This window comes from Equus caballus, chromosome 20, assembly GCF_041296265.1.
Source record: "Equus caballus isolate H_3958 breed thoroughbred chromosome 20, TB-T2T, whole genome shotgun sequence".
Taxonomy (NCBI): Eukaryota; Metazoa; Chordata; class Mammalia; order Perissodactyla; family Equidae; genus Equus; species Equus caballus.
The window spans coordinates 53,719,141-53,782,371 of NC_091703.1; the positions used below are offsets into that span (position 1 = coordinate 53,719,141).

The window sequence follows — 63,231 nt, forward strand, 5'->3', positions numbered from 1 at the left end:
GAATTATGGTAATTACTGAACCCACTCCTAGATCTTGTAATTTAATAAAGAAGCACATCTATTATATCACAGATTTAAATGTGTAATAATTTGATAACTGTATTTCAATAAAATTGGCTTTCTTGGCAATCCTGTGTATTTTATCTTGTACATTTCTCCAGACTGCCAATGGGGTTGATAGCACATTGGCAGTTAAGAGTCTCTGCTGTGGATCGTGAGTAGAAAGCTTTACAAATAGATGGATGAATAGGTGGAATTCAGGTGACTAGACTTTGCTGCACCCTTGCCTCCTGCTCTAACCTTACCATTAGCTGGAGTAGGTGGCAGCTGGTAGCATATGAGTTGAGAGGACAGTGGCCCCTTTGCCTCAGAACCTTCCTGTGCCCACATGTCCAAGAGTATGCAATTCCCATAATACACAAAGAGTCATTCTTTTAGGTTTAGGTGAAAATGTAGTAGGGATATCATGAGCCTGTTTCCAGCTTCTTAGACCTCAGGCGTGGAAGGGATGTCAGAGAGCATCTATTTTGAGCATCATCCTATTAATCCAGGCATTGAGGTCCAGGGGAGGTTATTCACCGGGGTCACATGGGTTAAAGAGACTGTGGCATTCCCAGAGGGTTTTTAGCTTTATTTTGAATAAGGAAGTTGTTCTGGGAATCTGGAGACAGAGAGAGAGAGAGAGTGAGAGAAGTCTGGGGTAAGGATGGGCATGAAGGGGATGGAAAGGAGAGCTGGGGGAAGTCGGAGCCAGACTTGATACCACTTCCTCCACTCCACATTCCAGTGCCTGCCATCAACTCCCTGTGAATCTTCAGGAATCTTATTAATTCCCCAGGACCAACATAGACTTCTCACAAGTTAGTTACCCCACTTCTCAGAAGCACTTTTAAGCACAAGGAATAGGTTCAGGAAAGAAATGTCACAAGATGTAATGTATATTCTTCAGGTTTATTTTCGGAAATTCTGCTCCTTTCCCCAGGCCCACAGCACACCTAGAGCTGCGTCATGACTCCTAGATGACAGCCTTCTTCATATCTCCGAAGGGCTATTACAGAGGGAAGTGGCTTAGAAGGCAAAACTGGAGTGAGATGAGTTGCTGCCGGGAGGCATAATTCCAAGTCACTTTCAGGTTCATTCCTGGGAACGGATTATGCCGGGACTAGACGGATTGAAAGTGCCCTCCCATTCCGGCACTCTGTACCTTTCCCTACAGATTCTGAAGCCCTGCAAATCGTGGCTTTGGAGTCTAACACCAGGATCCCGGTCTCCCCCGACATCTAGATGAGCCCGCAGATCGTGCGCTATATCGCGGTGGCTCGGGCTTTGAAAGCAGACAAACGGGCTCTACCCTTTGCAGCCCACGTAAGACCTGAGACTTTGAACAAGGAAATCACTTCGCCTCTCTGAACCTTAGCTCCCTCCGCTGAAAATGCGGAGTTTCCTGGGGAGTTTGTAAAAGGCCTGCGTTGGCTGTAGACACAAATGTCCCTGGAATGATTACTGAACGTCTTCACGGTTAAAACTCTTTCGTCTTCTGGGATCCCCGCTACGCCGAGATCCCCTTCCTGCGAAGACGTGTCAGTCCCGTTCCCTCCGGCAGGAGGCAGCGGACCTCAACCCCAGCTCAGGGCCAGGGCCGAGAGGGGGCAGGCACAGCCCGTTGGCAGCGGCCGGGCGCTCCAGGCGGTGTAGCCGACCGGCCGCCTCTGCTCTGCCGGGCGGGCGGGGCCGAGCGCGGGAGGGAGGGAGGTGGCGCATGCGCGCAGCGGGAAAGGCGCCGCCCCGAGCCCCGGGCCCCGCCAAGCGCTGGAAGGGAGCGCGCAGGGTCCGAAGGCTCCGGCGGCGAGCACCGGCTTCCGGACTCCAGGTACGAAGTTTGCCCGCAGCTGGCTGCCGACTGTTCTCTTTTCAGCCTCACGGAGGGCTCGGGGCTGCAGGTGAGCTGTACGCTTCGCAGTCGAGACCTTCCTGTCCTGAATTTTCTTGCAAAAGCGCAGAAATAAACAGACACCGATGCAGAGGACCTTGGGAGGAATTTGCAGGAGATGGGGTCTGCTCTCCCAGGCATCGCTTCTCGCCTCCTCCTGGGAGTGCCCCGAATTTCTTCCTTCTCGCGGTCCTGACTCTCCCACCTTCCCGGAGCTAGGGAGAGGCGGAGGAACGGGTGGGGCTCTGGGACCATTGCAGACATGCTTGGCAGGGTTTTAACCTTCCCAGCACCACCCACACTTCGCTCGAAAGTGTGTCTTTCCAGCCCCAAGGAGTTCAAAGGTGGGTAATTGTTGATACTCAACATGTGAAAACGCGTTTTATATCGTAGCTTACGGTAAGTCTCTTCGTGGATTCCCCAAATTTAGAGGCAAGGCGGCGCCCTGTCACCTGGGTTTGTACGCGGTGCAGTAAATCATCTTGCCGCGTTGCACCCAAGACGCTTTCTGGCTTTTCTAAGGGCGGAGCATCTCGTTTGCGATGGGAGCATGTGATGCGTCCCACATCGCACCCACCCCCGTCCCTTTCATGTTAAGGCAGCCTCTGGCTTTCGTGTGTCCTTTTGGACAGGTCAAATGGTCCTGCCATGGCAAAGGAGCAAGAGGAGTGGGTGCATTTTGTCTGAATTTTCTCTGTGAGTACAGACGCTTCTTGCAAGGTTGCAAATAGATTTATTCTGCCTCTTTAGAACAACACTCAGTTCACTAAACAGATTAACGACCGTCTGTTTCCTGGCATTAGAGCTAAACCCGGGGTAGGTGAGTTAAAGAATGTCTTCCGGGGCCGGCCTGGTGGCCCAGGGGTTAAGTTCGCACGTTCTGCTTCTTGGCGGCCAGGGTTCGGCAGTTCGGATCCCGGGTGTGGCCATGCCCCTGCTTGGCACGCCATGCTGTGGTAGGTGTCCCATGTATAAAATAGAGAAAGATGGTCACGGATGTTAGCTCAGGGCCAGTCTTCCTCAGCAAAAAGAGGAGGACTGGCAGTAGTTAGCTCAGGGCCAGTCTTCCTCCAAAAAAAAAAAAAGAATGTCTTCATGGGGCTGGCCCTGCGGCCAAGTGGTTCAGTTCGGGAGCTGAGCTTCAGCAGCCCAGGGTTTCACCGGGTCGTATGCTGGACGCCGACCTAGCACGGCTCATCAAGCCATGCCGAGGCGTCCCGCATACCACAACTAGAAGGACCCACAACTAAAAATATGCAGCTATGTACCAGGGGCTTTGGGGAGAAGAAGGAAAAATAGAATCTTAAGAAAAACCCGAAAGAATGTCTTCAGGCAGAAGTTGTTCCGCAGGTTCCCTCACTCATTCACTCATTGAGCAAGTATTTACTAAGCACCTGCCATGTGTGTGACTGTGAGCTTGGTGCTGTGAGGAGGACAAAGAGGAATTGATCCTGAGCTTTGCCCTCAAGGAGCTTGACTGGCTGAGAGGAGAGATAAGCCCAACATACACAACTCTATACCAGGGAGAAGGGGATGGGGCTGCAAGAGAGGGCCAGAGGAAGCGCTGGGGGGCCCAGAGGAGGGGGAAGAACCAGCTTTCACACCAGGTGGTTGGCTTAGGAGAAAACTAGGTCCCCAAATTACTACCTGATGTTGAGTGATGTCTATATTAAGCTTCAGATCTGTATACGAGGGTGTTTTCCTGACTGCCTGCCGGGCATCTCAGACTGAATATATTTCAGACAGGTCTCATCATTCCTGGTGACCTTCCTCCTGCCCTCACTACACGCCTACTGCTATTTCAGAGAACGGTGTCATGGCTCCCCTGCCCTCCCCCTCTTAGTGGTCCAAGCCAGAGACCTAGGCATGAGCTGTCTCTGACTCTCCTCCCCCTCACTGCCCTCATCCAGGTGTGTTGATCCCGCCTCCTGAAGCTCTCAGTGCCGTTTCTACAGGCCAGGCTGCCGTCATCTCTCCCTTGGTTTACAGCTGCAGCCTCCCAGCTTATCTCCCTGACTGGCTTCACCGCAGCCAGGAAGCTCTTGCTGGAATTTACATCTGCCAGTGCCGTCCCCTTCATTCACCGCTCACTGCCCTTGGGACAGAAGAGTCTCCCTTTACAGGGCTGACGTGGGTGGGCCGGCCCTGTCTTTCTCACCAGCCCCGTATCTTTTCACAACCCTCTTGTACTTCTTTACATTTTGACAACATGCCTTGCTTCCTCATGGCCCTAGGCCTTTGCACATGTTCTCCCTTCTGCCTAGAACACACGCTGCCTTGCTACATGCTTCACTGGGGTTACTCCTTCTCTCCCTAAGGTCCCAGCTGCAACCCTGCTTCCTCTGGGAGGCATTCCGTAGACTCCCAAGCCTCATTAGGTGCTCCTTATTATTATGGCACCCATGCCTCTCCTGTTAGGATGCACTCACATGCCTGCCTCCTCCGCTGTGCTGTACTGTAAGTCCTGGAAGATGAGGCCCATGTAGGAGGGCGTTTCATTGTTTCCTACTGCCTTGCACAAAGAACGTGGTCAGTAAATGTGGGCACGCCTCAGAGATTGTGGGTTGGGTTCCAAACCACCATAATAAAGCGAATATGGCAATAAAGTGAGGCACATGAATTTTTTGGTTTCTCAGTGCATGCAGAAGTTATGTTTACACTGTACTATAGTCTGTTTCGTGTGCAATGGCATTATGTCTAAAAATACAGTGTGCATACCTTAATTAAAAAATATTTTATTGCTAAAAAATGCTAACCATCATCTGAGCCTTCAGTGAGTTGTGGTCTTTTTGCTGGTGGAGGGTTTGTGAAAAACACAGTGTCTGTGAAGCAGTAAAGCGAAGCGCAATAAAACGAGGTGTGCCTGTGGTTGTTAATGGACTTGAGTGTCAATATACGTTGCAATATCATGGTTTGATTCGTTGCATGCCTGAATTGTAAATTCTCCCTACCTCAGTGGTTTCCTCAGTTTGCTGGTGTAGTAATGGCCTTACCCACATTAAGCTTAAAAATGGGGGTAAGTGTGAAAGAGAAGAATAACTGTTGTTAGAGTAGCTAATTGTTGAGTATTCCGTATGTTCCAGGCGCTGTTCTCAGTGCTTTACGGGATTAACTCGTTTAATTATCACAACAACTCTGTGAGGTAGGTATTTCAATGGTCCTACTTTACAGGTGGAGAGCTTGAGTTAGAGATAATCAGGAGTGCCTCCTGCTACACAGCTAGTAGTTTGTGGCGTCAGGTTTGGAGCCAAGCATCCCTTGTGGAACATGTTTAACTCTTTGAGAAAGACAGTAAGTAGGGCTGAGCATGAGATGCTCATAGGGCTAAAGGTGGTCAGTCACCAGATGGAAGACAGTGCAGTGTGGTCACGACTTTAACCCAAGAAGCCAAGCAGATGTGATTAATCCAGAATTTAAAACTCTGAAGAACATAAGTTTCACCTGCATATTCACTTTTTCCAGCCAGCCAACTCAGTTATCAGAGGTATTACTGTTAGTGGTTAGGAATGAGACTTCTCTGAGGCTGAAATCTTGGTTCTGCTGTGTAACCTCGGAGATGTTGCTTGCCTTCTCTGTGCCTCAGTCTCCTCATCTGGAAAATGGGGATAAGAATGATAGTACTTACCTTGTAGGGTTGTGGTCACGATTAAAGAAGTTGGTACATGTACGGCCTCAGAATGGTGCCTAGCACGTGGTAATTACTCTGAAACATCCTTGCTGTTAGTATTTGTTTATCCATCACTCAGTCAACAGCGGTTTTTGAACACAGGTCCTCCCTCCGTGTTCGGTCCCACTGTACCGCTGCTTGGGGACAGGTGAGCTCTCTTGTTCTAATTCTCCTTCCCGCAGATGCTGAGGGTTTTTCGGTGTGGCCTTGTTTTCACTGTCATCGTCTCCTCCTGTGCCTCAGGTTCTCTCCCCTCAGACCCTTCCTCACAGTATGTTCTCACTTCCTCTCCGAGATAAGCTCAGAACCCTTTTCCGTTGTTCTGGAAAGCACCACCAGGAGTCTTGGAATTTAAAGAGCTGCAGGGAACTTTCGAGTTCATCTCCTGTTTCCCTCACTTTGGGGGGATGCTGGCATAGGGATGGGGTGTGACCAAGGACCAAGAGCCGGCCAGTGACCAGTAGCCCCGTCTCCAGTCTCCAGCCTGTCGCTGGTACTCTTTCTCCTACATCTTAGAGAATGGTGGGCAGGGTTTCAGCAGAACTTCTCACCACTGGATGTGTGTCATCTGCTGCTCTGATGCCCCATAGGATGTCATTGTCCTTCAGTTCACCTCATGCCAGGACTTTGTTATATCCCTTAGTGATTTGCTGTCGATTAAGCGTTGGTGTCTCTGCCACCACAGAAGAGCCTCTCATAACAAAGCTGGTGACAAAGCAAATGTTTAAAGTGAAACTTTGGTTCGATCAGCAAACAAACGTCCGTGTCACCCCTTTTCTGGTCTTCACTGTGAGGAGGATAGGGCGAGGCATATCTGTCCAAATACCAAGGATTCGAGAATGGTTTCTGAAGTCAAGGGATTTAGAGGAGGAAGAGCAGTTTGCTCCAGACCAGTTGGGTGGTGCAGGCTGGAGTGGTTCAGGAGGCTGGGGGGTTGTTAAGAAGGGCTGAAGTCGGGGAGAAGCGTCAGAGGGAGGGTTGGGGTTTGTTGTGGAGAGGGAGGGCGTTCCAGGAACGGAAGTGAAAAGTGAAGATTGTGGTGTTACAGAGAGCAGGAGACTGCCTTGGGGAAGTGGAAGGAAATAGACAGCTGAGGGCACAGCGGGGCTTGACGGCCAGGAGAGGAGGATCAACCCGAGGTGCCCCTGGCTGTGCTTGAGGGAGGATGATGTGGAGCGTAGGTGAGTGCCGGAACAGATGAAGATCTGGCTTCCCTTTTTTGGTAGACTAGAGAAACTAATTTCTGTAATTCTGTGGAATGCATATCATTTTTATATACATTTGCTCCCTCAAACTCTTTTTATTTTCTAACATTTGTCCCTTCCCCCTGGTTTTAGCGTTGCAGTCTTGCCAATGGACCTTGTGGGTTTTGGTTATGCAGCCCTTGTGACATTTGGAAGCATTTTGGGATATAAGCGGAGAGGTAAGCCTGAATCAGGTTTTTCATCAAAGGGACTAGGTGGGGGTTGGTGGTGGTGCTGGGATCAGCTGAGGGTCTGTAGGTAGGACACAAAGCTAAAGATGTCCTGGAGGTGGCTGAGGACCAGCATGTCGTAGAGGGGATTTGGGGAAGGGAGGGGGTGGTGTGGGGCTGGGCATGACAGAGCATTCCAACCTGGGGTTCTGGGCCTCTCTCCTCTACACAATTCTAGTTTGACCTGTCATTGTCGATTGCATCATTAACTGATTTAACCTCCCTAGGGCTACTCGCTTATTATCAAATGAGGATTTTTTTTGTTTATGTACTCATAGTGTCAAAAAACTGAATTATGTTGATGTTGTTTGTTGCAAAGGAAAATTCATTAAAATCTTAGATATTATATCTCAAGTTGTTTCTTCATCACTGTCAAAAAGAGGAAAAAAAAAACCCAGTTGATAAATAAAGGGTTTTCATGGAGAAAAATGAAAGGTCAGGTTTTATATTTTACTTTGTTTGAAGGTAGAAGATTTATAGTCCTGCTGTCTCATATTTCCGTTTCTTATGTTTTTATGAAATTTTAAAAATGAATATTTTTTGAAATGTATATTTCAAGGAGTGTTATATTTTGTGACATTGGTGGACTTGAGTTTGAGTGAAGAAGCCAGGTCTACAGTTTTCAGAGTTACTCCCTTCTTTAGAGATTGCTAGGAAATCCACGGCCAGAAGCTCAGTTCTCTCCCGGGGCTGCGGGGCTGGCAGGTGAGACTAGGTTATCTTCTAAGATTCCTGTGAGCCTGTCATTCACCCTGGATTTTGGTTGGTGGTTCTTATTTTCTTTCTCAGTATGTGTAGCATCACGGATATGTATTTGATGGGGAAAAAACGATGGCACCAAAGTAAGACCTGTAAACAACTACTCAAAAGTTGATGGTTCATAATCTACTTTAAAGGGAACTCAGTTTAAAGTCCTGTTAGGATTGTTGTTCACAAACCTTTTCATTGTCAAAGACATGTCTGAATAACCTCTGTCATAGAACAGAAAAGAGCCTCTGGGCATTTTTGCTTGCCTCTTAGAGGGGTGGGAAGAAGGAAGAGTGTGTGCACATGTATGCGTGCGTCTGTGTGTGCGTGTTGGAGTGGCTGGGATGGGCCGGGATGGGGAGAGGAGAGGGTTGCTTTGCTATTCCAAGCCACGTCTCTTCAGGAACAAATGAAATCACGGGAACTGTAAGGTGTCCGATGTCAGGGCCCTGATGCCCAGCTGCACAATATGGTTCCTTGGCCTCCTGCAAGAGCCCCCACTAAGGGATCCTGGGAGCCCCTGGAGGCCCACATGTGTTCACAGAGGAGCCCACTCTTGTCGTGTAGTGTGGGTTAAGAGCACAGGCCACAGAATCAAGCATTCTTACATTCTGCTCTTGACACTACCACTTACCAGCTCAGATACTCACGTGAGTTGTTTTAACTTCTAGGCTTCAGGTCCTCAATGTAAATTAATCTGTTAGGATTAAATAAGATATTGTGTGTAACACATTTCACATAGTGCCTGGCGCAGAGTAAAGGTTTAATATGCTTGTTGTTTCTGCTGCTACTGCGCTGCCAGTGGGAGGTTGGGGGTGGGGGTGGGGCCGCTGCTGGGCAGCTTCCTGCTCTGCGGGGCCCCCGCGTGCACCTTTCAGCTCCTTTGAGAACTCCGATTCCAAGACCTCCCCACCCAGAGCCGCATCCGAGGAGATGGGTTGGGGAGAGCTTGGAGCTCCTTTTTGGTGGCCCCACGGTGGGCCCCACTTCTTCCACAGAACCTTTGCCCCCTTCCCCAGCAGTGGCTTTCTTGTCGGGTGGAGCCCACAGCCCCTGCTCCTTCCTCACGCAGGATGAGTTCTCCCCAGCACCTTCCCAGTTCTCATCCGCGTGGCCGCTGGGAGCCTGCCCTGTCCCTGCTGTTGGCTGTCTGGTCTCACCAAGACTCAAGTGCAGATGCTGCCACGCCCCCCGCCCCCCCGCCCCCCCCAGACTTAAGGCAGGAGGACAGCAGTGCAGAAATCCTGAGGGTGTCCAGAAAAGAGGCAGAGAGTCTCTAGGTGAGAAAGCACCTTGACGGCGACCTAGTCATGCTTTCCAGAAAACGCTTAATCTCCTCAACTGTGACCTTCTCTGACTTCTGCTTGAACAGGATCCCTGACGGGGCGCCCAGGCGTGCATCTCCTCAGGGTTTATCTAGTGCTGCCTACAGACCCGGCACTGTTTCAGGCCCTGGGAAAACAGCAGTGAGCAAAAAGACATGGCGCTCACAAGCAAGTGGGGGAGACTGACATTAAATACATGAACAGGCTTATAAACATATGATGAGTAATGGTGGCCTCGCTCAGCCCGGGCGGGTCAGAGAAGGCATCTCTAAGGAACTTACCCTTAGAGAGATGCCCGAAGGGGAGCTGCAGTTGACCAGGTGAACAGTGAGGGGAAGAGCAGTCTAGGCAAGGAACAGCATGTCTGGAAGCCAGGAGGAATAAAGAGTCTGGCGTGTTCAGGGAACTGAAAGAAGGCCAGGGCTCCAACAACGGAGCAAACCTGAGTTCTTTCCTGTGTGCAGTGGGAAGCACTGAGGGTCTTTAATGAGAGGAGCGCCCTGTCTAGGTGTATGTTTTTAAAAGATCATATTGTGGTTTGGAGAATAGATTTGAGGGGGGTGGGAGGGAACAATGGCGACTCAGTACTTGCTGCTGTTCATCCCTGAGTCGTAACATCTTGAGGCTGGAAGGTTTGTGAATTATTCAGGACAGAACCATCGCTTGGTTTGCACAAGATTTCTCCCTCTACCTCTATGAGCTAAAGATCCGTTTGCATATTAATTTCATCATCACAACCTCAGAGTAAAAAGATGGAGGCAAGGAGACTAGAGAAAAAAAAATGAAGGGCGTAAAGAAGTCAACCAATCACCCAAGATGATGCAATCAATGTGAAAACCCCTCCTACAAGGCAGGCTTTCTTATTCCCTCTATCATATCTAACAGCACTGCTGTGCGCTTCGGGTTCCTCTGCCCTGCATTTCAGGTTCAGCATGAGATGGGCATTTCTTAGAAATTATCCGTGAATAGGCCAACTTAATTTGGCTTTGTGCAGTTACAATGCCCAAGCAGAAATGCATTTGGAGGTGTGTGTATCATACTGGAAGCCAATTCCTTTCATTTGAGGATTCCCTTTCTGAACCCCCCTTTTTTTTTTCCAGGTGGCATTCCATCTTTGATTGCTGGTCTTTTTGTTGGATTTTTGGCTGCCTATGGCGCTTACCGTGTCTCCAATGACAAACGAGATGTAAAACTGTCACTGCGTAAGTGAGGCGTTTTTCCCAGTTATGGAGAATCGACCCTTGGGGGTGGCTTTTTTGATCCCCTCTGCTAGGTGTGGTAGAAGCTACGTAGTGAGACACAGGCACGTGGCCCTACACGTGTGTCAAGACTGATCACAATTCTTGTTCCTTTCTAGACAGACCTGATCAAAAAAATGGTATTGCTGGTTAGGGAGCTATGGGCTCACTCTGCTCGCTGCCATCTGAGCCAATTAGTCACAACGAGTTCAGAGATTGAGAAAGGAAGTTTTTACTCCATTAGCCGGTGTGATCGGAAGATGAGAGACTAATGTCTCAAAAAACCCATCTTAAAGAATTACAGAGCCTTGAGTCAGTTATATCGGGAAAATGGGCAGTATGGAGGGGGTTAGAGGTGTCGGCCTTCATGTGTGGCGGACTCCAGGGTCCCTTGTCGTTCCGCTGTCGGTGATGATGAACATCCTACAGGTGTTCCTGCTTCCTGGAGGCCTTCTTATTCATTGGGAAAATTTAAGATTGTTAAGGACAAAGCTATCAGAGTACCTCAGCAGGGGGATGTGCACAGGATCAGGGCCAGAAAGTCATGAAAGCGTGTAGTAATTTATGATGATTACATGCTAGAAGGATTTTAACTAGGAAAGGGTCATTTAGTGTAACACATTGGCCTCACTTATGCTCACATACGCTACCAGACCTTCCAACTTAGAAGAATATTTCTATAAGACTTGATTATTAGAAAAATAGGGGGCTGGCCCAGGGGTGCAGTGGTTAAGTGCACATGTTCTGCTTTGGTGGCCCGGGTTCGCCAGTTTGGATCCTAGGTGCGGACCTACGTACCACTTGGCACGCCATGCTGTGGTAGGCGTCCCACATATAATGTAGAGGAAGATGGGCACGGATGTTAGCTCAGGGCCAGTCTTCTCAGCAAAAAGAGGAGGATTGGCAGCAGATGTTAGCTCAGGGCTAATCTTCCTCAAAACAAAAAATAAATAAGTAAAACAAAATTAGAAGAAGCAAGGAATTATGCCCAGATTCTTGGCTAACTCTCTTAAGTGTGTATTAGTGTCATTTTTTGTGTTGCTATGGAAGTACCTGAAGAGAGACAGCTTTGCATTGTTTTACTAATTCACACACAGCTTTTAGACCTTGCTTTGCTTTAAGACTTAATCTGGAAAAGCAAGGTTGACCCTTTTTTTAGCTTCTTCCTTTGTTCAGCTTAGTAGGGGAATCTCCACAGAGAAAATGGAACCCTGTGTGTGTTTAAAGCCCCCAAGACACTTGGCTTTCTTTTGTGTAGCTTGAAAGAGAAATACAGTGAAGATCTGGAAAACTACACCAAGGAATTCTCTCTGTTTAAATTGATTAATTTTTCCAGGTGCCCTGGTGGGGTATGGAAGAAAATACCAATGAAGACAAGTTGTATCAGTTCTGTATTTGGGGGAGAGAGAAATTTAGTGGCCTTTCTTCTTTCCTGATTTTAAATAGGAGCGAGGGATGGTTTTAATAATAAAATTGTGTCAGAAGACAAAAATCTATCAGCAAGATATAAATATGTTGGGCTTTTTATTCATATGCATGTAAATAGTTCACATATGTTCATTCAGTCATTTTGCTTTTATATTAGCAAAGTATTTTTCCTTGAAAGCTGTTCTTCTTTTTTAAAGATTTTATTTTTTCCTTTTTCTCCCCAAAGCCTCCCAGTACATAGTTGTATATTCTTCGTTGTGGGTCCTTCTAGTTGTGGCATGTGGGATGCTGCCTCAGCGTGGTTTGATGAGCAGTGCCATGTCCGCGCCCAGGATTCGAACCAATGAAACACTGGGCCGCCTGCAGCGGAGCGCGCGAACTTAACCACTCGGCCATGGGGCCAGCCCCGAAAGCTGTTCTTAAATTGTGACTTCAATGCCCTGATCTGTTACATAAAACTACCTCTCTCTTCATATTGGTTCAGCTCCTAAAAAGCTGGTATGATGCTTCTGATTATAATATTATTAGTTAGACTATTGTTATTTAGTCTCCAGGCATTGAATTTTCCAAAATGGAATGCTACAAAATAAATAACGTTCTTCCTAGTATGATTTTATTAAACAGGTCTTACTTTAAAAAAAGATAGCAGGTCTGGCCCTGGTGGCCCAGTGGTTAAGTTCAGTGCACTCTGCTTCGGTGGCCTGGGTTCAGTTCCTGGGTGCGGATCTACACTGCTCACTGGCAGCAATGCCGTGGTGGCGACCTGCTTACTAAAACATAGAGGAAGATTGACACAGATGTTAGCTCAGGGCAGATCTTCCTCAGCACACAAAAAAACCAAAAGATGCTGATGATTTCCTCACATTCAGTTAACTAAACACTAATTGAGTATCTCCTGTGGGTGCTGGTACACTGCCTGACGTTCCTGAGGAAAGCTGAATAAGACACAGTCCTAGTCTTCAAGGAGTATGCTATAAATAGAAATTTGAGTTAGAAAAAGACTTTTTCTCTTGATGGCATTTCAGGAATGGATTTTAACATGCTTGTTTACTCAGGAATCTTTTGATGAGTTAGTTTATAAAGTGTCTTGATAGAGCACTTTTTCTTTTCAAGAAAATAGCAACTCACTGCTTCCACACAGTCGTAGTTACATTAGAAAGTGCACGCTGAGGGCAGGTGTGAAACTCTGGCTCACGCGTTGGCTTGGTGTCCAGTTACAGCTTTCTTCCTGGCCACCATCATGGGTGTGAGGTTTAAAAGATCCAAGAAAATAATGCCGGCTGGGCTGGTTGCAGGTTTAAGGTAAGAAAAACTATTTTGATCTATATTTTCCTCTGTCTGAAGTGCTGAATTTTTGGCAAAAGTCAGCTTTAGTTTGAAAGGTCGAAGTAGTTTTTACTACAATAAGCATGAGTGGAAACACCCTGAGATATCGTGCGTTTGTTCAGTCTGCGGTGTTGACGTGCCCGTGCGCATGCTGGCACATACCCTTAGGGTGGCCGTAGCATCTGATCAGGTGTCCACACGTGCCTTCTTCAGGGTAAAGAGCTAAATTCGGCCTCATTGTCCTCAAGACTCACCCATCTGAGACAGTCAGGTATTTGCTTAAATCTGATGCTCAGTCTCTCGCAGAGAGACTAGGCCAGAGGGACAGACTGCTGTAGTTATCTTGAGTTTTTAAGGGAGAAAAACTTAATATTTTTTTGAAAGGTAAATGAGGAGCCTCAAGTTTCCGTTAATTTAATCACAGTATTTCTATCCATGAGATTAAGCATGTTACCAGGTAAAAATGCCTAGGTAGCATGTTTAATTCCTCCTGGAAGCTGTGTTTATACATTGAAAGCCATAAGCATGTTTGTTTCCTTTGATAGACATTTCTACTTTTTGGAAATTGTTCCAAGGAAATAATGAGGTATATACAAAGGCTGGTGTTTATTGCAGCTTATTTCTAATGGAAGAGACATGATAAAGTGAACAATTAGAAACAACCTGAAAGTTCATCAGTAAGGAAGTTTCGCTCATGTTCAATGAATGGAGTATTGAGCAGGCGTTACATGTCATTTTTTCAGAAAGTATTTAGTGGCGTTGGGAATCTTAATGATGTAGGAGATTAAAAACAGGATGAAAACAACCAAATATAGTGTGATCTCAAGTTTTAAAAATCTGTATGGAAAAGCAAGATAGAATGAAATACTTTGATCTATTAGTAGTGTTTATCTATGAGTGGTAGTGTAATGAGTAATTTTCTTCTTTCTCCTTTTCTATATAATTTTCTAGTACGGCTGTGTATTATGTTTATGATTTAAGGGAAAAAAATGTGATTACAAAAGTCTGCTTTCCAGTTGTGGGCCTGTTCTAAAAATGAGATGTGGTGGTTGAAGGCATCAGAAGTCAGGTTTTTGGGTCAAGAAGACGCCAATCAATGGAAAGTGGCTGAGGTTGTAATAATGACCCCCAAATTGCCCCTTGATTATTTTTTCAAGTTGCTTGACTTTACTGGCTTTTGAGTTTCGAGTTTCCTTCCAAACCTTTCTCTTAGGAAGCTCCATCCTGGATTTTCAGAACAGTGAGTTCCGATTTTCCTCATTCATTCAGTGAACAGTTTTAAGTGGCTAATTTGGTTCTGTCTGGGAAGTTCGAATACAGCCATAATGAGGTCACCCCTGCCCCAAGGAGCAGAAGTTGGAGGGAACTGGAGCTCCAGTTTGGTAACAGAACAGGTTAGGGGAGCCCCGACCCGTTTTGTCTACACTGCGTCGGTGTGACTGCCCGCCTCTCTTTTATTTTCATCCAGCCTCCTGATGATTCTGAGACTTGTCTTTCTGCTGCTCTGAGAATCGGAGGAACCGAACACTCACTTCCCGTCATTCTGCACCGTCCGGCAGAGCATACGCTATGTATTTAAAAGATAAATTTGATGTGGAATGTTTAGTGTCTTGTTTTATGTTAGAAACAAAAGACACACTGTCACCTCTAATATGAACACCAGTTTGATGTGTTTTTTTTTAAACAAAAACTTTGTTTTCCAGTTGTTGGGTCCTGTTTTCATTAAAGATGTCTAATGAATTGTGATACGCTTTCATTTGCATCTCTAGTTTTATATGTGTGGTGTTTGTTAATAATTCCAAATACACATCTGAAGAAAGTTTACATTAAACCGCAGCTTATCAGATAATGGAATGCACTCAGTGGACTGCCCAGAACGCTGATGTATCAATTTGTCATTTGTGTTATATTAGAAATTATTAGAAATTGTATTTTTTCTGTTTTAATTGTATTGCTGCCATTGTTATTTTTTCCTTTGAAAAATCCATTCTCAGCACAGTGTGTGTACTAACAATGTATTTAGTATTCAGATAAAAGGCACTCTGTTTTGAGCCTATTCCTTTCATTTTAGTGTCTTCTCTGTATACACAAATCATCCTTGATATTTAAAAGTTTGATTATTAATGAAAGAGGTTGGGAAGGAGGGTTATTTAAGCCAGAACTCTTCCTCAGGAACAAGTATTCTCTTTTTCTCTCTTTCTGTGAAACAGTAATAAGTCTGAAACAAAAATGATTTTGTGTCAGATTGCCACTTCCTTTTTGGGCACCGTTCTGACTTTTAGTGCCCAGCGCACTTTGAGGGCGCAGCCTGACCATCAGGAGACTGGAGCCCAGCCCGACTCTTGCTGACCGGATGATCTTCGGAGGTCATTTCCTCTCTCTGGGTCCCAGTCTCTCTTCCTTAAGGCAGTATTTGGACTAAATGATCGACAAGACCCCTTAGGGCTCTAAAGATCCGCATTTCTGGTCCTGTTGGCTCTGTGCAGTGGTTCAGATTGCAAATCCTTTCTTTAAATGAAACGGTGGGTGGAGCTCCCAGCTGACAACAGCCGAGTGGATAGGTTGTGTTCAGTCACCTTGCCCAATTCACTTTCAAGGAGGTGGTTAAACTTCTGGTGATAAGTAATTCAATTCAGGAAAGAAAGAAAGAAAAACACTACTAATTTTACCAAATAGGAAACCCAAACAAAATCCTGTGATATACTTTGAACATATCCAACCCTCCCCCCCCAAAAAAAGAAAATCCCTCTAATCCTAATGGTGCCAAAGAGCTTGTTACACAAGCAGGTTGTCACTGGGGCGTTCCACACACTTGCTGAGTGTCAAAGGTGATGGAGAAAGACCATCAGATTCTGACAGCCGACAGCTTATACTCAACTGTGATTAGGATCCTGAAGTAGAAACTAAATGAGAACTTGATCCTAGAAATATATACTGTATGTGTAAAATACTCTAGTGAGTGAAAGGGTAAGAAACTAGTCTGAAGCTGTGCTGTGTCCTGGACTTTTCCCAAAAGGTGGTGGGAGCGGGTAGTGGTGATGTGTGTGTGCTTTTTTGGTTGGTTTTTAAACAAATCCGTCATATCCATTTGCTTACTTATGACTTTTCTCTTTTGCAATAGGTAGGATGCAGAAGAATTCTTTTTTGGGTCATTCTGATTAATTGGTGTTTTCCTGTCTTACGAAAAACAAAAGGTTTTTGTCTGATTTATGACAAGTATTAGGTAGTTTATTGCCTTATGCTTTTTATCACTTTATTAAAATGGCCTTATGATTTCCTTCTGGGTACTGCTACAAATGTGAAGGGGAACAGTTTACTGAGTTCCTTAGACCTCATTTGTTAATACTCCGCTACTATAGTGCCCATGTTTTTAAGAAACATGCCACGTTCAGATTTGAAAATACTCTTCACGGTTTCAATGGAGTCTTCATCTAGGGGAGGCTTCCTCTGGCTTCCAGGCTGGAGAAATTTGTTAATTGTGGGAATGTGGCTGATTCTGGCTTTGAATTCCTAAAATGCAAAAGTATATTATTCATGAGAAGAGAATATAGCAAAATAAACAAAGTAAAATATAAACAAGGAACATTTTTGCATAAGAGAAAAAGTGTTTGTATTTCTCATTGCTGGTAGAGGCAGGAGATAAAATGGAATTTTTATACATTTTGTGGCATTGCAACGTGATGCTCCCCTTGTAGAAAGCAAGTTAGCAGTATTTCTCAAGAACCACAAAATGTTCATATGCTGTAACCAAGTGATCCTATTGTTAAAATTGTATCCTAATGATGTAATCTTGAATGTGGAAAAATCCATACCCATGAAGATGCTGTTGTAACATTATTTACAAAAGCAAATATTCCAGAGTATCCTGATGTATAACTAATAAAGAGAAGTCCTCATTTTTATTATATCTTAAGCATTTGTTCATGTTGTTATGTACTCTTTGAAATTGTAGCTAAGTGGCTGCATAAAATTCTGTATGATGGATATAGCCTCATTAGTTAGGTATTGAAAAATTAGGTCGTTTGCAATTTTCATTATTTAAAATAAGATTATTCTGAGCACAATAAATGGAGTATTATATAACTGTGAAAATTTTCAAAAATATGTATAAAACAGACTTCATTGTATAAAAATGAGGCAGACTAACAATACCAAAACATGCTTATAATGTATTGTGAAGTGGAAAATCGAGGCTGCAGAATTATCATAACTCAGATTACAACTATTTTAAATAAGTATATTGTTAAAAGGCTGTAAAGAAATCTACCAACATAGCAAAGTATTTTAGAATCCAGGCCGTGGAGGCAAAGGTTTGAGTGCCAGCCCTGTCACCTGCTAACAGTGCAACCTAGGGAAAGTTACTTAACCCCTCTGTGTCTCCTTTCCTATCTACTCTGAGGATGGAATAAAATAAATGAAGTCATGTGCATTCAGTGCTTGGGACAATGCTTGGCATGTAGTAAGAGCAGAGTCAACGGTTATGGTTATTAAATAATGGCTATGTTAGGATTATATTAAGTGTTTTCCCCTCACCTTATCTAGAGGTAAGTGGCCACTTTTGAGTTTCTACTACATTCCAGGCAAAGTCTTTGAGATGTAACTCCTGCAAGAAGCCTGCCTTAAATCCCCATGCTGGCCTGGGTGACTCTCATCTACTTTCCCGGATCATTTTACTTTTTAATTTGCCACATTATGTAGAGGTTATCTCTGTGCTTGTCTCCCCCACTAGGTGTGGTCCTTGAGGGCATCTGTATCTCTAGCACAGGTTTTGGCATAAAGAAGTCAGCAGGTTCTTAAGTGATAATGAATGACTGAATGAAAGAATGAATGAATGATACACATTCATTCTCCCTGTGGTTCCTGGGAGCCGTTTGGGTAGCATGACCTGTAGCGGAGGGAAGCCCGAGAGGGTGCTGGGTTTGCACTCTTCAGTCACTAGGATGACTTCAAGGAGCCGCCTATCAGCCCAGCTCAGCCAGTTGCCCACGAGAAAATCTTATCTTGCCCGTGGTCTCTCAGTGCATGCGTGATAGTTGAGAAGGAGAGGATAGAGGATTCGGGGGCATACCTAGCATAGAATTTAAAGTCAGTGTGATTTGGCAGAATGTCTTCTAGAAGTTGAGAAACTGGTTCCTGATCTATTCTGTGCCACTGGCTGTGTGAGCTGAATAAACTCCATCTCTCTGAGGGCTTCAGTTTATTCACCTAAAAGAGGTGGAATAGCTTAAATCCTCCTCGCGTATTCTCAGCCCTGGAGACAGCTCAATCTTGTGGCCTTCGTGTTCATTCCATCTCCCTGTACCTACTCTACGAATCTTCACGAAAGGTTTCCCCACCGTAGCCTGGCCTGGTGGCTCTTCCAGGTCCATGGTGATATTCTCTCCTGGCACCATCTCAGGGCAGGTTCCTTAGCTGTGCTGCTCTTTGCAGGGAGAATGTCATTCTCACGGGAACCCAAACCTCTTTTATAAGCAAATTTTCTTCTAATAGGGTCCTGACTTATGGGTCACTTTAAGTCAAAATCAATTGAATACAAAATGAAAGATTGGAGTTGGAGGACACTAAGGTATATTTTAGCCCTAAAATTCTATGATTTCGTGATGGTTGGGCATGGGACCAGGAGTTAGAAAGACTTGAGTACAGGCTCCAACTTTGTATGACATTGGGCAACTTGTTTGCTTCCTTAAGCTCTGGTTGCCTCATCTGTATGGGGATAAAGCTCTTTCATGGGGTTCTTATTATGATGAGATGGGACCACGCCTGCAAAATGCATAGCACAGCTCTTGACATGTACGTAGTAAGCCCTTGGTAGAGGGGAGCCCTCATTACAATTAGCTAGCGCTGTTGTTAGTGATGATGTTATTGTTACTATTTTTAGCCAGGAGGGAAATCTCTGTACTTTGTTGTATCCCACAGCAGAAACTTCAGTCATTGGGAAGGGTGGTGTTAATCATCCATTCCCTTGTCAGTATTGGAAAAATTATAAGATAAAAATCTCTTCAGTTATATGCTAATTACAAAGGAGTATGATATCTTTTAAGTGCTTTTGAAGGAATGATTTGGAGAGAGCCTGAAGTATAGACTATTCACAGTTTGATTCATCTTCCATCTTGGACCAACGGGACTGATAACTCACTAAGTGTACCTAAGGGCAAGTACCACCTTGGAAGTTACAGTATCTATAATCAAATATGTAAGTATCAATTACATAATCTGCATTACATGCTAGGCTCTAACATTGTTGATTTGATAAATATTTTTTAATGTATGTATTAAATCATTCAGTCCAAATTATCATTACTTAACCCAGAAAGGATGGATTAAACCAGCATTGCAAGTGAGTTTGGAAAATTTACCTGGCTCATGTTTTACCAAACTCTAACATTTTTCATGATCCTTTCCTGCATTTACTGATTTTACGATGAAAGCATCTGGAGAACAAGAGCATTGATAACTAAAGTCATCCAACCCTTGTATTAGGGGTGGCACTAAGTATTTGCTTAATGCGCAAGCTTTTTCAGACATTATTTTTCAGCTGTTAAAAATGCAGAGACAAATGAAAAATAGTGTTATTATTAGAACAATTTTTTCTTGAATTTCAGAATATTGTGTAGAATTTGGCTAAGCCTTATAAACTTCTCTGAGCCCTGGTACTATCTAGTGTATTTTACAAATAATATCCATTTTTCCCCCCTTAGCTCTCTAATTAGTGTGGAATCTGCCCCCACCCAAAAATCCTCTTCACAAGGCTCTATTTTACTCTGGAATTAAATCAGGCAACTGAACTTCTGCCAGCACCAGAGCCACAAATAGTGCTGAAGTTATGCATTAATTAAAGAAAAAAAAATTCAATCCAGAACCAGGATGGGAGGTGGAAGGGCAGATTGGTTTGTAACTGCAGTTGGGGGAAGAATTTTGCTTTCACAAAGTGTTTTGGGATCTTTCGTGTACAAATAAAGTTGTTTTATCTATTTTCAGTTTCGTTGGTTTTTCTCCCGCTTGACCCGAGTCATAGAGTAGGGCAGAAGTCTGTTGCTTACCTTCTCGTAGCCAGGGAAGAATCTTGTAGTGGCTCTTTCAAGGATGTATTCCAGATTCTTCTCCTTCTCTTCAGGCAGAGAGAGTGGGAAGAACATAATCCTGTCATTCAGGTCCTTCAAGCCTTCTACACACATGTCAATCCTGGAGAAAGGGTGAAATTCAAAAGAGTTTCACATAGAGGGAACTATCATTTCATGAGCCAAAGAAACATTTTAAGTAATGCCTCGGTTTCACCTGCCTGGTTATGAGATGTCTCAATGTTCCGTGAGCTAAAGTCAAGTGTTTCTATCTGCTTTCTCTTCCTTTGAGATATTAAGAAAGATCAATGTGGGAGATAGAAAAATTATAGGCCTGAAGTATGTGAGCGATTATGTGTGTGTGAATATCAACTAATTAACACCCACACAAAGTATTAAAATAATCCCAAAGTAATAAAGTGGGCAAAGATCGTATTTGGCTATTTAAATGTTGTACTAACAGTGAGATCATAGGTAACTAAGGACTTCTGTACTGCCGACATCGTCTCCATCGGGTTTGGAGGTTCTCAGATTTCATCAGTAGGGGCTGGTTCCGTGGCCGAGTGGTCAAGTTCACGTGCTCCACTTTGGTGGCCAGGGTTTCACTAGTTCGGATCCTGGGTGTGGACATGGCACTGCTCATCAGGTCATGCTGAGGTGGCGTCCTACATGCCATAACCAGAGGGACCCACAACTAAAATATACAACTATATACTGGGGGGATTTGGGGAGAAAAAAAATATATATATATATAAAAATATTAGTGCTTTTCTTTTCCAAGCCTTCGTTTGAAGCTTAGGAAGCCCAGAGAGGTTAAGTGACTTGCCTAAAGTCCCTCAGCTAAAGGGTGGAAAAACGGGTAGGATTCCTTCTCTCCAAGCCCCCTACATTTTAGATCCTGTCATTTGGTAAATGCATCCTTTGTATTTAAATAATTTTTATAAGAAGAAGCCATATTCCAAAGTTGATACGAAATATGAGAATACTGATAGGGATAACCAGAGTATCAAACATGGCTTCCCCAAAAGCCTTTTCTCTTAAACTTAAAGATTATTTATGATTTTCATGAAGTGTGATGAAAAGCAGCATATGTTTATGATTTCAGTTTCTCCCATCAGGAACTCCGGGGTGCCTGTCACTGTCTGGCATGGCCAGGCTCCAAGAGCTTAGAGAGCTGAGCCCCACCTCCAGTTTTGAAGGTGCTCCTGACCAGGTTATGTGTGGAGAGCCACTGGGCGGAGGGCACGTCTGGGTGTGACTGTGAAACAGCGTGGGTACAAAAACCCTTCAGACTAGATACCATTCGAGGAATTTTCTGGTAGATTAAATTGAGCTTTGCCAGATCACACAGAAATGACTTCCCGCCTTATGTTTTACTGGTCTGTTTTCTTCTATTTTGTCTTCTGATGAAAGGTTTACGTGTGAGGGGCTCTGTAGGCACTGCAGCGGCTCCCAAGGTAGACAAAGCACAGCCATTTAGCAAAGTTCTGTCCTCTAGAGCAAGGTGACTTCACTTTTGAAAATCTGCTCTGTCTCACATCAAAAGGAAAATTCAGGCCCAGAACGTAGATATCGACTACAGAATTTTCTTCTAACTCTGACAAGATATCATGGTGCCAACCCTGAATATAGAAACTGGGGAATCAGAAGACGCAAGAAAGAGCTTCATGTGGCACAGAAAGGAGAATTGGCCTTTTATTGTTTTAACAAACTTAGGTCATCAGAAGAAGAAATGACAAGTTCAAGTTAAAAAAAAAATTTGTACTAAAAAAATATGTAGTGTGCCCTAAAGACCTTGGAGTCTTTATAGGTAGCCTTTGCGCTCACATCCTCTCCTGTGTGTTCTATCATATTTTATTCAGATCTAACTCTAAAGCAACAAAATATGCAAGTTGAGATTTAAAAAATAATTATAAAGGAATGAACCCGACGCCCCCCACCCCATGGCATAGTCTCTCCTGTTATCTTTCCATCTCGACATGGATGGATCTCAAAAACATAACATTGAGTGTAAGGAGGAAAACAGAGAATCACACACAAAATAATTTATATAAATTATTTCAAAAGGCACCCAAGTCCATGGTTGGTGAGCACACATATAAATGCAAAAATATAAAAGTTGGACTGACTGGACAGAGCTCACCTTAGTGGAGATGGGGTTGATGGGCCAACTGACTTGTAGCTTTCTCTGTTAATGTTTTTTTTTTAAAAGAAGATTCTATGGATATATTACCTGTGTTTTTTTTTTTTAAAAAGACTGAAGGCAAATGTGATAAAATATTAATTATTGTTCACTCTAGGTAGTAAGATCGTGTTTATTATAATATTCTTTGTGCTTGACTCCACACGTTTTCAAAATTTCAATTTAAAATTTTAAAATATTCAAACCCAGGGCCAGCCTGGTGGCATAGTGGTTAGGTTTGCATGCTCTGCTTTGGTGGTCCGGGATTTGCCAGTTTGGATCGCAGGCACAGACTGACACACCCATGCTGTGGTGGTGTACTACATACAAAGTAGAGGAAGATCGGCACAGATGTTAGCTCAGCAACAATCTTCCTCAAGCGAAAAAGAGGGAGATTCGCAATGGATGTTAGCTCAGGGCCAATCTTCCTCACCAAAAATTAAATTAATTAAAAAAATAAAATGAAATATTCAAAACAAAGGGATTTTAGAAAAAAGTAATGATGAACTTACAAAAGGGGTTTTTGCTTTATTATAGCAAAATTCTTAACCTGGGGTCCTAGAATCCAAGTATGTATTTAATGGCTTCTGGGAACCCCTAAAATATATATATATATATATATATATATATATATATAAAATATGGCATTTTTCTGGCAAGAGATTCATAGGTTTCTTCAGATTCTAGAATAAAACGTTATCTTCCCCTACAATTTCTGCAAACCTCCCTCTGCATCACCAGATTATATAAAATGGAACATTTCACAAAATATTTAAAAAATAACTCACCTCTGAGCTGCATTCATAGGCGTCCAGGTTTCTCGAGAAGAAGCGAAGCAGAGCCTCTGTCCAGGCTGGGACGGAGGCAGGGCATCCTGATGAGTCCCAGGTCCCCAGGGCTCCTCGCTGTTGTCACGTTAACCCACAGTGCAGCTGCCCAGGTTTGAGGAAAGCTCCCTGCTCTGTCACCTTTAGGTCTAAGAGAGCGTTTAGCAGTGACTAAAAAAGATTGAGTGTGTGGGTTACAGAGGAGGCTAACCGCTTTAAATTCACCATTAATGTGTATACAGACACAACTATTGATTTTTGAAAGTTCTTTACAAACCTCCATAACTAAACGTTCAAGTAGCTTGAGAACAGAATTTAAAAGATTTCTTAAAGTGTAGGATGGTTGTACCTTTGGTAGCGAATGATATGTTCTTACATCAGTACCTATGAGACTGTTCTATACATTTAAAGGAAATTACCTGTTTCTTAATATTCTTGAGACAAATGTAATTAAACAAATGTAATACTTGGCTTAGAAGAATGAAATGAAAAGAAGCTGTGTAATGAAATGAGTCCCTCCCTCCCTTCCTTTCTTCTTCCTTTCTTCGTTAATCATTATTTGCATCACTTGGATGAGCTCAGTATCAACAACCAGTGTCCACAGTATTTGGGTACTTATTTAAAAGAACTGACTAATTTACTCGCAGCACAACATTTAAAGAACAGTGGGTGAAAACTGCTGTTTGTTTGGGAATCATATAAAGAGTTTTCTCCAACTGCTCCCTAAGTCAGTGCTCAATGACTGCAATATGAAAAGAATATGAATGAATCCAGCATCTTACGTCTACTCCTGCTGTGGCCAAGAGCTACCGGGTCATTTCCATTAGGCCTCTTCCATTGAAGGAGTGAAGCCTGGGCTTCTCCACCATGCTTAGGATTCCTGACAGTCAACAGAGAGACTGATTACAACTCTTCTGCACAGAGAGAGAGAGAGAGAGAGAGAGAGAGAGAGAGAGAGAGAGTGCGTCCAAGCTTACAGACCAGCGTGAGGTTGACCAGAAAGCTGTGGGCTCTCAACTCCTGCCCAAATCAAAGCGATTCCTTGGTTCCAAGGCTGCGTGCGTCTGTGTTCTTCCTCACATATGACGTTTATCCTCACAACTTGGTGTTCTAAAACCTCAATTAAATAACTGATACATTAAAAAAAAAAAATAGATGGAAAGGAGGTGAGAGTGAGGAAGCCAGACAGGTGGAAGGAATTTGAGAGTAAAACTCTGACCGGCTTTTCCTCCCGTGGCAGGTGGCAAGTTTTCTTCACTCCAGTCTTTTTTCTTCTGATCTGTGCAGATCTTGTGCCCTACTCCTGCCAGAACGAGCCTAGACTGGAGAAAGCTGTGCGATAAGGGGAGGCTGAAACTTTTCATTTTCCAAATTAACCTCCATGTTTTAATGTGGCATCCTCTGCCGCCCAGAGACATCATTCAAGAGGATTCTCGATGGCTCATTGGGATTTAAGGCGAAAGTGCAGAGTTAGTTATAAGGGTCGTTTCTCACTTTCTTTCTCCTCTGAAAATTAAAATGTCTTTTTTTAGAAACATACTCTATGATCATTTTGAAGAGGTTAAAATAGTATAGAAATGAAAAGTCCATCTCCACCCCCAATGGAGCATATGGGGTATGAGGCATAGACTTTGTGGGTGACAGGCTCTGGATATTCAGAGGCAGCTTGAGGTCCCTGGAGACGGAGCCCCTGGAAGCGAGGGCTGGGGGTGGCTTTAGGAGCAGAAGGAGTGAGCGTCCTCAGGGTATGAGCTGGAGCTCATCGATTTTGCAGCATATCGCCTGGCTCCCTTTCTGAACCAGCATTTCTACACTTTGAAAACACAGCAAAATCAATGAAGAAAAAAGGATAGATTGAGATATCACCATTTTGGAAATCACAATGAAAACACATTATCTAGGCCAATGGTTTTCCAACCCTACATGGTGCCTATTTGAATCCTGTGAGGGATTTAAAACACTTGCACTTGCAGTGCACGGTTGCATTTGGGCACGCTTGCATGTGCACACATACACTCACACACTGCATGAACCTAACCCCGAGATTCTGATATAATTGATTTGGAATAGGACTCAAGCATCAACGTGTTTTAAAATCTCTCCAAGTGATTCTAATGTGCAGCCAGCTTTGAGAACCACTGATCTGCACGATGAAGAGATCAATAGCTGCTAAAGCTACTAACAGGGATCTATAATGGAAGGTCAGGCTGACCCTAAATATCTAACATAACAAAATGGGACAGCCAGAAGCATGGGTGATGTGATGCAATAGCAAGTATGCTTATGAAGAATTCTTGTCAAAATGATGGACCTGGAATCCAATCAAGCCTCTAGGCACCAACTTATGGGAAATATCGGAAACAAAGGAACACTTCGGAGATGCAATTAGCAAAATTAGCAAAATTTGTACTGTGGAATTTGACAGACTTGCTATTCAGAGAGTGGTCCCTGGACCAGCAATGTACGGATGCCCTGGGAGGTTGTCAGACATGCGGCATCTCGGGCTCCACCCCAGCCCTCCCAGATCAGAATCTGTATTTTAAGGTCCCCAGGAAAAACTGTTCTCATCTCGAGTGACTAAGACCTTTTGGAGAACTCTCTACTCTCATGTTTCCATAACCAGAAGGTTTAAAAATTGCAGAAAATCAAAGAGGCGGGGGAACCCAAAGGTAAGAGAGATTGAGAGATTCTTTAAGCAAATGAGATGTGTAGACCTTTTTTGAATTCTGATTCTAACACAGCAGTTACTGTAAAACTAGTGATACAATTGGGAGAATGTGAACCATGACTGAACACTTGATAGAAGGGAATGCCTGTTAACTTTTTGGTATGATGATAACTTTTAGAGACTCACGTCAAAGTGTTCATGGATGAAAAGATATGGTGTTGGGATTTGCTTCAGATGAACCCAGCGCTGAGGAGCAGAGGGTGGGGGTACAGCCCCAAGTGAGTGATCTCTGGTTGCTAATGGCTGCAGCTGGGTAACAGGTATATGGGGTTCATTACACTCTTCTTCTGTTTTCATAAATGTATGAAATTTTCCATCATAAATCATTTTTAACAACTCAGCCAAAACTGATGTTATTCCTAATGGATTAAAGCTTTAAAGGCCCTGGAGAGGCTTTTGAATCATGAGATTTGGAACCTGTTTCATTCTAGGTTCAGAGATGAACGTGTGGGATGAATGCTCAGCCCCGATGAGCCTCCTGAATTCCGGGTGAGTGGTCCCAAGCCCTGTGGACACTGTCTAGGTAGTGACACTGCCTGAGCTGAGTCTATAAACCTACATGCTTCTGAGGACCTTACAGAGGCAGTGCAGTGAAGAAAGTTTTTTTGTCTAGGTTGGACTTTGCACAAATCACCTCTCTGAGACCCAGTTTCTTCATTTGTAAGATGGGGATGGTAACGCCAAATCTCATGGGTGTTTGAGAGTTTCAAATGAGGGAAAGTGTGTAATGTGTTTAGCTCTCAGTGAATGATAAGTGATGGTAAGTGGTCCAAATCTGTGGGTGGAGGGAAGAGAAGCAGACCCTGGAAAAGGGAAGAAGCTAAAAAGAACATGAAGCCTCATTGTAGCAGTGAGATAGCTGGAGAGGCAGTGGTGGGGCAGGAGGGAGACTGGGAGGAAGTTTATATGAAAGACCAGAGAGTTGTTTGGGTTCTCCTGGGATCCAAGGAACAGGCAAGGGAGAGGCTGCCAGGCCCAGAATAGCGAGGAAGACATGGCTGAAGATGGCTCTGACGGAGGGTCTAGACACCACCTGAGGTTGGGGCCCATCTCTGTTGGGCGGGGCCAGCCAGAGCAGCCAAGCCATCTGATGGAGCACACAGCTGGGAACCACTCTTCCCTCTGAAGAAGGAGTGCGTGGAGTTGTGCACAGCTATGCAGGACCAGAGTGTGAGCTTTTGAGAAGCCTCTCAGTGGGAGGGGCAAATCCATGGGAAATCTGTGAGATGAGGGTTGAGCCAGAGAAATACTGCAGGGTTAGTGTTGTTGTCATTCAATTGTTCCCCCATGCTGGATGGCCTGGAGAATACTGATTACATTTTAGACGCCTGTCCTCACACCTAGACCAGAAGCCCTCAATGACCATCGTCTTTGGTCTTTTATCTTCAATTCCTGGAAGTGCTTTGCTCCCAGGAGGAGCTCTGTGGTGGGATGGTGGGTGTGTGGATTTGTGGATGAATGGATGAATAGATGGACAATCTAGTTAATAACCAGGACTGTTTGGATAATAGAGTTGACTGAACTTCCTGAGTCAAGGCTCTTCATAAGAAAAAAGGAGACATTAATAGAAGGTGCCATAGGAATGTGTCATTCACTCTTCCAACAGCTATTTGTTGTCTGCTACTACATACCAGGCACCATGCTACACTCTACAGGCACAATAGTGAGCAAGGCCGGACTGATCCCTGCTCTCATGAAGGTGATAGTCTAGAGGCCTGCTCCGTAACAGTCTGAGGTCACATAATTGTATCACAAAAACAGGGACCAGGGGCTGGAACCCCATGGAACTCTACCTCTTTCTGTCTGACCTCTGCTCCTCTCTGTTCATTTCCTTTCACATAGTGGCAAACGTGATCCTTGGCAGCTCCTGAGTTTGACATATTAGAGCTACGGCAACTGAGAGAGACCTGCTTCAATCTCTTGACCCCAAACCCAAAAACACAGGATCAGCTCAGCTGGGGTCTGGAGCCTACTCCTTAGGGGCCGATCACTTGTGAAGACATGGAGTATTGGGATTATGGTGGAACATGATATTCCTGTGAGAGCCACTAGGACAGAGAGGGAAGAACCTTAGTTCCCAGAAGTTTATTTCTCAGGGAGGTGTGGGGATGGGAACCCTTCACAGAGATTGAGAGCAAGACAAATGGAATGGATCGAAGTGGCACCCTGGGTCAGCTGAGAAAGAGGGCTGTGAAGCACGAAGACTTGTGGCTGCTGGAGGGCTGTGGTCAGGCAGGAGCACGTGCTTCCCGGGAAGCATGTTATGAAGGTGAACAGACACGCAGGGTTTGAATCCCAGCCTTGCCCTTTGTTTGCTAAGTTACCCTTTGAACTTCACTTTCTCAGCTGGGACAAGCGACAGGCAGAGAGCAAGCATCCAATAACTGGCAGTTATTGTTATGATTTAGGACAAAGGCTTCCCTCCACAGGGATATTGATGTCCCAAAGTGATTAGCTCTCCTTATGATTCTGCTGGTCCGGCCAATTGTGTTTTGTGAGCATTATAGAGGATGGATCAGCCTTGATGGCATTCTCAGTAAAGACCCCAAGTCAGAGTGAGAATATGCAGTCAGTCTGGGGCACTGAGGAAGAAGTTCTTAAGATTTTGACTAGGGAATATCTTTGAGGTGTTCCATGATGTCGAGAGCCTTTTCCGGTAATTAATCTAAACCAAGAATGATAATAAATGTTACCTAGTTCTTTTCTCCTAACAGCTATGATTTAGTGAGCTTTCATTATATAAAAGACACTTTACCAAGTAGACAACTTTGGGGGTACTTGCTGTGCTCACAGAAATGCCCCTTCTCCAACAACTCCTGCTTGGAGGAAGTGGGCTCCTGCCAACCAGGGTTGTGCTACAGAAACCCCACCCCCAGCCATGACTGAACTGAAGAGGTCCGTGGAGTCACCTGCCTCAAATGAAACCAAATCAATCATCATCTTAGGGATTTAGCTTTGAGACGGGGGCAGCTCTGTGTGTGACTGGAGTGAAACATACACCCTCAAGGACTGTGGGACAGCTATACTTTGTCACATAGAGTGAGGTACAGAGAAGGCTAATTAGTATAGAGATCAGAACAAAGCCAGTGGAGATGGAGGGAAGTGAAGAGATTGAAAGAGAGTACCGAGGAATGTTCTTTCAGCATGTTGTTGCATTGCACTGGGGAATTGATTCAATCATCAATTGAATTGCTGAGTTACCTTCTGCAAGGTCTCCCTCTGTGTCTAAGTACTTACTCCCTAAATAGTTTTCCACAAAAGTGGGTGTGCACACCATCAGGCTGATTCATCTCCCGACCCACCTACCCCTCCTGTCTTGTTATGGCTCCAGCATCTCAAAGTCCTGAGACTACCTAAAGTAGGAAAATTATACTGTTTTTCAAATTGGTCCTTTACCTTTTTTTTTTTCTCTTTCAAGAATGGAAACCTGTCCCTCTTTGTAAGAGAAACAAAAACCGCGTCACTTCCATATATCATGTCATACCTTTGGGGTGGGATAATGTACTGAGACAACTAAAGATTCCATACACACTACCTCCATCCTATTTGTCATATTTCCTTATATTTATCATCTCTCTCAGTGAAGTCTGATTTTGTGAAAGGCAGAGAAACAAAGATGCTGAGACTTTGGAGTTGCCAAAGCTTGGATTTTGAGTTTAAGAGCATAAAGTATGTGCCATATTCTGATTATCTGTTGCTGCATAACCAATTACCCTAAAACTTAGCAGCTTAAAACAATCGTTTCATGTTGCTCACAATTTCGTGGTTTGGGAATTGGGAAGGGCTCAGCTGAACCCTTCTTTTTATGGGTCTTTTATCCAGTCTCAGTCAGATGTTGACTCATCCAGAAGCTTGACTGGGATGAGTGTCCAGGATGGCTCCCCCATGCAGCTGGCAGTTGATGCACCTGTTGGCTAAGAGCTCAGCTGAACTCTGGACTAAGGTACCTACTAATGCCTTCATGTTGTTTGGGCTTCTCACAGCGTGGTGGCTGGATTCTGAGAGGAAGCATCTGGAGAGTGAGTATTCTGCGAACAAAGCAGAAGCTTCAAGACTTATTCTGATTCAGCTTCAAATGTCACACAGTATTATTGTCACCATAATCTATAGGTTTCGAGTGAGTCACTGAGGCTGCCCCATATCCAAGGGGAGGGGTATCATGCCTCATCTCCTTTGGAGAAAGACCCAAGAAATTGCCACCATCTTTAACCCAATGCATGCCACAAACAAGTGCTTTAGAAGAATTGGGGAAGAGCCCAGTTACCCTCCAGAACTGAGGCGGAGGAAGAGAGTTGGAGGGGGTGGAAGAGAAGTTAGACACTGAAGTATCCATGAGAGGTAGCCCCTCTCTTTCGTCGCATCGGCCCAAATGCTGGAGGAGGCAGGGTAAGAAATGCCAGAACCCCAATATGGTTTGGGGTATCTGACAATCTAAGAAACAATTGCTTTGCTTCTGGCAAACTCAGAAGGACTCAAAAGCATTGCCTAGAAATGTCTGAGTTGTGTCTAGACAGGTGGGCTTGAGGGAGCCTCAGAGTTGTCCATGGCCCAGGAAGGCAAGAGAAGAGCCAGCCATTTCCAACGCACAGTTCCAAATTCAGAAGGCCTTGTGGCGTTCATGAAGGGCGGGGCCATGATCTCCAGTGTGACCACCCGGAGACTGGATGGGATTGAGGGTGTCTTGGCAGTCTCCTGTATGGACAGATGTCTGGTAAGAACAGGATGGCCCTCCCCCTGGTGCCTGGGGATGCTGAAGCCTATGGAACTTAGACACAAGCCTAGAGAAATACGCAGTGTGTGTTGGGGTGGAGATCGGAACTGTCTGAGATTGAGTTTGTGCCCCCGGTGGATTGGGGCTCAAAATAGAAATTAAGCTCAGTTATAGAAATACAAAGAAAGTCTTGCACACTTGAATCTGTGTACAAATTCATCCCAGTTGCCACAGATAACACAGTTCCCTTTTCAGAGTGGACATTGCTTAGAATCAATTTCAACAATCGGAAAATATTAATTGTCAAAATAAAATAAACTCTACAACAGATGCATTTACATTACAGGGAGTAGCGGAAACATAGCTTGTTTTGTAGTCAGAATTCTGTTCTTCACAGTAATTTCCAAGGCTCTGAGAGATGGATGTCAAAGTTTGAGGATCCCAGAAAGATGGCCTGGATGGGATTCATCCTGAACTACAAGACTGGCAATGTTGTAATATTTCCTAAAAGCAAAACTGCATCCTGAATGTGAGTGTCTAAATTAGGTGCATGGGTTAATATTTCAAGTCCGAAAGCCTTGACTTTGTAATCTATTGAGTGCTTATCCCCTAAAAGAGAGTGAAGCTAGATTGTAGGTGGGTCACCTCTGAAAAGGTATCTCATCATTCCATTATATTTTGAAGAACATACGGTTATAGAAAAGTAAAAATCAGAATTAAGGTACCCTAATTTGTATTAAACTTGACTTCAATTAAGCAATTAACCGAAAAGACCTGTAAGGAACTGAAATACACTCAAAATTAAAATTTCTAATACGAAAAACATGTCGCTAATTTATTCAGAAATAGACTCTGGATTTTGTGTGCTCATGTCTGTATTTAGAATAAAATGCCAAGATATGTCATCTATAATGGTAAATACCGAGACCACTCATTCAAATTGTACACATTATTTAATTTGAGGTGAGAGAGTAACAAGAGTTTTTGACAAATCTAACTGAATCAATACGGTTAATTGATTTTAAGCCATTTGAGTTGTAATTTTGGCTTTCATTATAGCTAAAACTTTATTATGAACTTAGAAAAAGTTAGAAATATTTTTAATGTCTGTGACTCAGGTGTTAAGCACATAGTGAACACATCCTAGGGTAATTTCTGGGTTTTTACAACTGAACTTCTCTGCCGAAGAGAGAGTACTGACTTCCTCAGACAAATGACACCAAACAGAACTCTGAGTAACAAAAGTAACCGAATATCATCTTCCACCAGCTTTTTCCAGCTCGCTCGTTCCTTCCTATCTATCTTTACCTTAAGGGAAATCATAAAAAGACGATTCAATGGACTCTAAGAACGTTGATGACTGCTCTCTCCACCTATTCACAGACAAAGATGCACCGGAAGCAATTAGTGTGCATCTATTTCATTCTGGCCAGAAGAACTTGAGCAAGTGACAAACCTGCTCAGCAGATAATTTCACAGCTTTGGAGCCTGCCTCGCCTGCCACGTAAAAAAAATTAAAGGAAATGATCCATTGTTTAGGGTTTGTGGGAATAAAAGGAATTAAATAGACCAGTAACTGCATGTCCTTTTTTTTTTTTTAATCCTCAGCCCAGCCTTCTGGAATTTTGTCTCCAATCATCATAGCATCATGCTTCTGTTCTGCTTTGTCCCCTGAAAGTAGGTTTTAGTAATGCGGATTCTTGGGTAATTTAAGCGAAAGAATAAGGATTTTCCCTCTATGAAAGTCCATCCAGTAACCTAGCACACAGTATATTTTCCTGTGTCCTTGGCTATTGATACATATTTTCTGGTTTATGGAAAATCTTTATCCTGCTTGTGACATAAAACGAGGTTTGCCTGCTCCCATAAAGGTGCTGTCCCGGCACACGTCTGTCTCATTTGGAAAGTCCGTGCCTCAGTCTCCCTGCAGGAGGGTCACTTGGTAACTGGGAGCTAAATTGTTACTCACAGTGGAAAATGAGGCTTTGTAAGACAATCAGATGAGAGCTGGAGAAGCAAATAAATTAATTTAAACTATGTTAGAAAAAAAATTTAAGCAAAATCATTTCTTCCTTTGAGAAATCCCAGTCACATATATATCCTACGCCAATGTTTTAAAATTATCAAACAATCTTAAAAGGTGGAACTTCTCAATTAAGTGCAATTCAGCCCTTGGGCATTTAGTCCTTGTCTCTTCACATATGTGCGTGTGCCGGGAGCAGTGTGTGAATGCACAAGCACAGTCTTGTACTGGAAGCTTCGTTTGAAGAAACAGCGTAAAAACACTAATTTACAAAACACCATATTAGAAGGAATTATTGCTACCATTACAGGGCTGCTTTTCGTTTTGATGTGTTTAGGTAGGAAGCTCCCTGAGTATATTTAAGTAATTCTGTTAAAACGTTTTGATCCACACTCACCTCCTCAGTGAGTCACTCTTGGCAAATAGTGATCTCAGTTAAAGTCATCAGTTGGCCGCTGTCTTGTCTATGTCAATACATTATAATTCACTTATTTTACAAATTTTACGAGTTACACCAATATGCCTATCCATGAAACTCCAGATAGGTGATTTAATTTAGTCCGGAAAATCCACACACTGTGACTGGTTTTCCATTTTATCTTCATCCTTCTCTGGTCCAGAAGCGGACGAGTTTTTCTTCTTTAGTTCAAGTTATGTTTTCCAATAGCTACAGAGTGAAACTTCACCTCCCAAGTACTGTATCATCCCGGCAAAATCTTACGGAAGAGAGCCAGACATGGGACGCTTGTTTCCTTTAGAATAAAATGCAAATTCCTTGACAGGACATGAAGGAGCGTGTCATCTACCATCTGCCTCCCCCTTCACAGGCCACACTGCCATCCCCCACCCTCCAGCCAGACCTCCTCTGGCTTGGGGTACACAAAGACCCTGAGCACTTTCCCACTTTAAGGCTTTGAAAATGCTGTGTCCTTGTCTGGAACCCTCTTGCCCATCTCCTTGTCTGCCTGGTTTCTTCTCACGTTTTATATCTCATCTTCTATGTCGCCTCCCCAGAGTGGCCTTCCCTCACCATCTAAATGGGAGCTCTTGTTGGAAAAAGGGTCCAGACTTTCAGCTGTAAGATAAACAAGGTCTGAGGATCTAATGTATAACATGGTGACTGTAGTTGATGACACTGTGTTGTACAATTGAGGCCAGCCAAGAGGGTCGAACTGAAATGTTCTCACCAAAAAAAAGAAAGTAAATACAAGAGGTGATGGATGTGTTACCTCAATGTTTTACAATGTAAATGTATATTAACCATTGTATTGTACACTTTAAATACCTTACAATTTTATTTGTCAACTGTACCTCAATAAACCAGGAAAAAACCAAAAAAAATAAAGTAAGCCCTCCCCTCCCCTCCCCCATCTACTCTGTTATAGTCCCTGTTTACGTTTCTTCACAGACTATGATTGTGAGATTTGTTTTTGTTTGTTTGTTTGTGGCCTTTCTCCTCTCAGTAAGATGTCAATTCCTTGAGGTCAAAGGCCTTTGTTCATCTTTTTCAGCATGGCGTGTCTGCACCCAGGGTAACACTTCATATATTAGGACTCATAAAATAGTTCCTGAATCAGTGAATAAATAGGAAAAGCTTTGGCCTGCATTTCAGGAGACCTGGCCTCTAGGCTGATTCTATCATTGAACAGCTGTGTGACCCTGGGCAAATTCCAACCCCTGCCACTCCTTGACAATAGAGAGGAAATTCCATGTATTGAGGTTAAGATGGCTGCCAAGTTTTGAGGCTTGATTCTTCCTTCCTTGTTTTCTCACAACAGTACTAGAACAACCAGTATTTAGGGCAACGTCACAAAAAATATGGCTAGGTCTTGAGGTAGAATCAAGGGGTCAGGAGGGTATAATAACAGAATTTAATCAGCTTCAGTGCATCCCCAACTCAGGTGCGGGGGCCCAGCCTCCACCTACAATGCCCAGCAGCCACCGTCCCGCTGTGTAGGAGACGCTCTCCAAGACTGCTGACCACCACCACCCTCTTCCACATCCTTCCCAGGGTTAGGGCAAGGAAACTATGACCTGAGGACACGGGAACAGAACAGAAAAAAGCAGCATTTCTAGAAGGACCCCTTGTGGGAAGGCCCAGTGTCTGTTGAGTTCACAGTGAAGGCTTCATGACGGAGAAGACACTGCTAGCCTGAGAGGGCGGTGGGGAGAGCAGTTCAGTGTAAGAAGGAGGGGAGGCCAGAGAGGGGGAGAGCGATCACGCCACTCTTGAGGCTCAGCCATGTGCCCTGCCAAACGGTGCATTCACCGCCCAGTGTCAGATTCTGGAAGCTTTTCAGAGCATTCTTCACAGGCCTGGGCTGTGGAGGAGGGAGGGTTGTCATTGACAGTTTGTTATTCACTTTGTGAAAATTCTCACCCTTTGAAATGAAGCGGGATGGGTGGGGATGAGTGTGACCACATGCTGGCAAGAAAAGGGTATCAATCACCAAATTCAGAAAAGGGAGGCACCCGACAGCATGAGCAGGGGGTTTGTGGGAGGGGGGGTCTCTGGCAGAAAGTTGCTGATGGAAAAGGAGGCTGGGCTTGGATTTGCAGTAAGAGGTCAAAGAAGATGGAACTGAGCAAAGACCTTTGAACTAATAGGATCATTATGGCAAATCCGTTAACTGGTTAAGAAACAAAAGTTCAGGACTTCGAAAGAGAGGACCAGGAGCCTGGGTGTGGACTACTGTTTTGAGAGTGACGGGAAAGAGTGAAAGTGAAAACCAGTTGGGGATAAAGAAAGACTGGGTTTGTGGGGTCTTTTGAAGGGTGGGGGTGAAGGTGACTACGGGGGTTAGGACAGGAGAGACCTAAGTCTGTTTGTAATTATTAGGACACATGGTAGAGAAGAGAGAGGCAGGCAAGACAGCATGGCGGGCAGAGGAACTGTGCCAAAAGACTATCTACGAGATGAAGTTGTGGAGTTTATTCACCTGCATTAGTTTTATTACTGTATTTGGGGTATAATTGACACATAATAAAGTGCACATAGTTTAATACAACTGGATGTGTTGTGACATATGTATACACCTGTGAAAGTCCCACCACAATCAATATAGTGAATGTGCCGTGTCCTCAAGCCCTGTTGGAACCCCTTCCTCCTGCCCCTCCCATCTCACCCATCTGCTTCTTGTCACTATGAACTAGTTTGCATTTTCTAGAATTTCGTATAAATACAACCATACAAGAAGTGCTCTTTTTTGTCTGGTTTCTGCCACTCAGCATGATTATGTTGTTGAATGTATTCATTCCTGTTTATTGCAAAGTGGTTGTATGAGTTTCCCGTGGCCGCTGTAACAAATGACCACAACCCGGGTGCCTTAAACCACAGAAATTTATTCTCTCACAGTTCTGGAGGCCTGAGGTCTCAAATCAAGGCTTGACCCGGTTGGTTCCTTCTGGAGGCTCTGAGGAAGCATCCGTTCCACGCCTCTCTCCTGGCTTCTGCTGGCTGACGGCATTGCTTGGCTTGTGGATGCATCCCTCCATTTATGTCACAGAAAGGGACAATGGAAGAGGAAGCTGCAAAGAGGGACTGATGGATGGAGGTGAAGAGATGAGAGCATAAGGAAAAAGACGTGAAAGAAACTGGAAGGTGTTCAGGGGAAGTGCGGAGAACTTCCTGCCTCAGCCTGTCACTCAGCAGTTTTTAGTTGTTCTTTTGGCAATTTACTGCAATGTGGATTTAAGATTTACAAGAAAAAGTACTTTCCCTGTTTCAGCAACGTTTTGTCTGAACTGAAGAGGCCCACCCTACTCCAGGGAGTTAGTCTGAGAAGAAGTTACGCCCTGGCTGAGCACGGATGGCGCCCTTTCTGGAGCAGCGGGACCTCCCTGGTGACTAAAAACTGAAGGGCCTTTAGAAACCTCTGGCTGTTGTACACAGCCTTGGCCGTTCTTAGGTGACTTCCCATAATTGCAGATGCATCTGGGCCCAACCTACGTAATCTTTCCTTGCTTTTCTAGAACTCAGATGAAGTTTACTGTCTCATTCATCTGTCCTTTTTGAAGCAAAACTTTCAAGAGGACTGTGAGTGTCTGCTCTCTCTGCTTCTCCCCTCCCGTTTGCTCCTCAGCCCCCTCTAGTTGGGCTTTTCTCCCACTGAAGCGACAGCAAAGACTAGGGACAGCAGGAGAGGACCAGGGATTTTCCATCGGTCTCAGGGCTATGTGACCTGTTGAATGGAGTCAGCCCTTGGTTGTTGGATTTAACACGGGAAGGAGACTCCTGGGAGGAGAATGTTCTTGCTGCTCTGAGATGGATACTTGAGTGACTTAAAATGAATATTTAAGAGATGTGATTTTGTCCTGTTGTATATCAGGCTGCTAAAGCAGGTGTATGGCTACACTTCAGTGGCTTCCTATTTTCCTTAGGACAGAATCCACACTCCTTGCCATGGTCTTCAAAGTCCTGAGGACTCTGGGCCCTGTTCTCTGATCTCACCTCCTCGGTGCTCCTCCCCACCTTATGGCCAATGCTCCACTCAGACCCACTGACTCCTCTTTCCTCAAACACACCGCGTTCAGTCTCTCTCCCTAGGCCATTCACCCTGCTGACCTCCTGCCTGGGTTCCATCCCTGCTGCCCGACCAAGGTTCCGCCCACTTTCCTACCTGCAACTTGTCTCTCCTTCAGGTCTCACGGCAGCCCTGACTCCCCTCCTTGAGAAACCATGACTGACCCACAGATTCCAGCAAAGGCATACTCGTTAGTGTATGCCCGGCCTTATCTCATCCCCTCACGTGGTGCTATAGCTTAACTCAAATCTCCTAAGAGAGGATATGCTAAAGTCCTGACCGTGGGTACCAATGACTGTGACTTTATTTACAAATAGGGTCTTTGCAGATGTCATCAAGTTAAGAGGAGGTCATACGGTACTAGGGTGGGCTCAAACCCAATTACCGATATCTGTATCAGAAGAAGGAACTTGGGTAGAGACACACGCAGGGGAAGCACGTCATATGACAACGGAGGCAGAGATTGGACTTTTGCATCTACAAGCCAAGAAATGCCAAGGCTGAGGACCCAGAAGAGGTGAGGATGGATCCTTTCCTGAGGCTTCAGAGAGAGCGTGGTCCTGCTCAACCTTGAGTTCACACCAAGAGCCCCCAGAACAGTGAGAAAATCAATTTCCAGTGTTTTAAGCCGCTAAATTTGCGGTCATTTGTTGCAGCAACCCTAGGAAATTGATGGACAAGGTACGCATGATTTTGGATTAGGATGACCTATTTTTTCCTTTCTCTCACTAGAGTGAACCCCATGAGGACAGAGAATATATGTGGCTGGTTCGTCATTATTTCTCAGCTCCTGGAACATTGAATATTACATATTACATGTAAAGAAATATTACTTCCATAATTGAACAGAAAAAAACGTTGATTACCTGAAGAAAAGTGTTTCTCTCAGGAAAAAAAGAGATAGAGATACATTTTTAGGTTGTGGGTGAGAAAGACAGCAAAGTACAAAAAGAAAAGGTAATTTTTGTGTAACTGAGAATATAGATGAAAATTTCTGCTTTACTGTTTTTGATGACGTATATGATAGCTGTTATGCGTCAATTTTTCGAATAGATCAAAGAGTCCATGAAACTTTTTCTCATCACATCTATTTTTAGATCCAAGAGACATCCTAAGAGGAAATCATAATTTCATATATGATCGACACAAAATAGATTGCTTTGCAAATAAATCTGCATGGCTGATTTCTAATTAAATTAGCATTTAAATGAAGGATTAGTTCATTAGTCTCACAATAGCCAGGATCTACATGTAGGTCAAGCACGTCACTGTTGGAAAATTTCAGAAGATTGGTCCTGCCTTTGCTGGGGGCCAGGCCTGCTTTATCAAAACTTGAAAACCTTCCTTGCTTCTTCTATAGCTTTCTCATCCAGTAGAGGCTTCCTTGCGCTGCCAGGCTGCAGAAACTTCTTCACGGTGGGCAGGTTGCTGATTCTGGTTTTTAGGGCCTGCAATGCACAAAAGCACAGCCTCAGGGTAGGGCCAAAGACCAAACCCATCATTAGCACAAGCCAGGGAATCTGAGACCCTCCTAGACGAGGACACCTGAGTCTCCTCCAACGGCACCAGCATGAGGCTGGGAACAGACACCCCGTGAGCCATGAGGATAAGAGAAGAAAATCCAGCTCAAGTGCATTTTCTTCCCTGTCTTCTTCCCTACACACCCATCCTGTGGATTCATGGCTCTTTGCAACGCAAGAAAGAGTAATGTGTGTGTCAGATATCAGCACAAATGAAGTCTCCAGTCAGGAAAAGCAAAGATATAGGAAAGGGGGCAGGACCTGAAGACAGGAAATATAAAAGGTAAACCATGAGGCCCGTCAAAACCAATTTGCCCACTGACAGAGAGACGAGGAGAGAGGGGAGACTGTGCGGAGAGAAACACAATGGGTGGAAGGAGGAGCAGGAGCCGAGGGGAGGACAGCTGCTCACAGACTTGGGTGTGGAAGGAGAAGGACACTCCCGGGTCAAGGGAATCACAGAGAAAAGAGGACAGAATCCGGAATGGAACGGAGGCCTGGGAGAGAGGAGCTGATGCTGGGTCCCTCTATTTTAAAGATAAACTATTCTTGGGCAGTATCCACTCAAATTTCCTTGGAATAACAAGATTCTTTTCATATCTCAGACTAGGGCCTAGCTAATTTGGAGACTGAAGGGCAGCAAAGGCCTGGAGAATAATGGGGACCCAAAAGGCCAAATATTAGATTCCAAGATGGGAGGCGTGGGCCTTCTGTCCTGAGGGCTGTGAAAGAGATCACCTTCAGCAGAGGGAAGTTGGCCAGAAGGCTGGGGTCAACCTCTTCGACATAGTAGAGAAGTTCCACCAGGTGGATGTCAGCCCTGCTCAGCTTGTTTCCAACCAGGTAGTCTTGTCCGTGGCTCTTTAACACCTGGCAAATTGGAATCGGATCATGAACACAGGCACAGGCAGGCTGGGCCCCCTGCTCCTCCCAGCTCTCTCCAGCCCGCTCTCCCACCTCTGCTGCCTCACTGGGTGGAGTGGAGCTTCAGTCCTTCTCCACCGGCCCTGAATCACTGACACAGCGGGAGGAGTGGGCTCTGCTGTTCTTCCCTCACTCCGCAGTTGAAGCACAGGCCACCATTTCCTTTTCCCCTTCCCACATCACTGGGGCTCCCTACTTGTACCTTCTGCTGGACCAAGGGCTTAGCACCTCTGTGCCATGTTCCTGTTGGCCCCACACCCTACACTGTGCAGCCCTGAAACTTCAGGATGTGGCTCTTCATCTGTCTGTCTGCCTGTCTCTCTCCCTCTTTCTCCACACTTTTCTTTTTCCTCTCTCCCTTGGGCAAACACTCCACCTTCATGACATCCTTCCTCAGTCCTCAGCAGACTATTTCAGAGTCTACCTTTCTCCTCCCGTCTGCTCTCCTCATTTCCTGGTCTATCTCTCTGGGACCTGAAATAAAGTTGGGTCACCTTGAACTCACCATCCCCTTACAACACTGGCTCTGACTTCTACTCCACTTGTGTCTGTCAATAACAGTGGTGGAATACGTTCTAATTTGCATTCTGAAATGTCTAGGGCTGTCAGCATCTTTCAGTTATGTTATCTCCAGCTCTTTGATTTGAGAGTATATATGTCCTCAAACTGCAGTGACTGAAGAGTTTGTCATCATGTGAATGTGCCTAAACTCTCAGCACCGCAACGACCAGAAGAGTGGATTTTCTGATTAGCATTAAATTCTCTGCTCCTCAATTAGGACCTAACATACTAGCAATGATGACAACTTACTTTAAAATGCAACAAAAAATACTATGCTTTCTTGAAGGATGGAAGGATGGGGACATATATGATGAAGCAAATATAATAAAAGGTTCATTTTTGAGTCTAGGTGAAGGGTATTCATGAGTTCATTGTACATGTCTTTCAACTTTTATGTATCTTTGAATTTTTCGTAGTAAAAGTTTGGACTAAATATGTGATATTAAAAACATTGCAGCAGGGGCTGGCCCGGAGGCACAGTGGTTAGGCTCGCACATTCTGCTTCGGTGGCCCGGGGTTCGCCATTTCGGATCCTGGGTGCAGACATGGCACCGCTTGGCAAGCCATGCTGTGGTAGGCGTCCCACGTACAAAGTAGAAGAAGATGGACATGGATGTTAGCTCAGGGCCAGTCTTCCTCAGCAAAAAGAGGAGGATTGGCAGTAGTTAGCTCAGGGCTAATCTTCCTCAAAAAAAAAAAAAAAAAATATATATATATATATTGCAGCAATGTGGAAATTACAGAGAAAAAAGAGAAAAGACACACATGACACCACCAACTAAAGATCATAACGTTGTGGCAAATATCCCTTCAGACTATGTATGCATATAGAAGTATGGATAAAAAATGAAGACTATAACGAAGCATCACGTGCCGTATTGTAATGTGCATCTTTCAGTTATGTCATCACATGGCTCTTTGACCTCAGAGGACAGTTGTCCTCAAACTGCCGTGACGGAGGAGCTTGTCACCAGGTGAACGTGCTGAACTCTCAGCACCACAGAGCCAGGAGAGCGGATTTTCTGATTGCTATTAAACTCTTCCCTCTGTGAACAGGAGCTGACACAGTAGCACTGAGTGCACATCTGTTGACTGAATGAAAGAGTGATTTGATGCTTTATAATGATGAGGGTGTCGGTGTTAATCCTTTTATTTATATGTAAGCCTCCTGTATCTTTTGTAATCAGTTTTTGGTTCCTGATTTTCATTTAGCACGATTTCAGGTAGCTCTGATCTTCAAATGTTCTCCTTTACCATCAAGGAGAGACATTAACTAAGACGAGTACTACGTATAATGATGGAACTTATTTCCTTAGTTTTGTACGACTTTTATAAAAATCGAAGAGCCATGTCCCCTAAATTTGTAGATTCTTTCCTCTTAACATCATTTCATTTGTCACTTCCTCTCTATCCCACTGCCCCCATCTCTGTTTAGATACATCTCATCCATTCCCTGAAACTCTACAACATTCCCCTGATGGACAGCTGGTCTCAGGTCTCCCTACTCATGGTATCAGACTATTTTCTGATATGTGTCTTTCATCGTGTTCCTCCTGGAGCAAAAGCCCCTGTCTGGTGTTCTGCAGGATCTACTCCAGTCTCTGGGTGGCTCCCAGAGCCTTCCACAGCCCAAGCTCCATGACCATGAATTCCATTGAATGGAGAATTCTACATTGGGTCCTAGTAAATTGAAATTTTGCTAAAAATTATAACGGGTAAAACTGGTACAATTCTTCCTCAAAGTGGATTTTTACACAATCCCTTGAGAGTCAGGATGCTCCATTAACCAGGATCCAGGAGGGCTGACTGGCAGAGAAGGTCCTTGTCCCAGGAATGCCCAGCACTCTTCTCCTTTTTTCTCTATTCCCAGTGCCCCAAACACACTGAATAGTGCACTTACTTTTTCAAATGCAGGCAAGTAACGATTTATTGTTCTGTCTTTGATCTGGGTAATCTTGGCATCTTTTTCATCACGTGGGGTCATGGGCAAATACATGATCATTTCAATCAAATCTGCCACACCTTCTATATACATGTCAATCCTGCAAGACAAAAATGACCAAAGTGTCAAGTGTGTCCTGTCTTAGATTTTATAGTTGAAAAATGTAAAAGAATGGGGCATCAGGAGGTGGCAAAGGAATTCAGGTGCACTGGGTGCATTTTTATAGGCCAGTCATTCACTTATGAGTTTTATTTAAAGTGCACATTTCATTCTAGAACAAGCTCTCGAGGTAGATATGTCTATTATACACATGACCAAATATAAGGACCAAGAGCATCAGTGACCTGCCCCAAGTCACAGGCATGAGAGACATTGGTGGAATCACTGCAAGTGACCACTGAGACTCTAGCTAGGGTTTGCCAGCTCTCCTTCTGTGCACAAACTCAGTGTGACACATGTCCCTAAAGATCTGCCACCTGAGTCACCTCCACAAGGAGTCCCTGTCACAGCAGTCTCAGCCATGTCCCTCTCCCTCTCATCCTGTTACACCACCCAGACCCACATAGTGCCCAATGTTAGCAGTCCCTCCAATGATTTCCATAGAACATGGTTCCACAGCCCTCCTCAGGTACTCTGCCCAGCGCTGACCATGTTTGCATTTCTCGAGAACCCACGTACATCCCCTGAAATGATGCAATATGTTATAGACTTCCCACCATGCATATGCTAGGTTATTTTTTTATTATTATTATTCCAAACACGGTTTCCTATGAGAGGCTTTTTTTAAAATAAAAGTTTTATTGATGTCTAATTCACCTAAAATAATGTCATCCTTTTCAAGTGTACAATTTGGTGATTTTTAGTAATGTCACAGAATTCTGACCATCACCACACTCTAATTCCTCCCGAATGAACTGCTGTGTGCTTTCGCAGGCATTCAACACTCTTGTCTCCCTCCAGGCCTAGGCGATCACTCAACTACTTTCTGTTTCTGTGGATGAATGTTCCGGACATTTCATAAAATGGAATCCTACAATATGTGCCATTTGTGTCTTGTTTCCTTTATGTAACACAACGTGTCAAGGTTCATTTGTGTTGTTGCATGCCTCAGGACTTCATTTCTTTCCATGGACAAATAATATTCCATGGTATGGATAGAACACCCTCTGTTCATCTGTTCATCACTTGATGGACATCTGCACCGTTTCCACTATTTGAATATTATGAATATTCATAATATTCAATGTTCAAAACACTGTTACGAACATTTGTGTACCAGTTTTAGTGTGGATGGATTTTCGATTCTCTTGGGTATCTACCTACTAGTGGAATTGCTGAGTCATTTGGTAACTCTATGCTTAACTTTTCAATAACTGCCACGGTTCCTTACACAGTTTTAATTTTAATCAAGTGGTCCCATCACAACAGGGAGCAGACCCCAAAGATATGGTTGTATTGAATATATCTGCTGCTTCAGTCCTATATAAAAATGCTCGATGTAACCCTGGAATCTTGGGCTCAGCCTCTGCTAACACTTGTCACAGAGTCTGTCCATATCACTCGGTAATAGGGTAGGCTCCTAGTCATCATTCTGGTAAATTCTGGTAGATGAGAAGCAGCTCCTTTGGGTCCTTCATTCCCCACCCTTATCGTCTAGACCCTCAGACAGTTTGCCCTTCATCTCTAGCTGTGGGCTGGTGCCCAGCTCCTAAAGGCCTGAGCACCTGGAGTCATGACTCCACCATCCTCCTGCCTTCTCATTTCATCAGGGTTTGCAGACCTCTGTCACTGTGCCCTCTCCATGGGCGGCATCCTCTTCTATAATCCCACTGGCTTAGGTCCACTTCAGGTTTCCTGTCCCTCATCCTCTGAGGTCTCTGCTGTACTCGACCTCAGTCTACACTACCATGGCCACGTTGCTGGTAGTCCTGATCCCCCTGACACGGTCTTGGTCCCTCAAGGAAGGGCCTAAATTGTTCCTATTAATTGTTGATGAAAGAGCAGGAAAAATACCGTACAGGGCTCTCTCCTTGATGTCTTTCCCATAGAGGTTGTATTTGGCGGCGATGTAGTTGAGAATGGCTCTGCTCTGCACCATCTTCATCCCATCAATTTCGACCATTGGCACTTGCTGGAACATCAAACTTCCATCTTTCAAAAGAAGAAAGGGAAAAGTAGAGTGAAATGCTTTATGGATCTCATTCTTCGAGGATGAAAAACTGTTTGTTGAAATGGCTAGAGATATAAAACGAAACTAAAATTACTGGGTAACACTTTAACAGAAGAGCATTTGTTGTGAGCTTCCTACAATCCTTTTTCTTATCAATCCTCCCTTCGCTTTTTAATCTATTTCATTTCTGTTTTTATTCTCCATCCAGATACTTGGTAGGTCCCTTTATTTTTCATATTCGATTTCTCATCATGGATATTTGAGGAAGAAGTTGGGAGAAGCTGCAACAGGACCACCAGCCATTTGCCGTTTCAGTTGGGAAGTCCCGAGAACAAGTCTATGGTGCTGCCGGCATTAGGCCATAGCAAGGGAGATTTCTACGGAGGGTGATTTGTATGCGCTTCAAATTCCACCATTGGATAGTGTGTGGTGGGGGCCCCTGTTTTCTCCACCCAGTTCTGCTGGCCTCCCTCTTTCTCTCCCTCCTCACTCACTTACCTGGTGTTCCAACTCTCTCAACACCATCTTGTGATCTGTGTCTATAATACAGCTAGGATTTCACCTCGTCCAACCCATCAGGGAGAGAATTCTAGGCAACTGCTGGGCCTGTTTCTCCTCTTTCACTCTATTGCATATGTTTGATGTCCTTTCTGGGAGGCTGTGGGATCCTGAGCTGATACAGCTCAGTCGTGGTGCAGAAAAGCAGGAGAAAGCAAAGAGAGGGATCCATGGGACACCGGGGATGGTCCTGTAGCAAATACTCAGAGAGTTTCAGCCCTTTCTGGTCCTGAGGGACTTACCAAAGCGGCTCAGGGAGCCCCACCCCGTACATTTGAACTGCTTCTACCCTTTCTTTGGCCTCCAACTTCCAGCGTACACACAAATAGGCATTGCCTGGGGTTCAATAGTCAACACATGACTTTGACTAGATCCTCTCAAATGAGGAATTTAGATACTTGGACCTACCATTTTTTAGTTTTTCCAAGTCCTCTGGAGTCTGTATAAGTTTCTCTTCAAACTGGAAAGCAGAAAGAGGTAGTGAGTTCCTGTTCTTTCATTCCACAGCGTTTTAGAAGTTTTAAATTTGAGTGTCCCCTGTCCAGCACATAACAAGGAGAAGGAAGATTTCTGAGCTTGTCAGAGTACACAGGGGAGTGTGATCAGGGTGACTGGAAATTTAGATTAGAGCCACCAAGAAAAGAGCACGGGTGGCAGCAGGTAACAGCTCATTCTTGAGGTTTCAATTCACCTCCACCCTGTTTCCACCTCTGTGGACGATCCTGGTCGTTGGGGAGGGCGATGTCACGGAGGGAGGGTACTGGGAGGTTCCTCTAGTTATGAGGTTTTAGTATCTCAGGAAAGCCTATCTCTCCAGGAGACATCAGGACAGGACGTTTTGTGTCCCCCAGTATAGGGTACACCAGGGGGCCATGACCAGCTCAGATGGCTTCTGCTGTCATTGACATCACTCCATCCCACGAGGCCCTGCTTAGTATAAAATGAGTCCAGGTTGCTGCACAGCTTTAACTCTTTGAACTCAGAATTTCCTCTCCTGGAAAATTGGGACAGACTAGGTTAGAATCCCCAATTTAAGAAAGGAAAAAGAGTTCCCAAACTAGTTACAAAAATTATTTTTTAATCAAGAAACTTTGGTTTCTGATATGACTGGCTGGATGTGAACATCATTTCTTACACGTGCTACCTCTTCACATAGGACACGTCACTGAATCTCCTCGTGTCTCAGTATCCTCATCTATATAATCAGTATAGTTATGCTACCTACATTATAGGTTGGTGTGAAGATTAAATCAGTAAGGTATGCAAAGAACTTTAAACAGTACCATGTATACACGAGGTGCTCAATACACATAAATTGTCAGGATTTTCAAAGATGGTTTCTATTTCATCTTACCATTACAGTTATTTTTTTTTTTTTTTCAATTTAAAGCCACCTCACATTTGTGAACCTATATTCTGTCCTTGACCTACACTCAGGACGTAGACCTTGGTGTAGATTCTCCTTCTCCTGAGACAAGTCTCTCTGGTTGGAGGGCAGCCGGCAGCAAGGCCGTCATCTGACCAGAGGCTCTGAATGCTTGTGGGGTTTCAATACAAATATGAGAATCAGTAACTATATGATCATGCGATTTACTTAATCGGCAGAATCGATGAAACCTAAAGTCAAAAGAGACCGATGTCAAGAAAATGGGTCTCAGTGCTGATAAGATTTGGTTCCAGTCTTGCGTCTGCCTCATGGTAGCTGTGTGATCGGGGCACAGTCACTTAGCATCTCCAGGCCTCAGTTTCCTCCTCTATCAAATGCAGGGAGGACATTTTCTTAAAAGTAATATGTTGTGTTAAAATACAGATTACAGGACCCGGGCCACACACACCAAGTATAACTAGTAGTGCTGTTTGCAGTGGCTGCTATGGTTTAAAGGGTTCTTGATGGTGAAAAGCTTGGGAATCTGGGGAATTCTAACTTGTCCAGTGGAAGCGTTTATTGTGGATCCACATGGCTCCACAGGGTCAGACTATAGAGATAGTGAGGTGGGGGCGCAGCAACTTCTAAAGCACCCAGTTCCACACAAACATAAGGGATGGTGGCTGGTCATCAAGGGAGGGTGGCCGAGGTGGGATGGGTTGGCTGGTGAGATGGTGTTTGTGAGGCTAACGGAGACGGATGGGATGGTGAGGACCAGCCTTTGGGCACAGAGAACCCAGAAGCCCTGACCAAGAGCCTCTGGTAAGTCCTGCCGCACCCCCTCTTCAGTCAAGCTGATGGAGAAGAGGAAGTCTGGGATGCGCTCAGCATCTCCCCTACCTCACCCTCCTGTGCTGAACTCATCCTGCACAGGGGCTCTCAACACATCCCTGAACCCCACAGCTGAAGCTGGGATACAGGGAAAACGGGTTATGGATTTATAGAGAGAAAATGACCTGGAAGGTCACTATTTGGATGTTTTGTGTACTTGTTTCTTTGTGAAATTGAGAGAGGTCCAGGCTAAAGTCCCATGCATCCATGCAGCAATTGAGAAGTGTAATCCCACGGCTTCATGTCGTTATCAGGCAGAAGGCAGGCCACTAGAAGTCCCTGTCACAGGACGCCACCTCACCTGGATCCCTCCTTTTCTGCTCCCACCTGAGGCAGGAGATCTCCTGAGTCTGTCCACGACTCCTCCCCAGGAAAACCCTCCCTGAGTTGCTGGTGCCTAGATCTGGACTGGGAAGTGTGTTTCTCAGTGACACCTCTAGAGGGCAGCACGCAACAGAGTGCCAGAAGAAACTACCACCTTTCCACAGGGACTATAGCATTTTGACACTGTAAATGCTTGGGTGTCCTCCCAGATGCTCCCTCCTCTCTTTTTAATCACCTCCTTATTAGTGTGCATCCTCTCTGGAATGTAAACTGCTTGAGGACAGGGCCCATGACTTCTTGTTCATCTGTGTATCCCCAGGACCTAGCACAGCACCTGGCACTTAAAGGTGCTCAACATGGGGCCAGCCCTGTGGCTGAGTGGTTACATTCGGGGCACTCTGCTTCTGTGGCCCAGGGTTTTGCCGGTTCAAAACCTGGGCAAGGACTTGTCACTGATCATCAAGCCCCACTGAGGCAGCACTCCACATGCCACAACTAGAAGGACCCACAACTAAAAAAAATACACAACTATGTACCAGGGGGCTTTGGGGAGAAAAAGGAAAAATAAAATCTTAAAAAAAAAAGGTGCTCACGAAAATCACTGCTGAGTGAATGTACTGCACCTTTCACAGTTGGTGTCTTGCAATCCTCTCCTCCCCACATTTGTGGTTATGTCTGAACTTTAATCATACTATATTCTGATATTATATATTTTTGTCCTTTTATTATGGTAAGTTCTCACATGTACCAAAATAAATATAAAAGTACCAAGATCCTCCTTGTACCCTTCACCCAGCTTCAATAACTATCAACTCAAGCCAGTCTCATGTCGTCTATGTGCCCACCACACTCTGTCTCTTACAATAATTTGAAACAAATCAGAAATATCATACATTTCATCTTTAAGTACTTCAATGTGTATCTCTAAAACATAAGAATTACTTCGAAATAACCAGAGTACACTATCACACCTAAAACTTTAACAATAACTCTTTAATTTTGTGTAACATGCAATCACATTCATGTTTCTAATTTTTGCATGAATGACATAAATGATACTTTACACTTTGTTTAAATCCAAATCCAAATAAGGCCACACATTGTGATTAGTTTCTTAACTTTATTTTAATTGTTTATGCTCTTTGGTGACAAGAAAGATAATACTGTATTAGGTCAAATCTGTTCCTCTCTTAACAGGATTTTTCTTTTAATGCAAAACTCTTGACAGGTCATTGAGTGAGAATAGTCTCCTAGCTCATGTGAGAAAGGACTTTGATGCTCAATCTCAGATGTGACTTAATATGACCGAGTTCAGAACTGACCTCGACTCCGGCTGCAGCCAGGAGCCACCGGATCGACTCCATCCGGCCTCGTGCGTTGAAGTAGTGCAGCCTGGGCTTCCCTGCCATGATGCGGTCTCCTGGGTTCTCTACACCTGAATGAATGAAGCAATGATTGAAACCAAGGAAGCAAAAATGCACTTTAAGTTATTAGGTTAACAGCACCAACAATGGCGAAGAAGGGTCTGCCTGCTTCCTGACAAAGTTGGAAGAGTCCGTGGAATGTTTTCTGTTGCCCAAATTCTCAACCTCAGGGGCCAAGCCCAGGAAATTGCAGCAAACCACTCTGCGGTCTCCACTGGGTGAAGTCTGGTGTCTTGGCAGCCTAACAGGTGAGAGTCTGTGGTAAGGATGGGTGTGTGGGTGTCCGGGGAGGGGGAGGGATTAGAGAGCTAATATTTATTGAAAACCTCCTCCTGACGATCCTGACCGAGTGCTGACCCCTTTGGCTGCGTTATATCTTTAATCTTCATAACAGCCCCATGAAATAGTTGTCATTATCCCCATTTGTCAGTTAATGAGACCGAGGCTCAGCCGTTAAACGAGGATCCCACAGTCACACCCCAGCTAGTGATGGATGTGGAAATCCAGCCCAGGACTAAAGGGAGGACAGGGCTGGAACCCACACAGACGCAGGCCCTGGGAGCCTGTGAGGGCCTTGAACCAGAGGACTCCCCTGACAGCGAGGAGGCAGAGGGAGCAGAGTTAAGGCTACATTTGTTCCAGAGCTGGAGTTAGGGCTCAGAGTCAGTTAGCTGTAGCTCCAAAGATCCTAATCCTTTCCACAGATGCAGGATGCTGATTCCTTCCCTTTATTTTTTTTTTTTTTGAGGAAGATAGCCCTGAGCTAATATCTGCTGCCAATCCTTCCTGTTTTTGCTGAGGAAGACTGGCCCTGAGCTAACATCCACGCCCACCTTCCTCTACTTTATATATGGGACGCCTACCACAGCATGACTTGCCAGGAGGTGCCATGTCCACACCCAGGATGACAACCAGCTAACCCTGGGCCCGCGAAGCGGAACATGCGAACTCAACAGCTGCACCACCGGGCTGGCCCCTGATTCCTTCCTTTTTATGCAATTCTACATTCTACCTCTACTTATAATCTCGGAAAAAGGATGTTACTGCATCAACCTTACGGTACATGGAGTGGAACTAACATTTGTTCACTGTCTGTCATACAATGGACGCTCACAAATTTATCTTCATTTAATCCTACAGAAATCAGCTGAGTGGACTCTGTTATTACTCTCATTTTACAGCTGGGGAGACAGAGGTTTCTAGAGTAACTTTCCCAATGTAGGTGGTGGAACTGGGATTCAAACCCACTTCTATGTGAAACCAAAGACTAGGACAGATTTTCCGTATTAGTGTTTTTCAAAATATGCATGCAAATCCTTCAGTAGATTGTGAAATCCACTAATTTTTAAAACGCGATAGGAGACAATGGAAACTATCCAAGTGCACCACATGCAGACGAGGTGAGGATCATTTCAGGAGTTTTAGCTTCAGTCATAAGTGTGTTGCATGCGTGGATGTGTGCACACTCATTTGGTCATTGTGATGGTAAGAGAGACACTGGTTGTGTCCAGTCAGCAAACTCTGAAAGCCCTTGTTCCATCCCAGGCTGCGTGGGTAGTCGACACAGCAGGGGACCAGAGACTAACGCCCAGTGGCACCAACAGTGGACATGGCTGGTTCTCTCATGGGTGTGAGCGGAAGCACACAGGACTCGTTACAAGCAGGAGTCCCAAAGCCAGGACTTAGGGAGGAACAGTTGCATTTTCTCTCCAAATCCTAGGCTCTCTTTAGAAAACATTAGTATTCTTCTTGCAAAATTGTACTGTTCTGGAGTTTGGGACAAAAATATGCTTCTCTTTACCAGTGGATATTTCTCTGAGAAAGTGCGTGTGACTTGAACCTTAGATATCAAAATGTTTTCAGTATCCACATCTTTAATGAGGTCTCAATAGTCTAACCCTTAGGAAGTAAAAACTCGTTTGGAAACATACTTAATCAACTCATCTGTCTCGTAATTGGACATAGTGGAGTTTGTACTTTCCTATCATGGGAAATGGAGGTGCTATGAGGAGCAGAATGAGCAGGAGACTAAAGCTGGCACTATGGTGGGAGGTGTGTTTGCTGTGGCCTGAGGTTCAGTGAGCCAAGTGGTTCACACCTCACACTCAGTTCCCTTCCCTGTGACTGAGGATCAAGTTATGAAGGAAAAGGAACACTTACCTTAGATAATATTTTATCATACTTCTCTTCCTTCAGGCAACTTTCCTCACCCCCCACTAGGAGGTTCCCAAAGGCCTGGTCAAGACTGGGGCAAAGCTCATCATATCCTAAAGCTTTGCTGGTCAACAGGAAATGAGGACGAGAGAGAGTCGATGAATTGCCAAAGGTCACACACATATGTTCCTGATTGACACTCGATGTCCAGCAAGTGTGTCTGCCCTCGACAACCACCCAGGAGATAGCTTCTAATGTCCCATATTAAAGATGAGGAAACTGGAGTTCACAGACACACAGCAGCTTCCCTGGGCTCAAACATTCGTCCTGGGATGTCAGGCCAAGTGATTTCAGGTTTCACTCTCCCGGGTGAGCCTGAGGCTCTCTCTAGGCGTCTCTCTGAGACTCCTGTTTGGTTTTCCCATTCGGAATCCATCACCAACTGAGGGTTGAGGGGAGGGAGAGAGGGAAACACGGAATTCGTGAGTTCCTCTCTGTCAGCTGCCTGATAAGAAGAAAGATTGATAAAAGTGTGCCTTGCTTTACTTTGACATCCTAAAACTCTACTGTGAGTAAGCTGAGGACTAGAATAACTACATTAACCTTAATAGGGGGGAGGGCTTATGTTCCTCAAATGCATGTGTGCATGATAATTCCAGGGGTAAACTAAAGGAGCCATGCTGGGGTGGTCCTGATTACAGCGCTTCTTAGCAGAGAGAAGGGAGACTGGAGCCAAAGCCCAGCTCCTTTCCTCACAAGGAACAGAGACCCTGGCAGGTTGTTTCATCTCTGCACCACAATTTTCTCCTCATAAAATAGAGTTCTCTCAACTTTTGAGGGCTGTGGAGAAAGTTAAATGAGATAATGTACAGAAAAGTTCGTCATAGGGATCAGCAAATGCAACTTCCCTCCTGCTCCCAGGTCCTGGGAGATGAGTGAGTTGAACATACTAGGGAGTACATGTGTCATCCTTCTCTATCTATGTGTCAGTCTGTCTTCTTCTCTCTCTATCGGTGTATCTATCTATCTCTTGATCCATAGAGCTCCAGTAGGAATAAGATTAGTCATACTATATGTATGTGTATATATACATTTCTCCAGAGATCTTTCAAATGTCATTTAAAGGCTCTTTGTATTTAGCTCATGTGGAAAGATTAGTGATCTTCACTGATTACTTAACCTGGATTGCAGGAAGTTTTTGGCGAAGATTCGGGGCTCTGGCACGTCATGAAACATGGCCTTGCATAGCCCCAGAAGCGGCAGATATCTGGTTCTCCCCTGGACCCTGCACCCCACGTGCCTCTCTCCCCAGGCCCGCCCCGCTGCCTCTTGCTCCCTGATCCAGGCACTCTGGACTCTGTCCTGTGCCCAGGTCCCCTGCGCATGGGTTCCAGCCATTGGAATGGGGGACCCACTGCTTGTCTCTCCAGCTGTTCTCAGCACTCGGGCAGGTCTCCCTGTCTACACTTGATGAAATGATCATGTCTCTCCAGCGTCCTCTTCCTTACCTGGAAATGCACACATTCCACTGATCCTTTTCTGACACTTGTTCCTGGTATACATGTAGATGTATTTCGTTATTTAAAAAATTTCGTTCAAACTTCTTCAACCAACACTCTCTGAGCAGTTTCATGTGCTAAGAAATGAGGGCTCGTCGGGGACAATATTGAGCCTGATCTGGTCCCTGACCTAAAGGGGTTTAAGTCTAGTCAGTAAAGCAGGTTTGTGGCACAAAGGGCCCAGCAGGGACTTCACTTTGGGTGGTTCGCGCCCAAGAATCATGAGTCTCACAGCCAAGCAAGTCAGAGCAAGGTGAGGAGGCTGCCAGGGGACACAGCTGAGGGGCTGCTGAGTCTGCGCAGGGCGCTCCCTCCTCCTGGGCAGCATCCAGTCCCAGCTCCCTCCTCTCTCCCCACGGGGCTGCCTTCCTCCCCTGCACAGGAGGCCCCGCCTCCCCCTGTCACACTTGCTCTCCAGAGCATCTGGCCTGGTTCTTTTCCTCATTGTCATTGCAGTACCTTCTCCCATAGGTCCTAGAGCTTTCCCCGTGGGTTCTGTTGTGTTCGAACTGCTCCAGGACTTTCACATCATCTCCCTGAAACTTCTGTCTCTCCTGTGTGAGAACTTTCTTTTTTCCGCCAATATTAATACTTAGAGCATGGTTGACTCTTACAGTCTGATGTGAATGACTTCTCCATTCAGGTGCTTTTGAAGAACTCAGTCTGTGCCCCTGTGATTATAGTTTTCCCATTGAGACTTCCTGAGTTGGGGAATTTGCGAGGTCATGTCATCCAGGGACTCTTAACTGGGGGTGATGTTGTCCCTCCCACCCCAGAGGATACTTAGCAACCTCTGGAAACATTTTTGGTTGTCAAAGCTGGGAGGGAGGGTTGCTACATCCATTGGATCGAGAGCAGAGATGCCTGTGATGTGGAGTGGGGCGATGCCTTGATGTGCACCTGAGAGCTTCTTATTCACCCTCAGTCCTTCTGCATTTTACCCAGCCCGTTTGTCACCCACCATGTCATCCTAACAGACACACTGTTGGATATTGAGTTGGAACTACCTCGTGGTGGATTGCTGTTGGCTCATATCTGTGTCATCTTCCCAGAATAAGGTTTTCGGAAAATACATTTCTGAACAATAGACTAATTCTTCTCTGTCCATGTGTACCTCTCATTTAACTTGGCGGCTGCCACGAGCACTAGGTTGGAACCTGACCCTCACGCTGTGTTTTTCTACAAGCAACTGAACTGAAAAGCAAAAGGCAGACTAGAGGATTGATTTCTTGTAAAACTTGTAAACAAACTATCTTTGTAGATATCTTAAAGGTGTGAAGTTTACAATTTGAGGAAATATATTTGTTAACACTATTCTCAAGTATATTCCTTAAGCTAATTAAATGTACATTGGTATGATAAATATTTTTTAACAAAAAAAAATACGGTGATGGACAGTACAGCTCCCACAAGTTTCCCAGTGCAAAATGCCAACAGTGCCGAGATTGAGACACCCTGCTCCATCTATTTTTAGGGTTTGCCATGAGTTGGTTGAACCCCAGAGAGAGGCTGAGACTTGCCAGCAAGCTAATCCCAGCAGAGACTTAGTTAGAATCTAGTTCTGCTGACCTTCAGAACAATTTATTCCTACTACAAAAAATTTAAATACTGAATTGTCACAGCCTCCTTAGCGCTACACTATTACAGTTCACAACTGCTGTGTGTCGACTCCTTCTGTAGAGAAAGTAACTTCAGCATAAACACCCACACTCTCTCTTGCATGGGCCATATTCTCAGATTGCCTAAAACGGTATCATTCTTTTTTCTCCTCCTATCACTATTTTTCTCATATCTAAATTCTGAAGCCCGATTTTCTACATTCTTCATTTTCCCATTTCTATAAAGATGATCCAACTGCAATTGAATAAACAAACTTGAACTGACCCCTAAGCATGATGTGAGTCTAAAACAGATTTCTCTTGTGCTAAGGACACATTTTAAAGTATTTTTCTGGTGACCTACATGTGAGGATGTGAGGCAGGGTATGAAGATCCATAAAATCAGCACTTACCTTCTTAAAGTCTGTCTCCTGCTTGGCTCAGCAACTCAATGCCAGCCCCTCATGAGTTGCCAGGCTGCTTTTATAATGGAATAACTCCTCCCTCTGAGACGGGTGCAGTGGAGGAAAAGCCACTCCTACAGAGTTCAGGAGCTAAGAGTTTGTGCTAGATTAGAAGAAAACTGCCAAGTCATCCTCTTATCACAAAACAATTGGTTAATAAGTTTCTTTTCAAGGTTGGCAAATTGAACAATAAAACAAAAAGTTTCAGCACATTTGGACTCTCTCTGCCTGTCAGTGGGGCATGGCTTTTTGATGAAACTTACTGTGAGGTTTTCATGAATTGGATGCAAGGACGGAGGCAGATGAGAAACTGCTGTGAGCAGAGCAGGAGCTGATGTCAGGAAGGTGCAAGCGGAGTTCTGGAATATTTTTATATCGGGTCACAGACAAAACAGAGCACACCTGATGAAATGTGAATTTCAGACAAATAGTAAATAATTTTTTTACTAGAAGTATGTCCTAAATATTGTATGACGCCCATCCAATGTACCCATCCCCCTGCTTCAGCTAATGACAATTCGAATATAGATGTCAGATTCTGTGTTTGAATTACAGATAAAGGAATGTGTACAAAGTCATTGTTCTTGGCCCGAGGGCCTGGGTTGGGAGTGATTTCCAGCTTGGCCACCCCCAGGGCCAATGAGTAAGACTCTCCCCGAAACTGTGGGCTTTGGCACACTGAGTTCTCCTGGCCTGAGTGTGAGGGTCCCCACAGTGGGGGGTGGGGCAGGGAGCAGACACACCCAGGGCTCCTGCCTGAGGCTTCACTTCCCTCTAGTCTGTTCTCTGCTCACAGCCAGAGTGTTTCCTAAAGTGCAGATCTGAGTCTCACCCCCTTCTTCTTGAACTCCTTCAGTGACTGCCATCTCCAGTAGGGCGGCCTCTTCACATCCTCCTCCCACCACCCTCCAGCCCCATCATACGCCTGGGCTAGGCAGGGCCTCCTGCCTTCCTACCTGGGCACGTATGCCAGCACTGCCTGGCCAGCTCCTTCCCCCTGGACACCCTCAGCTCCTGCCCTCAAGCTTCCCAGTGGGAGATGGGCTCTCCTCCAGGCCCCCACTGAGCCCCATGAACCTCTCAGGAACCTAAAGGCCACTGCCTCCCCCACTGCCCTGTGAGCTTCTGGTGTTGGGCAGGGCCCTGTGGGGTCCCCAGGGCTCCCTCACCTATGGTGAGAGCTCCACGCATAGCTCCATGCCCACCTTGGTGACCTAAGGGTGCAACTCTGGGCTTTGGGAGTTCCTCCCAATTCCCCCACACTCCCACCTGCTTGACATCTGTGCCCATTCCCCCACGTCTTCCAAATATGTTTATTCCTGTCACCAAATGCAGTGTGTGGGCCTCCCTTGGGCCTGATCCTATCAAACCCACTGTACGGAAACCTTCATGAGATGTGGGGGAATTAGAACGCTGAACACTCAATGAAATGAAGGAATTATGAACCTTGAGCGTGACAGGAGAATAGTCGGATTATGTTTAGAAGGAGTCCTTCCCCGATAACTTACTATGTTTCCCAAGGTCAAGGTGTCACTGGGCTGTGCTTCCTTCAAAGGCTCCAGGGGAGGCGCCTTCCTGCCTCTCCCAGCTCTGGGGGCTTTCTGCGTTCTTTGCTTCCTCGACTCATGGACACATTACTTCAACCTCTGACTCCATCTTCGCCTCACCTCACCCTCTGTGTCTGCGTCTTCTCTTCTCTTATCAGGATACGGGTCATTGGATTTGGGGCCCACCAGGAGATTCCAGATGATGTCATCTCAATTTTCTTAGCTCAATTACATCTGAAAAAGACCTTTTTTCCAAATACGGTCACACTCACAGGGTCCAGAAATGTGGACATGGACTTATCTTTTTAGGAGGCCAGTTTACCACTCACTACAGGGTAAGGATGAAAAAGATTGTTGGCCATTGCTGAAGCAGGGGATGGACATGTTGAGGTTTGTAGCACTATTCTCTCTAGTTTTGTGTGTACTAGAAATTTTGCATTCAATAATTTTTAAAACCTATATTACTTATTGTGCTCCTAATATGTGCACGGGCTGTGCCAGACTTCAGGGTCTTGACTGATAAAAAGATGAAGGCCCTACTCCCAGGAGCTCAGTGTCTATGGGGAAACTGATATTAAATGTGTAGTGTCAAAATAAGGGGAGGAAAGACAATCGCAGCTAAGTAGAGGATTGTAATTAGAGCAAACAACATGTGCAAAGGCCCTGAGGCTAGGAAGGCTGATCTGAGCGTGGCAGAGACAAAAGTATACACATAGTGTTGCCAGATTTAGCAGATAAATTGAGGATTCCCAGTGAAATATGAATTTCAGATAAACAATAAATAATTTTTTAGTATAAGTATGTTCCATAAAAAGTTTAGGACATGCTTATACTAAAAATTATTTATTATTAGTGTGAAATTCACGTTTAATTGGATGTCCTGTATTTGATCTGTGACCCAATATGAAACAATTCTGGAGATCCGCTTGCCCCTTGCTGACGTCAGTTCCAGCTCTGCTCATGGCAGAGGTTTCTCATCTGCCTCCGTCCTTGTATCCAATTCATGAAAACCTCACGGTAAGTTTCTTGAAAAGGTCACAGCCCACTGACTGGCAGAGAGAGTCCAAATGTGCTGAAATCTTGTGCTTAATCATTTCCTTGCCAACCTTGAAAAGGAACGTATTAGCCAATTGTTTTGTGATAAAAGACAACTTGTCAGTTTTCTTCTAATCAAGCATGGAACCCTTGGCCCCTGAACTCTGTAGCAGCGGCCTTTCAAAGGTTCACACCTACAGGGTGGGGCTCCTGCAGCAGCTCTTGCAATTCCCTCAGGGCCAAGAAGGTCTAGAACTCTCTGATCATTTGTCACAGGACCATCCCCCATGCCCTGTGGATCCCTCTCTTTGCTTTCTCCTGCATTTCTGCTCCACGACTGAGCTGTTTCATCTCAGGATCCCACAGCCCTCAGAGCAAGGCCACCGAACACAGGTGAGAGAAAGGAGAGCAAACAGGCCTTGAAATCTCTTCTCTGACGGGCTGACAAGTGATGTCCTAGCAGTGTTATAGATTCAGATGACAAGGTGGTGTTGAGTTAGTTGGAAGGCCAGATGAGCCTGTGGGGAGGGAGAGAAAGAACAAGGGCCAGCGGCAGTGTCTGTGGAAGACAGGCCCCCTGCACACACTATCCAATGGTGGGATTTGAAGAGCGTACGAAACACCCTCCATAGAAATCTCCCTAAGTACTGGCCTTAATGTCAGGAACTTGATAGATGTATTTTGGGAACTTCCCCACTGAAGAGCAAACAGCTGGTGGCCCTGTAGCAGCCTCTCCCAACTTCTTCTTCAAATATCCATGAAGAGAAATCAATGAAAAAACACAGGGAACTACCATATATCTGGATGGGAGATAGAAAGAGAAATGAAAGAATAGGTTAAAAAGTAAAGGGTAGATGGAGAAGAAAAACGATTACAAGGAAGCGAAATAAAATGCTATTTCCTTGGAAATGTTCCCAGGGAATAATTTTTTGTTTCCTTTTATATCCTCAGTCGTTCCAACAGTTTTTCATAACAACAGTGTGATCGAGGAAATATTTCATTCTACCTTTCGTTTTCTTCCTTCGAAAGATGGGAGTTTGATGTTCCCGCAGGTGCCAGTGGTGGAAATTGATGGGATGGAGCTGGTGCAGAGCAGACCCATCCTCAACTACAACGCCACCAAACACAACCTCTCTGGGAGAGACACCAAGGAGAGAGCCCTGTGCGGTATTTTTCCTGCTCTTTCATCAACAATTAATAGGAACAATTTAGGTCCTTCCTTGAGGGACCAAGACCGTGTCGGGGGATCACGATCACCACCAGTGTGGCCTCGGTGGTGTAGACTGAGGTTCAGTCCAGCAGAGACCTCGGAGGATGAGGGACAGGAAACCTGCAGTGGACTCAAGCCAGTGGGATTATAGAAGAGGATGCGGCCCACGGAGAGGGCACTGTGACAGAGGTCTGCAAATTCTTATGAATTCTTAGAAGGCAGGAGGATGGTGGAGTCATGACTCCAGGTGCTCAAGCCTTTAGGAGCTGCACACCAGCCCACAGCTGGAGACAGAGGACAAAGTGTCTGAGGCTCTGGACAATAAGGCTGGGAAAGGGAAGGACCCAAATGAGCTGATTCTTATCTTCCAGAATTTACTAGAATGGGGACTAGGAAACTTATGAGCCAGTTATACGGAGTGGCCATTTGACAAGGGTTAGCAGATGTGGAACTCAAGATGCTACAGTTAGGGCTGGCCCGGTTGCTCAGTGGTTAAGTGCGCATGTTTTGCTTCAGCGTCCCGGGGTTCGCCGGTTTGAATCCCAGGTGCAGACGTGGCACAAGTTGGCAAGCCATGCTGTGGTAGGTATCCCACATATAAAATAGAGGAAGATGGGCACGGATGTTAGCTCAATGCCAATCTTCCTCACCAAAAAAAAGGAGGATTGGCAGATGTTAGCTCACGGCTAGTCTTCCACAAAAATTAAAAAAAAAAAAAAGATGCTAGGGTTACATCCAGCATTTTGATACAGGACAGAAACAGCAGATTTATTCAATCCAAACACACTGGGGCATCTCCTCCCTGTTGTGATGGGACCACATGATTAAAATCAAAACGTGCTGTTGATATTGACCCTGATATCAGTTTCCCCACATTAACCCCAGCATACATGGGGTGAAAAGCAAAACACCCAGTCCCTGCTTGCTCTCTGGCTTCCTGGCTACAGAATCCACTATTCTCCATGGAGACAGATACTGTCAAGGACAATCACCTGGACTATCTCCTTCTGCAAAGAGATACAGGCTGGTGGGAAAGCTGCTGACCAGGAAGGTCATGAGCTCCCTCCTGTCTGCAAGTAGTCTCAAGGCCAAAGACAGGCTGGTGGGAAAGCTCCGACCAGCAAGGCCAAATGCTCCCCCTCCCCTACCTAAAGGCCCAAATAAAAACCCTTCCTTTTAGCTTTTCGGGAAGTTCAGGATTTCAGTGTTAGCTGCCCTCTCTCCTTGCTCAGCGCTGTGCAAAAATAAAATTCCTACTTTCTTCCACTACACCCAGTGTGAGAGATTGGCTTGCTGTAGAACGGGTGAGGTGAGCAAACTCACTTCAGGTTCCGTAACACTATGGACCTGTTGGCACTTATGCAAAAAGTTAACCCTAGAGTTACCCTATGACTCAGCAATTCCACTGCTAGGCAGATACTCAAGAGAATCAAAAATCCATCCACACTATCACTTGAACAAATGTTCGTATCAGTGTTGGTTATAATCTTCAAAAAGTGGAAACAGTACAAATGTCCAACAGGTCAGGAACGGATGAACAAAGCGTGGTCTATCCATACAATGGAACATTATTTTTCCATGAAAGGACATGAAGTCCTGATGCAGGCTACAACACAGAGGAACCTTGACAACATTATGTCACATAAAAGAAACCAGTCCAAACAGCACGTATTGCTTGATTTCATTTGCATGAAACATCCAGGAACTTCACTTCCATAGAGACAGATAGTAGTTGAGTGGTTGCCTGGGGCTGGAGGGAGGGAAGAGCTTGGAATGCCTGTGAAAGCAAGCAGCACCTCATTTGGAAGGGATGAAAATATCCTGGAATTAGAGTGTGGTCAGGGTCAGAATTCTGTGATTTTATTAAAAATCACAAAAACGTACACTTGAAAAGGTTGACATGATGGTAGGTGTATATGTGTCACTAAAGTTTTATTTTTAAAAACATCATATAGGAAGCTCTGTTTGGAACATTAAAAAAATCTCCTGGATTGTGCACTGCTTGAAACTGTATAAAGAATTGCACCATCAGGGGATATTTTAGATGGAGTCTCAAGAAATGCAAACATGGCAAGTGTTGGGCAGCAGCACACGGAGAGGCCTGTGAACCACGTTCTATGGGAATCATTGGAGGAACGGCTAACACTGGGCATTAAGTGGCCTGGGTGGTGTAACAGGACGAGCGGGAGAGGGACATGGCTGAGACAGCAATGCCAGGGACTCACTGTGGAGATGACTTAGGTGGCACCTCTTTGGCCGTGTGAATCACACTGAGTTTGTGCACAGAACAAACCCAGCAGAGCTGGCAACCTCTAGCTAGGGTCTCAGTGGTCACTTGCAGTGATTTCACCAATGTCTCTCATGCTTGTGACTTGGGGCAGGTCACCGATGCGCTCAGTCCTTGTATTTGGTCGTGTATATAATAAAGATACATTGATCTCAAGAGCTTGTTCTAGAATGAAATGTGAAAATTAGGTAAAAATCATAGGTGAATGACTGGTCTATAAAAATGCACCCAATGGAGGTGAATTCCTTTGCCACCTCCTGATGCTCCATTCTTCTGCTTTTAAAAAAAATTTAATTGAGGTCATAATTGTTTATAGCATAGTGAAATTTCAGGTGTACATTACTCCTTATCAGTCACCATATAGATGTGCCCCTTTAGCCCTTTTGCTTAGCCCCCAACCCCCTTCCCAACTGGTAACCACTAATTTGTTCTCTCTACCCATGTATTTGTTTACCTTCCACATTTGAGTGAAATCACATGATGTTTGCCTTTCTCAGACAGGCTTATTTTGCTTAACATCATACCCTCAGTGTCCATCCATGCTGTTGCAAATGGGATGATTTTGTCTTTTTTTATGGCTTAGAAGTATTCCACTGTATATGTATTTATACACATACACACCACATCTTTATCCAATCATCAGTGGATGGGCACTTGGTTTGCTTCCACCTGTTAGCTATTATGAATAGTTCTGCAATGAACCTAGGGGTGCATAAGTCTCTTTGATTGTTGATTTCAAGTTCTTTGGATAAATATCCAGTAGTGGGATAGCTGGGTCCTATGGTATTTCTGTTTATAATTTTTTGATAAATCTCCGTACTGTTTTCCATAGTGGCTACATCAGTTTGCATTCCCTCCAGCAGTGTATGACGGTTCGCTTTTCTCCACATCCTCTCCAACATTGGTTGTTTTATTGTCTTGGTGATTATAGCCATGCTAACAGGTGTAAGGTGATATCTTATAGTACTTTTGATTTTCATTTCCCTAATAATTAATGATGTTGAATATCTTTTCATGTGCCTGTTGGCCATCTGTATATCTTCTTTGCAAAAATGTCTGTTCAGATTCTCTGGCCATTTTTTGATTGCGTCTTTTGCTTTTTTGTTGTTGAGTTGTATGAGTTCTTGATACAGTTGGGAGATTAACTCCTTGTCAGATAGATGATTTGCAAATATTTTCTCCCAGTTAGTGGGTTGTCTCTTCATTTTGTTCCTGCTGTCCTCAGCCTTGCAGAAGCTCTTTAGTCTGATGTAGTCCAATTTGTTTATTTTTTCCTTTCTTTCCCTTGCCTGAGTGGACATGGTTTTCAAAAAGATGCTGCTGAGACTGATGTCAGAGTGTACTGCCTACATTTTCTTTTAGGACTTTTATGGTTTCACGTCTTAGCTTCAAGTCTTTAGTCTATTTTGAGTTAATTTTTCTGTATGGTGTAAGATAATGGTCTACTTTCATACTTTTGCATGTGGCTGTCCAGTTTTCCCAACACCATTTATTGAAGAGACTTTCCTTTCTCCATTGCACGTCCTTGGCTCCTTTGTTGAAGACTAGCTGTGCGTAGATGTGTGGTTTTATTTCTGGGCTTTTAATTCTGTTCCATTGATCTTGCATCTGTTTTTGTATCAGTACCATGCTCTTTTGGTTACCATAGCTTTGTCGTATATTTTGAAGTCAGAGATTGTGATGCCTCCAGTTTTGTTCTTTTTTCTCAGGATTGCCGTAGGTATTTGGGGTCCTTTGTTGTTCCATATGAATTTTAGGATTCCTTGTTCTATTTTCATGAAGAATGTCATTGGGATTCTGATTGAGATTGCATTGAATCTGTATATTTCTTCAGGTAACATGGACATTTTAACCATCTTTATTCTTCTAATCCATGTGCATGGAATATCTTTCCATTTCTTTATGGCATCCTTGGTTTGTTTCAATAATGTCTTATAGTTTTCATTGTACAGGTCTTTCACCTCCTTGGTTAACTTTATTCCTAGATAGTTTATTCCTTTTGTTGTAATTGTAACTGGGATTGTATTCTTGAGACACCAAGAACAACTCCATGACTACTTCAATGACTTACGTGTTTGAGTCTGAGCTTGGGAATTCCTCATAATTCCCCCCACACTTCCACCTGCCTGACATCTGTGTTCATTCACCCATGTCTTCAAAATATATTTCTGGTTATCACTCAAATGCAATATGCGGACCTTGCTTGGATCCTGATGCAATATAACAAAAGAAGGAAATACATCTACATGTAAACCAGAAGAATGATGTCGGAGAAGGATCAGCAGAATGTGTGTGTTTTCAGGTAAGCAAGAGGATGCTGGAGAGACGTGATCATTTCATCAAGTGTAGACAGGGAGACTCGCCCAAGTGCTGAGAACAGCTGGAGGGACAAGCAGTGGGTCCCCCATTCCAATGGCTGGAACCCATGCACAGGGGACCTGGGCACAGGACAGAGTCCAGAGTGCCCGGATCTGGAGGTAGTGGCAGAAGGGTGTGCCTGAGGAGAGAGG

At 44.6% G+C, this 63,231-nt stretch overlaps 2 protein-coding genes across 7 annotated transcripts; one reads left to right on the plus strand and one right to left on the minus strand.

Annotated features, from left to right (window-relative positions):
- The first annotated feature begins 1,655 nt into the window (after positions 1-1,655).
- Positions 1,656-17,048, plus strand: TMEM14A (transmembrane protein 14A). Of its 3 annotated transcripts, none has more exons than XM_003363723.5 (5): positions 1,656-1,940; positions 6,935-7,020; positions 10,244-10,345; positions 13,024-13,111; positions 14,604-17,048. In XM_003363723.5, the coding sequence occupies exons 2-5, from the start codon at positions 6,951-6,953 to the stop codon at positions 14,641-14,643; spliced, it is 300 nt and encodes a 99-aa protein (XP_003363771.2). In that variant the 5' UTR covers positions 1,656-1,940; positions 6,935-6,950; the 3' UTR covers positions 14,644-17,048. The 3 variants fall into 3 exon arrangements, with proteins under 3 accessions (XP_003363771.2, XP_023480848.2, XP_014589975.3); XM_023625080.2 differs by having other exon boundaries at positions 1,743-1,870; XM_014734489.3 differs by lacking the exon at positions 1,656-1,940 and adding an exon at positions 2,418-2,626.
- A 21,207-nt stretch (positions 17,049-38,255) lies between these two features.
- On the minus strand, positions 38,256-54,775 carry GSTA1 (glutathione S-transferase alpha 1). Of its 4 annotated transcripts, none has more exons than XM_070243980.1 (8): positions 54,592-54,752; positions 51,028-51,463; positions 48,766-48,878; positions 45,271-45,322; positions 44,153-44,285; positions 42,093-42,234; positions 39,446-39,577; positions 38,256-38,635 (listed from the first exon to the last, which is right to left on the minus strand). In XM_070243980.1, exons 3-8 carry the CDS (start codon positions 48,850-48,852, stop codon positions 38,513-38,515), a joined length of 669 nt encoding a protein of 222 aa, XP_070100081.1. In that variant the 5' UTR covers positions 48,853-48,878; positions 51,028-51,463; positions 54,592-54,752; the 3' UTR covers positions 38,256-38,512.
- Between the last annotated feature and the right edge of the window lie 8,456 nt (positions 54,776-63,231).

Coding starts and splice junctions, on each gene's coding strand:
- GSTA1 (XM_001503029.5), bottom strand. CDS start 48,852: ATGGCAGGGAAGCCCAGGCTGCACTACTTCAACGCACGAGGCCGGATG. Junction 45,323..48,765: donor TGGCTGCAGCCGGAGTCGAG/GTCAGTTCTGAA, acceptor TCTGCTTTCCAG/TTTGAAGAGAAACTTATACA. Junction 39,578..42,092: donor ACTTGCCTGCATTTGAAAAA/GTAAGTGCACTA, acceptor CCAATTTGCCAG/GTGTTAAAGAGCCACGGACA.
- TMEM14A (XM_014734489.3), top strand. CDS start 2,568: ATGGTCCTGCCATGGCAAAGGAGCAAGAGGAGTGGGTGCATTTTGTCT. Junction 2,627..6,934: donor ATTTTGTCTGAATTTTCTCT/GTGAGTACAGAC, acceptor CCCTGGTTTTAG/CGTTGCAGTCTTGCCAATGG. Junction 13,112..14,603: donor GGGCTGGTTGCAGGTTTAAG/GTAAGAAAAACT, acceptor ATTTTCATCCAG/CCTCCTGATGATTCTGAGAC.